Consider the following 72,089-nt stretch of genomic DNA (forward strand, 5'->3'; position numbering starts at 1 on the left):
ACAGTTTAAACTGTCCTCAGATTCTGTGATTATTAATTTATCTTCACAGATTTTTTCATAAAAACTTAATGCTGCAATTCTCTGGTGCAGTTCACTCTTAACTTGCATGATGATCCCATTACCATTGGTTAGCTTCCAATGACAGTGCCTTGACAGTGGTAACAATTACTTCTTAGCAGCTTAACTTAATCGTAAGGCCTTAAGTTCTTTAAAAAAACTTAATGGCCATTATAAATCCTGATGTTTAAATATTCTGCTTTCCACATGCTGTTCAGTTTTGTGCCATATTGATTCCACTGCAATGTGGCATTACACATGTATCACTAGGACACTTCAGTGTGCAGCCCCCGTGTTAATACTTATTCTGTCATCTTGCAGATGATAACGCTATTTTCTGCTGCCTTTACAATCAGTTGCACAGCTGATGGGAAAAGGTAACAGCACAGGAAATGTGGGTCCACGTGGTGGGATTGTGGGCGATAGTTCATTCTGACTCTGTTCGCTAAGCAGCCATACTGGGGAGACACTTAAAAGGGGGATGCCTAGCAGATCTGACAGATATGGAAGGCACAGATAGATCTACATCAGGCTGCATGAGGTCTACTTTGAGGCTGACCCTGAAGAAAATGTGATGGGGAAGGGTATTAAATGGCAGAAGCAAACAAAGGACTGCATGGTTGCCTCCATTGCCAGTTTCCCCAGCCTGCTGTAATGGAAACTCAGCAACCAGCCAGAGGCACCGTGTGAGGAGTTTATATGGGAGAGACAGATGTTGTGTTCTAATTGAAGTTTAGCAGACCAGTATCCGTGGGGTGACCACTTCACAAAATACAAATAAATATGATAATGGAGAGGGGACTCATGATCACAATGTTGTTATTCTGCTTGTTGCTTTGTAAGCAGTCTCTTGAGCTACTTATCAAATAGCTATGTTGTTCTTCCACTTACTTATGGCAAGTCACCTTAACTTCTTCAATTTAAGAGTAATATTTCTTTTTGTCAATATAATTGGTGGTGCTTTTGTGGATTTTAAAACCACCAATTAATAGATACCCAGCAAGATGCAAAACAATATTATGTTTTCAAATTCAGGCTGAGTGGACATAAACAACAATTTAAAGAACATTTTAATAAGTAAAGGATTGTACATGCTCAGTCTGTAATGCACAGATTTTGAGTTTAAAATTTAATGAACACTTGATGTTCTTTTCATAATGGAGATCTAGGCTGCCCACACATCTAAAAAGCAGGGGTTTTTTTTGCTTAAAGATAAGATAACAGAAGTTACATCAACCAATTGTTGCTGTAATACATGAAATCTATATATAGAGTGGACAATTAGCTATTTTTCACACCTGTCCAGAAATTTAAAAAATATGCTCAGAGCTGCATAATCAACCACAGCTGGATTATGATATTCAAAGGCAAACCACATTCTGTTAACAAAAGCCACAAGGGCCTTGAAGGCATGTGGTCTCAGGATAATCTTTTAAGGGCACTCATAGGTTAATCAGTAACCATGTGAGCAGGAAACTCTGGAAACCAGCACATGCAGTACTTTGGAAGGCATTAAACGATGAAAAGGTGAAGAGATAGAGCAAAGTACAATTGGGCAATTCTTCTCAGGTAAACTTCTACTCAGAGGACAATGCTTTTACAAGATATATTTAACCCTTGGAGATATAACCAGCCCAGGCTGCAAAACATCTGTATTTACAGATGAACTAGTGTGATTTGTAGGTGTTTTCATCTGGGGCCTTAGTTTGTGCATCTTTATAGCTGAACCTGCCAAAAAGGCCAGATTCATAGCTCTGATGTGGAGTACAGTGAAAAACATGTGTGTTTGATGCAATAATATGATTTCTGAAAACAGTTAACTTTGCATAGATAAGACCAGTGCTTAAATTCTCCCCTAATATTAGTTTATTTTTACACTTTTTCTTTTCCTGGGAAAAGATGTAGAATCTGATAGTACATAGTAGTTCAAAGAAATAAAGCGTTATTAACCTTCGGAGTAAATTTTACTTTTAAGTTCCTTATGAACTCTGTCTGTTATCTTGTGCTGATTTAGTTTTCTGCATGTTTTTTGGAGTTTTTGTTTGTTTGTTTGGGTTTTTTAATAAAAAAATACTGGTTTTCTGACTGGAAGATAAATTGGAAATTAAAAATCTAGGGAAAATCTAGTTTTTGTTGTTACCATGCTTGGCTTTCACTAGAAAATTGATGAGATTCTTCCTAGAAAATTTGTTACAAGGAAATAGACCCAAGAAGTTTTTAACTTGTGACCTAGCAAAGAAATATCAATGGCAAACAACATATTCATTGCCAAGATGCAGTCAGTAAACACAGACTGGAGAAATATGAAGCACCTTAACTGCTTTATGTATTTCAGAGGCCACAAAATGATTTAAATATCTATTTGTGTACCATGACTTACAACCCTGTGGAGACATTTTCTAAAGAAAAAGCTACATTTAAAAATAAGCGAGCCTTATAGAACTGTCCTGATGTTTACTTCCTCCCTGTTATAAAAGGTGTGTCAAAGGTGTCTAAAGGAAAGCTTTTCCATTTGAATAGTGACCAAATTGATACACTGATGGCAATTATGCTTGGTTTCTTGAGAGAACAATAAAGGTATGTGGGAAAAAATCAGGACAGATCCTTTAAGGCATGACATGTTCATTATGAGTTGTGCAGTGTGCATTTATGTATCTGGTCTCTGCTGAATGAGAGACCTGACTGAGTACATTGTACTACCAGCCGCCTGTCTGCCACAGATCTGACTTTTGGACATCATGTCCCAGAGCACCTATTTCCTTTGTAATTGCTGACAAGGGTCAGGCCATCCACATTGCAATAACAATTTTAATTTTGTCTAGAAAAAATGAACTAAAACTTTATCCTCACTTTCATGGCGACATGGATAAGATAGATAGGAGCCCAAGAAGGATTTTCTATCAGAGAAAGGGAAAGGATGTGAGAAGGAGCCTGGGGTATGTTGTCTCTGAAAGTTGCTCAGAAGTGAATGTTCTCAGCCTCCATCTAACAGCTGTGGTTAAAAGGTTATTTGAAGTATAATCTTGGCTGCAAACCTCACTGAAAAAAAAATAAAGAGGCTTAAGTTATTGCCCTGTTTGGTGGGGACAATAAGTATTCTTGAGTCTTGCATTTTCAGACCTCTTTTTGCTGAGAAGCTCTTTCACTCAGAAATATCTCACTACATTAAGTAAGAGCTTTGTCTTGCCCCTTATCTGAGATAACTACTTGACACAGTATCAGTGAAACATCTGAATGTTTTCAGCAAGAGAGTTCTGGTGATCTGCTTAAACCAAAGGCACATGCGACAAATAGGTGGTGTTGTGAGGGACAGGTACAGATCACACGGTCTTCTGTGGCTAAAGAATGGAATCTCTATGTTAGAAGTGAGTTTTTGCTAATGTGAGGTAACTGAACATAGAAATATTTAGGCATCAATGGTTGTTGCTTTGTATTATTAATAGTTTCCTAGTGGTAACTATTAAGGATTACTTGGCACAAACTACCAAAAATTCCCATGACTTTGTTATTTTAACTTGACACATACTAATCCAATGAAGGTCTGACACTTATTTTGTTTCAGGAGAAATATATCTAGCAGGTGGTTATTTTTTAGTATTCAGTAAAAGGCTATATTTGCACTGAAATAAGAATGCCACGTTTCAAGGAGGTTTCAAGCATCCTCTAGTAAATACAGTTAAAGGAGTGGGAGATCTTCGAGGTATTTCAGAAAATTATCTTGAGTTCTGCTACTTTTCAGCTTAAAATTGTAGAATTATAGAATGTCCTGAGTTGGAAGGAATCCATCAGGATCATCAAGTTCCGCTCCTGGCCCTGCACAGGACACCCCAAGAATCACACTATGTCCCTGAGAGCATTGTCCAAATGCTTCAGGAAATCTGTCAGGCTTGGTGCTGTAACCTCTTCTTTGAGGAGCCTGTTCCATTACCCTTTTCTTGACATCCTACCTAAACCTGGTGATTTCCCAGGCCTGTAATTTATCCAGGTCTCTCTGCAGGGCCTCTCTTCCCTCATGGGAATTGACAGCTACTCCCAATTTAGTGTCAGCAAACTGACTTACTATTCCTTCCAGTCCCACATCCAGGTGATTTATGGAGATGCTAAAGAGAAGTGGGCCAAGGACAGAACCCTGTGAAGCCCTGTGGAACCCCACCAGTGACAGGTCACACCAGTCTGATGTCACCCCATTCACTGCAGCCCTTTGTGCCTGACCCCTGAGCCAGCTGCTCACCCACCACATGATGTGTTTATCCAGCTGTGGGCTGGACATTTTCTGCAGGAGGGTCCTGAGAGAGACAGTTTCAAAAGCTTTGCTGTAATCCAAAAAGATCACATCAGCTGGATGGGTTTCCCTGTCCTAGAAGAAAATTACATTTGACAAGAAAGACTTTCCTCTCATGAAGCTGTGCTGGGTGCAATGATCACATTGTTGTCCAGGCAATTTTCAGTAGTTCCCAGAATAATAAATAATAAAAATCCATGGGACTTACAGGCCTGTAGGACCTCCTTCTTGCCCTTCTGAAAAACTGGGACAAAATTACCCAGCAGATCCTGCGCAAGTTCAGGGTCAACAGGAAATTGATCTTTCTTGCAGTCATGGTCCTCCAGCTCAGGGCACTGAGACTCCCTGGTCTCTCATCTGTGTTGAAAATAGAGACAAAGACTGCATTAAACACCTCTGCCTTGTCCATGTCCCTGTTTGTGCGATGACCATTCTCATCCTGTAACTGGTTGGTGTAATTGCTACACTGCCTTTTGCCATTAATACTTTTGGAAAAAGCTCTTTTATTGTCTCCCAAAGTTATGGCCAGCTTCAACTCCAGTGGAGCTTTGGCTGCACAAATTTTTTCTCTATAGACACAGTTGTGGGGAAGTGTAGTCCTTCCCACTGTAAGAAGAGCAGGTTCAGGACCGCTTGAACCTGAAGAGCCACCTGTTGATGAAACCTGATTAGATACATCCCAAGGTCCTGAGGGAACTGACTGCTATTGTTTCCAAGCCACTCTCCATCATATTTGAAAAGTCATGATGGTAAGCGAAGTCCTTGGTTACTGGAAAAGGGAAATATCACTCCAATTTTTAAAAAGAGGAGAAGGGAAGATCTGTGGAACTACAGACCAGCGAGCCTCTTCTCTGTGCCTGGGAAGATCACAGAGCATCCTAGAAGATACGCTATGGCACATAAAGGACAAGGTAGTGTTCTGAGGCAGCCTGCATGGCTTCACTAAGGGCAAATTGTGCCTGACCAATCTGGTGACCTTCTACAAAGGAGTGATGGCAACAGTCAACATGGAAAGGCCAACAGATGTCATCTACCTAGAATGCTGTAAGGCTTTTGATACAGTCCCACATCACATTCTCATCTCCAAATTGGAGAGACACAGACTTAATAGATGGATTTGATCATGTATTTGATTCAGTGGATAAGGAATTGGCAGGATGGATGCCACCATAGCGTTGTGCTCTCTGTCCAGGTGGAAGCCGTGACAAGTGATGTCCATCAGGGCTGGGACTGGTGCTCTGCAGTCTCCTCACCAGTGGCACAGACAGTGGGATGGAGGGCATCCCCTGCAGGTTTGGAGATGACACAAAGCTGAGCAGTGCAGCTGACACAACACAAGGATGGGATGTGTTCCAGAGGGGCCTGGATAAACTTGAGAATTGTGCCCAAGAGAACTTAATTAAGTTCAAGAAATCCATATGCCAGGTGCTGCACCAGAGTTGGCACAATCCCAGATATAAATACAGATGGGGAGAAGAAGTCAGAGAAGCAGCCCTGTGGAGGACTTCTGGGTTGTCATGGGTGAAAAGCTGGACATGAGCCATCAGTGTGCACTCCCAGCCCAGAATGTTAATGATATCCTGGGCTACATAAAAAGAGAAGTGATCATTAGGTTGAGGGAGGTTATTCTCTCCTTCTACTCTACCTCACAGATACAGACCTCACCTGGAGTTCTGCATCTGGCTCTGGGGTCCTCAGCACAAGAGAGATGTAGACCTGTTAGAGCAGGTCCAGAGGAAATCATTGAAGATGATCAGAGGGCTGGAACGCCTCTCCTGAAGACAGGCTGAGAGAGCTGGGGTTGTTCAGCCTGGATAAGAAAATGTTTGAGGGCGTCTTTTCTTCATTGTGGCCTTTTAGTACTTTAAAGGCTTAAAAAAGGAAGAAGATAATGCTTTTATGAGATTTGCAGCCCTAAAACCCTGCTTCAGGAGTGGTAATAGGCATTTGCCTTCTTGTCCCTTTTTGTAAGGAGAGTTGGGATTCCTCCTGCCAGTATACACCACCTTGTGTTTACTGACACTGTCTTTCATTCACCCTGTGTTTTGTTGCCCACTCAATGGATTTAGTCAGGTGTTTCTGCCATTCTCTCCTTGGCCCTTGTAATTATCAATTTTTAAAGTTTATTTAGTAAGCTGTTACCTTACATGTATTTTCAGGTCATTTTATTCACATATTCCATGCTATTTGCTTTTTTGCATGAATTTACTATAGTATTATATAATTTTTCCCTAAAAGCAGTTTTCTTTACTATAGAAAGATCCCATGAAAAAACACATTTTGTTGTACACCCTTAGTGATTTGCTCTTCTTACTAAAGATGGAAAACACAGAGCTGAAGGGTTTTTAGAACTCGGAGAAGGACATAGTTCCTGAAATAAGAATTTATATTTCATACGTGTTTAAAAAATCCCAACTAAAACACATCCCCATATATGTTGGTCCCCAAGATGAAAATATTATCTGGAAGAGGGCTTTTTGAAATAAAATGCCTTATGAAGCAACTTAATAACAAGTCCTGTTCAGTGACAGGTTCTGATGTAAGTATTTGATTGAAAAAAACATCTCTATGGTATTCCAGAAGTGGGGGATATGCCCAATATCAAAGAATTAAGAAACAAGGCCACATCATTGAAGGTGGTGGTGGAGTAATGACAGGAGTAAAATGAACACATTTTTAAACATAGCTCTTTGGAGAGAAGTGCAGAAGTAGGAACAGAAGGCTTTTAGATCTGATTAAAAGATTCAAAACTTAGATGGTCTAAGGAAAAAACCCGTCTCTTGAAGGCAGCTGGTAGGATTTGAGTTAGAAAAAACAGGATGAGATATGATTTGCTATTTAAGAGCATAAGTGATTAAAAAATTAACGTACCTTAATAAACAATCTTGTTTTGACCAGGTAAACATGAGAAATCTTTCAAAACAGTTTTGTAAGGGTGGAATGTGTAGGAATTGCAATTTTTATTTATTATGGTTTTCCTTTAGAGACTGCTTTATCTTAAGAAAAAACATTCCCCTGAAGTTATTGAGTTGGATTAATATAAGCTGCTTTCCCATCCCTGCACTGATAAGGAACCACTCACTAATTAACAAAGGTAACCAGCTTCTCTAGGAGCATTTAAGAAGCTCATATTTTCACTTTACACTGATTTCTTGAGAAAGGTAAGAAATGTTTTCCTATAAAGCCTATGCAGACAATGAAATAGAAATTCCACCTTGTGAGAAAGCCCATGAAATATCAAGTACCTTCTCAAGAATAAGCAGAAGGTGCAGGAATAGGCCTCTATGTTGCGCTCATCTTTCTCACTGAGTATCATTCCCTCCTCAGAGGTTTATAATAGGCAAGATTTATTTTCTGGAGGAAACACAGGAATATCTTGACAGATCTATACTTCCGTGCGTAACATTTTCTAAGGGAAATAGAATTTACAAAGGTTCAGGAAAGATACAGATCCCTAATTGTGCATGGCTTAGTGTGGTCTAGTTGTGGTCTCTCCACTGAAATGATAGCAGAAGTATTAGTGGAGAATATAGAACCTAGTTAATGTGGTCATTTTCATGCAAATTTTCCAGGTGAACAATACACTTTCAAGCTCATCCAATTGGCCCTCAGGGGAATTCTCCTTTCTCCTCTTTCAAAGATGTGTCCCAGAAACAGAACTGGAAATGAAAATGTCACAGGGTTGAAATTGAAGCACCAACCACAGTACTTGGGAGGGATGTTCAAGTCATATGTTCAGGTGCTTGGAGGGCCACCTCCCCTCCTTTTCTCACATCCTCAGCAGCCAGAACCACAGACAGAAGGCTTTATTTCCATGTCCTTCACCTAGCCTTTTCAAAATCCCATCTCTTCTAAAAGGTGTTCAGAGTCTCTGTAATGTTGCCATTGGCCAGAGAATCAGGGTGAAGATTCAGGGGTCTCATTAAAAAGTATAATCAGATTACAAGGAGCCTAAGAAGAATTAAAAAAATACCAACAAACTAATAAGAAATTAATTGGTTTTAAATAACACATGAAATATTATCCTTTCCTTCCCCCCCCCCCCCCCCCGATTATTGTAAAGCTGTTGAGTAACATTTTATTAAGAACTAAACTTCAGCAAACTCCATTCATCATTTAGACTACAATTTGTGGAATAAAAGTCCTTTTGCTGCAATTGAGGTGCTGCTTTCTGCGTGAGCCAAAGCTGGGTTAATGCCTCTGTGTCAACAGGCATTGGCCATCCATGTTGGTCTGGAGCTGGTGTTGGGTCTGTGTCACTTCTACCAACTTCTTTTTGTGCTTTCCTTGGGAATAAGGAGGTTAGAGCCAACTACCTGGATCACAATATTACTCCTTCCTCAAATGGGAATATGAAGTTAATTAGTTGTAATGATAGAACTTTTAAACATCTATGGAATTTAAATTCTTGCAAGGTTGTTGGTTTTAGGTTTTGGTTGTTTTGTTTGGTTGTTTGTATTTTGGGGGGTTGTTTTTGGTTTTAGGGTTTATTTGTTTTTGTTTTGGGATTTGTTTTGGGTTTTGGTTTTTTGTTTTTGTTACTTTTCCCTTCTGCACACTAAAGCAATAATTATGCAGAAGCAATTATTTTTTTCCCCAGTTGAAGTGGAATTTATTTTACATCATACAAACTTTTTCATGATGACTATGAAATGACTATGAGATAGGACTTTATGCAGTGTATGTATAGTCTGTGATGGATGCCCTAACAAAATGTCAAATGTCTGAATTTCCAAAATATTTGTATTGACTACTTATAAATAAAAATACTTTTACAATTCTATATCCTGAGGTTACAACTCTGAAAATGTCTTCTGGAAAATGGAAAATTCTAGATCTTAAGTGAGCTTGAGATAGGGAGGGGCACTCTGAATGGAGTGAGAAAGTCTTGGATACACCCATGTATTTTTTGTACATGGCTTTAATGCTTTTGAAAGCAAGAAAACAATAGCATTGGGTTTGATTTGACATGGTGAAAGCAATCACTCTGAAATCCTCCCCACGCAACTTGCCTAATGCACCTCTGTGCTGGCTTGTGATATCCCTCATGGTTCTTGTTCTGGACCTTTCTTGAGCAGAGGCTGCCAAATGTGTAGCCTTGTGCCAAATTACATGGTGGTTTTCAGATATGTGCAAATTGTGCCAAAAGAAATTTATTTGAAGAATGAATCAGATGTTGAGATGTTGTTAGAAATGAAATAGGATCATTTATATGCTGAGTTTATTTCTAAAGTCGCTTTGATACTCAAGTCTAAACAATCCAACTCCTGTTAAAGTGCTGGGGTTTGGGTTCTTTTCCAGCTATAGAATATGAAAACCACCCTGAACAGGCTCAGCTGAGAAGCTGGTTAGTTAGTATGCATAGTAGCAACCTCAGGAAATATTTGGAAAGAGCCAAATGTGGAACAACTGATGCAGTGGAACAACATTTCCAACCTTTTAATGGCTCACTTCTTGGAGCTTGTTCTGTTCAGCTCACAAAATGACAGAGCAGCCGGTGTTCCCGTGTAAACCACGTGTTGCTGGATCCCACAGTAGGACATATGTGTGGATGTAAGAAAGAAAACTTCCAGTTTTAGGTTCAGCCACTGCCACATAGCATCAAATAACAAAAATATTTTTAACATGGTAACTGCATACACTAACTAGTTTCTTGTTTCTGTTCCTCTGGAACTAACATTGATGAAATAGGAAAGAAAAGGCCTGGTCACCATGTTATAAGTGTTTATGAACCCTTAGGATAGAATCTTTGAAAGCGCCTAGCTGTGGCCTTTCTTTGCCCCTCTGACATCAACAGAAGCAAAATAAGCCAATGCTGGCTACACTATCCTTAACATGCTTTGCAGCAGAATTTATACCTCATATTATGTCTTACACCTTGTTATTTCTCTTTTTTTCTCTGTATTTGGTATTTAAATTCAATTGCTTTCCAGACTGGTTAGCCAGGAATATTCAATGGCTAAAAGCATTGTATTACTTCATCACTTTAAAGATTTGGTGATTTTAGGAAACCTAGGAAAAATGTATTCAATTTCAGCAGCTTTCCAAACAGCACGGCATAATACTGACTAACACAACGAAAATTTTGTTTACAACCCAAGTTTTGTTAACAACAAAAGTTTTGTTAACATAAGCATTAAAAAAGGGATGATTGATCAGAGCTATCTAGTATACAAAATGGCCTAGAAATCTTAAAAATCCAGTGAGATATTTTTATGACGTTGCTAGCATATCTTGCTTGAAACCCAGCTGTCAGGATGACAGGAGAAATCATATTTTTTTTCTTTTACTTTTGTCTGATTGCTTCTCTTCTCACCAAAACTAATATTTAAAGGGGTAAAATGAAAGAGGTGCTTAAATGTTTTGGAAATGTAAGGTTTAAATGCACCTTTTTCTGTAAGCTTTTTTAATGGGGTGATAAATCAAGAAAGAATATAATGGCAAAAGTCCCTCCTTTGATCTAAAACTGAAGGCTCAGATGCTGTTCTTGATTATACTACAGCAAGAACTTGGCTAGTGTTAACCAGTGAATTTTCACTTGTATCATACACAAGCATTAAACAATTTAGATTCTTGCACAGACACTTTTTTGTATTTTGTGCTGAACACTAACATTATAAAACACGGGGAATAAAACTAAAAAAAACCCCAAACTCTATTTGAGAACTAGCCTAACTACTCACTCCAACCTGAGGAAAATACCAAAATCTTGAAATTTTTATAGAATTCTGGAAAAAGTTACAGAAAAATCTAGTGTTACCAAGAAATTTTTATATGCAGGAATACAGTTTTTCAGTGATGAATTAGAGAAACATGCATCACCATCTCTGGCCATCATTTTCCCAGTTTTTGACCAAAAACCTCCTTTAAGAATGGCTAGAGACAGCACAGAGTACCTGAAATCTAGAGATATTCTGATCTGAACCTGTAATCTGGGTTGGACCATAATCACAGCTTTGAAAATAAAAGAAATGTGAAGAAGTGCAGATCCTGATCCAAGTATCTTGTCTTAGGCTCCTTATTGTTCTTTTGCCTGTGGATTTCACTGCTGGATGCTACTAGCTGGGTTTTTTCCAAGCAGATAGTTAAACAGGGACTTCTATTCCTCTTTATTTGGATATTTAATGGAAGTTCTTGATACACAACTTTATTAGAAATTATTTTAGGCAAGATTTTCAACATTTTTCTAGTGAAACAGTATACTTTTCATTTGTAGTGTTTTCTTTTCTGTATGAATTTCTAATTTTTAAGGCAGATGCAGTAAATTTTTAAACATGGAATTCTATTGCTATCATTTAATTTAATTAACATTAAGGGATAAGAACTTTTTCTGGCATAACCCTGCAAAGTTCAGATGTCATGATAACTACTGTGTTTCTGTCTTTTTAATACAAAGGAAACGCCGCTGATGATTATTTCAATTTTTTCAAGAGATGTTTTTATTTTTCTTTTCTGATCTATAGACACCATAACAATGACTTCAACACTGGTAAAAGAGTAGCATGGAGTACTGATATATTTGTCTTCTAACATGGAAGACTACATAGCAGACAACAGTGACCTAGTTACAAGGTATATTTTAGGAAATAAAAATGAAAATGGAGGAAAGCAATATCACAGGCCACTCACTATAAGTGGCTCTTTCTGTAAATAAGAAAGAGTCACTTATAGTGACACTATGACGCTAAAATTTTTCATCTATGATAACAGGAGATGAATTATATAAAGTTGATGGAATAACAAAGCAAAATTATTTTTGAAAAGCTTTTCAGAATATGCTTTTCCTCTTTTTCTCCTTTCTTACTTTGCTGACAAGCTAGTGGATTCAAATGTAAACTAACCAGCAGGTGGTAGCAGTGTTTAAGATTTCTAGAACTGGTCTATAAATCGTGCAAGTTACTAATACATAGAAAAAATATTTTAGAGTAAAGACCACACAATCAATGCCTCTGCAAGTTCATGGCAAGGTTCTTCCATCTTTATTGATGAGGTATGGACATTTAGTTGACATCTTTAAAACATTTCAAAGACTATTTCATGTGCAGAGTAATAGATGAGACTAACAGGTTGTAGGGGGAGTTCTGTGGTTTTTGTTTTCTTGTGTGGTTTTGTTGTTTTGGCTTTTTCTGGTTTAGTTTGGGTTTTTTTGGCAGGAGATAGAGGATTGGACTAGTACTTCAGCTTCACTCGTTTCACTGCCATTTCCTCTGCATATGTAAAACATAGAAAGGTTTTCACAGTATTCACATCAGAGGTTGTATTTTTAGTTTTATATTCTCTCCAATTCCAGTACATTTCAGCTTTATCCTTTTATTTTGTTTGGCTTCTATTATTACAGTCATTAAAGTGAGTGGAAGAAATGCACCCCCTGCAATCATGTCTTTGTAATTTCTTTTGTTTTTTAACATAAATAATTTCAAGCAGTATGAGAACTCTGGTTGTTGTAACATACACCAAATATTTTTATTACAGGAGGACTTTTCTATAATAGGATCATTTTGGGTCTTGACACATGAAGTCTCTAGCAATGCCTGAAAATTTTCTTAAAAATCCCTGGGGCAGGTGCTTGTCAATGAAAATTTTGTGATATCAACAATGTTGCAAGGTACCTCTTCTTGAGTAAGCAACCCTTATTAAATAAGAACTTTTGATCCATACTAGAAAATCAATAAGAACAGCATGGTTGTGTTGAAATTACTGATGCATATAGTCAACTGATCAGTAGAGGGAAAAGAAGCATATCCCCCAGACCTCAGCTTTAAGTGGTTACAATTAATGCATTCAGGTGATATTTTAGGGCCTTTCAGCCACTGGCCACATCATGTAAGTATTAACAAGAAGTAAAATATACCAGGCATGAATGATATATCAGGTCTTGTCTTTTGTATTTAAGGCATATTCATTGCTCTTCTCCATAATAGGCAACCCAAAATATCACAAAATGAGAAGGGAAAGCATGATTGATAGGACATAATTATGACAGAAATGGAAAGCAACTTATACTGTAAAATAGTTCCAGTAACCTATTTTGTATTCTGTACACCCTCTGATTTTAGAGGAGAGGAAAAAAAGAAGAGAGTTAAGCAGTAAGAAAGAAGAAAACATGTATCTGAGTCACAAGTTTGAAACACAGAATGATTTAATCATAATATACCATCTAAACACAGCCATGGTAGACTACTGCAATAGGTCAGCAGACAAAAGGGCCTTGAAACAATCAGAGAATCACAGAAAATCCTACCTTGGAAGAACCCTCAAGGATCATAGAAATCACCTCTCAGCCTCGCACAGGACCATCCCCAAGAATCATAGCATGTGCCTTGAGCTGTGTTAGACTGTGCTGTGATCACTTCCCCGGGAGATCTTGTTCCAGTCCCCGGTGGTTTTTCTGGGTACCAAACTATTTTCTAATATCCAACCTAAACCTCCTCCGACACAAGCTCAGGCTATGCCCTCAGGTCCTGTCACTGGTCACCACAGAGAAGAGATCAGTGCCTGCCCCTCTTCTTCCCTTCACAAGGAGGTTGTAACTGCAATGAGGTCTCGTCTCAGTCTCCTCTTGTCCAGCCTGCATAGATCAGTGATCTCAGCCACTCTTCATATGGCATCCCCTCAAGGTCCTCCACCTTTTTCATGGCCCTCCTTTGGATGCTACCCTATAACTTAATGTTTTTTTTCAATATTGTGCCACCAAAACCACCCCCAGCACTGGAGGTGAGGCTGCCCCAGTGCAGAGCAGAGCAGAGCAGAGCAGAGCAGAGCAGAGCAGAGCAGAGCAGAGCAGGACAATTCCCTCCCTTGCCTGGCTGGTGGTGCTGGGCCTGATGCACCCCAGGACAGAGTTGGCCCTTCAGGATTTGGCTGAGGTAATTTGATCTGTAGTGATGTACCTAGTGACCTCTTTTATCAGTTACTGAGTTATATCTGTGTAGTATATTCAGTTGTTTATACAAATAGGCTCTGCTTCAACAACATTGATACAGCTGCTCTGCACAGACATTGCATACAGAATACCTCGTGATAAACCATCTGCAGTTATTCTGGCATTAAAATAAATTCATTGCTTGATTTTAGAGAGATAGTTAAAGTATTCCAGAACAGTATGCGCATATAATGTATGTTTAGTATCGTACCTGTCAGAAAGCTTTGTTGGTACAGCAGAATATTACAGTTCCCATCCAGGGACTTGTAGCTTCTCGCAGTGCCTTGACATGCTACACCTCTTAAGAAAAGAAACAGAGATCTTGTGTCCTTGGTACTTCAGAGGTAGTTGCAATGTATAAACTTGATACAGCTGCTAAGAGCTGCTCATCTTGGCAGGGTTAAGCACATTTTTGGGAATCCAACTTCTTCTCTACCATTTACTGTTGGTAATTTCGGTAAAATGTTTTATTTCTTCAGATTGTGTTCTTTTCTATTTCTCTTTGATAAATGCCTTGTAATCATTTATTTTTGATTCAAGAAACTGCCTGGATGTATGTTGCCAATAATGTTTTCTTCTTCTTGTGTGCATTTAGTTTTGAGTGCTGCTACTGAAACTTCTTTTACTGTCTTGTATCCATTAATACTAGAAAAGATAGAAAAACGCAGTTGTTTGAAAAGAGAAAAACAAAAACTTATAATTAGGGTAGAATTTAGTTTAATATTTGCTTTCACATAAAAGTTCATGGGCTGTCCTTTAACTTGCAAATATAGGCAGTTGCTGAACTAAGTAATTCATAAATTACCCTGTGTTACCTGTGCTAACTTGTTAAGAATTCTGTGGCACGTAGACAAGAAAACCTTTGCTGATTTTTCCTCAGTAGGTGGGTGCAATTCAGTTGCCTAAAAGTTACAGGATTGCATCAGCACACCATGTCTAATGCATTTCAGTGGCTTTTCCACACAAGTGCAAAAAGAAACACAAATTTTTTTATAGACTGTATTGTTAAGTTTCTGAATATAGTCCTCAAGTGGACTTTTTCATGTTTATTACTTGAAATAAACATGAAACTAAATAAACATTTAGTTATTTAATGCTTTTTGGTTTTCAGGATGTAAATTTCTGGAATGAGAAGTAGGCTTTGACATGTGGTTTTTCATTTCCGTGTATTTCAGCTAGAATTCTTTAATAATTTATAGGTGTCTTTCATATTAATACTTGCATCATTAAACTCTTTAACTTGCTGACATTACCTGATATTAACTACATAAGAAGTAATGTATTACACAATTAATAAATAATTTTCACATTCAATTTGCTGAAAGAATCATGTAAATGACTGGAAGCCTTCAGTACTAGAACATGATGGTTTATTATCTGTTTCAGTTGTGCCTCATATGGACTCATAAATTTGGTACACAGCCAGCTGGTAAGCAATTCCGAGCACTTTTGTTTTCATCTCGTGTAACAGTGTTGTACTTTAGGTAGTGTTGAGAAAACTTCTTCCCAGAGGACAGACATTTACAACAGCTGTCTTAAGTGTTTGGCTAATTCACTATATTCCTATACTTCTGTGAAAATACTTAATCCCTTCCTACATTTTTTTACCTATCAGCAGCCCCCACTGCAAGCATTCCTCCCAGCAGCGTGTTCTACAGTGACTAAGCAAAGTTAGCCAGGCCATACTGACATTCCCTCTCGAGCACAGTAAGACCATCTTGTTTGAGGTTTTCTTTTACATTCCTGCCATAGCTTCTTCTTCCTGAAAGGCTTAGTGAATTTCTCTGCAGTAAATAAACCAGGTATTGCCAAACCATTTAGTCCATATGATAGCTGTCTTACTAAGGTAAAAGTTCAGACTCACTTGTCATTTTGAATATTGAAAAATAATCTTCCTTTCTTTCTTTTTTTTACTGATTTTCATGTATATAACAGATGATTATCCTCCTGGGTGAATGGGATATCAAGATGCTAAGATTCAAGGAAGATAACATGACCTGCTTATTGTATTGCTCCATAGGAAAGGAATCCAAGGACACAATGTAACATGAAAAATTGCAGTGTTTGTCCAACTGACCTGACTTCTCACCAGGCACTGATTATCCTAAGAAAAACAAGTTGTGAATAATCAAGTGCCTGGTTTCTGTGATGTAGCACATGGACTTGTTTTAAGGAATGGATGTCATGTTTACAGACAGCCTAAGTAAGATTATCAGATGCTGCAGGTGTCATTTGGTTTATTGATTTGTAGATGAATAAGCCATAAAAATGATTTCATAGATTTCATAACTGAGGACAGTACAAATCACTGAGTAAAACTGAAACCGTTGAAACACTTTTAAAATGAATCTCACAAGTTGCTTATTTACTTTCCAGAGTTCGAAACTGAGAACTCTGGAAAAGGATCAATCTCCTCTCCAATAACCACCCACACTGTACCTCAGGCTCTGTACTATCATGACCTGTTACTTCACTTCCTTTTGCTGGTATCGCCATCTAAATAAGATATACATGTCTAAATTGGCAAAAACTTTTGCAGTAATTTAACTCTGTCATTCTGGATAACCTCTCCACTGTCTTGGTTAGATTACTTGCAGTGACTGTAACATGAAGTAAAAATCAGCAGAAATCTGTTAGTAAGCTTGGCCTGTTTTTCCATACATCTGCTGCTGCTTACTGTTGACATTTGGAAATGCACACACTTTTCTCTGTTGAAGAATGTAACTGGTAATTCCAAAGCAATGGATAATATTGATAAACCAAATTCTACAAACAAGAATTGAGGAATACATACTATATTTTGGTGTAGCAATACTTTGGTTGACCCCCTTATTTTTTTATTTGGTTTTGATATTTGTGGTTTTTTTCTGTCAGAGTTTAAGTCTAGGGAATATCTTTGTACTTGTTGCAAAACAATGGTATGGAAGGATTACTGGGCTTATAAGACTTTCATTAGAATGAAAATTAGGAAAAATTTGTTTAAAATATCTGTGCATGTAGATGACAAACTATTTCAGTATACTATTTTAAAAAATATTTTTATTTAGTTAGTTTATGGCTATGAAAATGCTGCAGGCATGTTCCCACGTGTTTCTTTCTGTTCTTTTCTTTTGGGTGGAGGGCTAGGGGATTCAATTTTGTTCTACATTACTGTTTCCAGTATGTTTTTGTTTCCAACAGTAAATCAATTCCTGCAGCATATGCTCTTCCCCAGTGTGGTTAAGCTTCAAGTCAGACTAGAACAGGGAACCACTCTTAATCTTACTTGATAGTAATGATCTGTTCAGCAGAAAGGTCAAATGCCTACCAGATCTATCATAGCTTTTCCACTTCCAATGAGACATTGCTAATAACTGTATTAAAGGACCTTGCAGATAGTCAAAACTTCCTAAAGCCTTGATTTGACTCCTGTTCACAAGATCCCATTGAATGGAATAATTTCTGTTCCTCCCTGGAGGGGGGGATCTTGTCCATGATGTTATTTTTCACCTGCCTTAGCTGATGTTTAAGTACACATACACAAATAAACACAGCATATAAATATCTATTTACACACATATGGATATCTATATACACACAAATAAATATATCTCTATCTAAACACATATGAAACTCTTCTACCTGTAAGAAGTTGTGAGTTTACAAGGGTAATAGACTCATATAACTAAGTAGTACCTTTCAGACTTTAACTTGAAATTTATAAATTTATTTTCAGATACTGTCGTCTAGTGTGCTTATTCTCTCTTTCATTTTGGTTTATATCTAATAAACATATATGGGGTTTTCCCCAATTTTTCCCCCTCAAAATCTGAGTAATGATGGAATAAAGTTTTAAAAACCATATGTGAAACTGTGCTCAAGCAGCTATGTTGACAGTGTGCTAGTAATGACGACTGGCATTTTGGCATTACCCAGCACTGTTTTCCTCTGGCTCATGCTTCTGTAGGTGCGTGTAATGTTACATGGAACTTTATCAAAAGACTTTTTTTTACAAACCCAATACATGTGATTAGTGCTTTCCTTTGCTCTGGAGGCCATTAATGTGTTTGAGAAAGAAAAGAGATTGCCTTGGCATGATTTAGTTTTTGATGGAATTTGCAATTTGGCTTCTTCTCCTTTTGCTTTATTTGAAGAGTTGACAGCCATTTACTTGCTTCATGTTTACTCACTCTTCCCTTTGGCCTCATGGACATTAAACTCAGGGCTGTGTACATATCTCTGGAGGGCAACTGATGCAAGCCTCCTAATTCACCCAATGAAGCAAGGCACCCTCAGCAACTCATCAAGGCCTCTCCCTAACTCAGAGAGGCCACAATCAGTTGCTGTGGAATCCTGACAGTTTTTTAGTATCTCTAAGGAAGGAGACTCCACAATATCCTTAGGAAACCCATCCCCTTTTCAATTATTAAGCCCCTTGTGGGAAATATTTACTTGGCAAAAATAAGGTGAACGAGAATGATCTCTTTCTTTACCAGGCAAACAAAGTCTGTATGAGATACCAACATCTACCTGCTCCTTTTCATTCCTGTTTTTATTTTGCATATTTAATTTGCAATTGGAATTTTGACAGATGTGAAAATCTGAGTTAAAATAATGAATTTGAGTTAACTTTAGGTCATAATTATAGCTGAAACAAAACATGTTAGAATCAAATTTGGAGTCCTCAAACTGATGCTACTGCTGCTGCCAGCAACTCCACTGTTTTATCTACCTGCTGCCAAGCACTCCAATTGTGGTTACAGTGTACAGTGGAGTACATAGAGGGCAACACCTTTTCCTCCTGTTTACATAGAAAATAAGGTTTGTCATAAGTCCTCAGGAATGGTGTTCTGATCATTAAGCCATAGGATGTTTCTAAATAGGATTTTTTGTTGCTAATTCTATCTTCATTAGATAATTTTGGATATCCAATCATGAATAAATGCCCTGAACAAAAACTACTCTAAAACTGTTTATATTGAATATTTAACAAAATATTTGGTATTATCAAACTAACTGCAAGAATGTTATAATCCCCAATAATGCACAAATGAAATTCCTTGAGAGGAAAGGCATCCCAGGTTGTTCTTTCTCCTCTGTCTCTGCTGGAGAGGTGAGATTAGTAGTTAAGGCTCCCTGACTTCAGTGAAAATTTTCAGCTGAATATCAGATGTTTTGTGCTGAGAGAAGGAAGAACTGAACTTAGCAGAGATCACAAGATGCTAGTAGAAAATAAAAACAATTTGCCTTCTGAAGTTTATTGCTGTGGCATTAAACCTTATCCTTCAAAAATTGCATGGAATAAAGTAATTTTAGAATTAAATTTAAAAAGAAATTGCTATAAAAACTGATTTCCTTGAAAAAATACATGAATTGTCCTAGCATTTTTGCTCACTGAAGTCTACTTAGGCAGTTTAAGTGTATGAAATATGCAATGTACGTTCAAGCAGAATATAATTTAGGATTCTGTCATCTGTACCTAAATGTCTAGACCAGGTGTCCTGATCAGTTCAGCAGCAGGCCAACTATTACAGTCTACCAACTACTCTATAACCACTTCTAGCTTGGATAGATTTCAAAAATACTAATGGTATTTGCTTTTCTAGTCTGGAAAGTGACCCCTTAGTTCCTCACCTTCTGTATGTAGACAACAAACAAGATCTTTTCACCTATAAACTTGAAGACCATTGGTTACTTCAGTAAGCTGATTCATTTAATTATAAAAGCATAACTGTTGGACTTGTTATAAGAATATCTTTTTTTGCTGTTGAAAGTATCTTTTCCTGGGTAGAGTACATGGCTAACAATTGAGATTGATAACATTTGTCCCTGGCTCTTGAAATTATTTATTGCAGTATAAATAATCACTTTCAGGTAAATCACTTTCTTGCCACAACTTTTAACTACTTTTCAGAGTATAATACTGATACCTGTAAAACTATTTGATATCATTGAATAAACAGTATTCAAAGTAACTTTCTAGATATGAGAAAGTTCAGATGCAAATCCAAACACAACTGTATTCACACCACTTGCCCTTTATCAATCATATTGTATACTTACATTTTCTTAAATGTGAGGCAATAATAAAAGAAGCTATTAATTACTTTACTTGGAGTAGATAGCCATGATGATACCTTCCCTTTGCCTTCAGCATGGAATTTTATTTGTGTCAGTGGAAATCCCACATGTAGTTCCAAGATTAGGGAATGAAAGTTGTCTTTGAAAAAAAATATTGCCTGTAAGATGTTCATATTGTTTCAGGTGCTGTGTACCTCTCCCTGATTTTTGCTAGCTCTGGACTGGTTGCCTTTTATTGAACTTACAGGAGTTCAATACATGCTGGTTGCAAAAATTAGGAAATGCTGAGCATTGTTTATGTATCAGTTATGTCACGAAATGTTAGGTGAATGTAACTGCTTTAATTCGATGATTTGAAATACAGGAATGCAGCATAATGTCTTGCTTTTTCTATGGCATTAGCGTTCACATATGTAGTGTTACAGACAGACACATTCTATTCAGTTTGTATTAAAGACAACATGCATAAATATTAAGAAAAAGATGTAATAGATAAAATGGAAATAGTGTCATTATGTAACTTGAGAGTATAAAAGACCGACATAATGTCAACATCCATTTTAAAAATCTGTTTGTAGATAAATATACTTAAATATGCTAAAACTCTGAAAAGAATTTGCCCTATAATGTTCTTTTCTTGCTTGCAAAAATAAGGTTTTCTGATGGTAACAGAATTACCAGTCCTTGACTTTGAATTACCTAGAAGGGAGTTCAGTGGTATCAGTCTTAAAAGTGCTAACATAAAAACATTTAGTTTCCAAAGCAGCCCTGGAGGTCAGACACTGCTTGCTCTGCACTGCCTGAGGTGTTTATTTTACTGAAATATAACAGTCTGAGAGAAAGGCAATTGCAACACGGCCCTTGGACCCCCTCGAAGTGACCACTGCACTGAAGTAACAGGCCCATTTGATTTCAGGTGTTGCAGAGTTGAAGGCTTAAACATACAGTCCCTTGAAAGATGAGTGTCACTGACATATTTTCTGAAAAATACCTTTGCCAGGATCTTTTCTCCTGAGAAGCTGGAAAGCTTCAGCTTCTCCATGTTTTGCTACTTTGGAATGTGATTTGGAGAATTGTTTACCCAGCATGTGAATTGTTTTTGCTTGATGACCAATTACAGGTCCAGCTGTGTCGGGACTCTGGTCAGTCACAAGATTTTATTATTCATTCTTTTCTAGCCTGCTGATGTCTCCTTTCTTCTATTCTTTATTATAGTTTTAGTATATAATTTTATTTTAATATAATATGTATCATAAAATAATAAATCAGCCTTCTGAAACACGGAGTCAAGATTCTCATCTCTTCCCTCATTCTAGGGACCCTCAAACACCTCCACAGATGAGTCTGGGACAACACTCTTGATTAAAGTAATACAGTATATACAAGGAGTAATTTGGTTTATTGTACCTGACCCAGAACAGAAATGGGATCTTCATATCAATATAGAGGTGATGATCTTAAACTCCCTGCAGAGTCCCAGCACCCTTTAGTCTTCTGCTTTTCAGATGAGATCAATAACTAAAAAGTGCTTGTGGCTCTGCGTCTTCCCCACAGATGTGTGCAGAAAGCACAGCTGGTCAAATTTGACATGTTGAAAAAACCCAGAAACTAGCATTCAGATTGTTTTTTCTTTTTCTTTTTTTTTCTATTGCTATAAATTTTACTTTTAGGCAGAAAGAAGGTCTGGCAGAACTGGAGAACAGAAGTAGATGATTAATCAGAGTGGTCCCACCAGAAAATCTTGGCAAAACACAATTAGGTTCCAGGGAATGGTCAACTTCTTATGTGATTAATTTTAAAACTTCAAAATTGGCCTATGTAGGAGATGTTATCACAATTTCTGCATCTGGTAAGAGATGAAGTTTTTATGTAGGGAAAGCAAAATAAATATTAGGAAAACTAGAAGGAATGTTTATTAAAGAAATAATTTCTGATATTTTCTTTATAGGTGATAGTAAACATAACTGTAAAGCTGTCATAAAGATTTCTATGAAAAAAACCTGTGCTGAGAAAAAAATTTAGCCTCCAAACTATGTAAAATGGTTCTTTTTCTGCCTTACCTTTAAATTTCACAGAGATTTAAAAGATTCAGCTTTCAGTAACAAAATCATTATCAGGTAATTAGCCTAGAATATTAACTGAAATGCAGAAAAAATTAATTTTCCTTAAAATAATGATTTACTGATATTTGAGAGGTGAAAATATTATAATGTCAGGTTTTGTATTAACAAATTATTTGTTAATTAAGATGTCAGAAATGCTTGCTTTTTATGGCACTACCCTATTACTTTCATGTGACAGCTAAAGGTACTTTAATGATAAATAAAATGCAGTATTTAATTTTCTAATTAATCATAAATGGATTACCCAATCTGTTTTTCTGTAATTCAATAAGGATATGTACAAGCTATTCTGTTCTAATGATATGGCATACCACACCAAAGCAAAAATCATTTGAGCTATTGTGTCATTTCAGAATGACCATGCTAATGCTCTACTTGTTAAAGTGTAAAAGTAGCTGTGAATTTAGGAGTAAAGTAAATCTCAGTGCAATAGGGATGCACTTCAATGATTTCAAAGGAATTATTCCTGCATATCTTTGGCCAGTTTATGGTACCCTTTGCTCATTATGAAACACATGTTAAATCCCCATAGCACCTTTGCTGCTTTTTTCCTTATTTTTGCTGAAAACTCTTTGGCCTGGTATACTGAATTATGACACTGAAGTATTTAGGTATTTAACATGCTTTATTGAATTGCTTTGAGAGATTTGAAAGCTCAGTCCATTGGAGAGATATGAAAAATATTACTGTGCTGCATTCTTCATTGGTACATTGTCTGTGTGATGTTCCTACCTCCTATCAGAATGTCTGAATTCGTGTCCTGAAACTGAGTCTTGCATTGCCTTTACAATGGATACAAAAATAACTGCCTAGTAATTATAGGAGAATTCAGACAAATGGATAGTGGTATCTCTGAAACTGTAGTCTGTCTCACAGTGGTATTTCCATTTTATTTTGTGTATTTGATTATTTATTCTTTATTTATAGATATTTAAAAATAATTAATAAATAGTCTTCTAGGCTAGAAGAATTCTAGAGTTAGATTACTTCTAGAGTCTCTAGCTTCTAAAGTTCCTTGAATGTAAAAATTATATAGGAATGATCTATATTCACTACTTTGTGCCATAAAAATCTCAAAGTAAATTAAAATACTACCTAAAAGCCTTTTGTTTTGGAAGATAATCAAAGTCTTTCAGAAATATTTGTTTCACAGAATCACAGAATCACAGAAATTCTAGGTTGGAAGAGACCTTTAAGATCATCGAGTCCAACCCATGTTCTAACACCTCAACTAGATCATGGCAGCAAGTGCCACATCCAGTCTTTTTTTAAACTCTTCGAGGGATGGTGACTCCACCACCTCCCTTGGTAGATGATTCCAGTGTTTAACCACTCTTTCTGTAAAATACTTCCTCCTTAATTCTAGCCTGCATCTCCCTTGGCGCAGCTTGAGACTTTGTCCTCTTGTTCTGTCTGTTGTTGCCCGGAGAAAGAGACCGACCCCCAGCTCACCACAGCCACCCTTCAGGAAGTTCAAGAGGGTGATAAGGTCACCCCTGAGTCTCCTTTTCTCCAGGCTGAACAACCCTACCTCCCTCAGTCGTTCCTCATATGGCTTGTATTCCAAGCCCCTCACCAGCCTCGTTGCTCTCCTTTGGACACTCTCAAGCATCTCAACGTCCCTCCCAAAGTGAGGGGCCCAGAACTGGACGCAATACTCCAGGTGAGGCCTCACCAGGGCTGAGTACAGGGGCAGAATGACCTCCCTGCTCCTGCTGGCCACACCGTTCCTGACACAGGCCAGGATGCCATTGGCCTTCTTGGCCCCCAGGGCACACTGCTGGCTCATGTTCAGCCGACTGTCAACCAGCACCCCCAGGTCCCTTTCTGCCTGGGCCCTGTCCAGCCACACTGTTCCTAGCTTATATCATTGCAGGGGGTTATTGTGGCCAAAGTGCAGGACTCAGCACTTGGACTTACTGAACTTCATCCCATTAGATTCTGCCCATCCATCCAACCGTTCCAAGTCCCTCTGCAAAGCCCTCTGTCCCTCTAACAGATCAACACACGCTCCCAGCTTAGTGTCATCTGCAAATTTGCTAATAAAGGACTCTAAACCCTCATCCATGTCATCAATAAAAATATTAAACAGAACTGGCCTCAGCACAGACCCCTGAGGGACACCACTGGTGACTGGTCGCCAGCTGAATGCAGCACCATTCACCAGCACTCTCTGGGCCCGGCCATCCAGCCAGTTCTGAACCCAGCAAAGAGTGCTCCTGTCCCAGCCAAGGCCTGCGAGTTTGTCTAGGAGTATGCTGTGGGAGACAGTGTCAAAGGCCTTGCTGAAATCCAAGTAAACAACATCTACAGCCTTCCCTGCATCCACTAGGTGGGTTACCTGGTCATAAAAGGTGACCAGGTTGGTCAAACATGACCTACCCCTCCTAAATCCATGGTGGCTGGGTCTGATACCCTGGCCATCTTGTAAATTTTGTGTGATGGCACTTAATATAAACTGTTCCATTATTTTGCCAGGTACTGAGGTCAGGCTGACTGGTCTATAATTACCAGGATCTTCCTTTGCACCGTTTTTGTGAATGGGTATCACACTGGCCAGCTTCCAGTCATCCGGAACCTCACCAGTGAGCCATGACTGTTGGTAAATGATAGAGAGTGGCTTTGCAAGCTCGTTTGCCAGCTCTGTCATTACCCTGGGGTGGATCCCGTCTGGTCCCATAGATTTATGAACATCCAAGCATTTCAGTAGTTCTATGACTGCCTCCTCTTGGATAATGGGGGAACCCATTCTGCTCCCTAAAACCATCAACCAGCCCAGGTGGGCAGGTGTCTTGAGCGCAAGTCATCTTCCCACTAAAAACTGAGGCAAAATAGGCATTAAGCACTTCTGCCTTTTCCTCATCTTCAGATACTAAGTTCCTTTCTTTGTCCAATAAAGAACAAAGGCTGGTCTTACCTTTACTTCTACCATTAATGTATTTGTAAAAACATTTTGTATTATCCTTTACAGAAGTTGCCATTCTAAGTTCAAACTGAGCTTTGGCCTCCCTAATTTTTTTTCTGCATGCTCTAGCAGCCTTCTTGAATACTTCCTTAGAGTACCTGACCCTTCTTCCAACGCTGATACATCCTCTTTTTATTCTTAAGTTCCTCCAAAATCTCCTTTCCCAGCCAGGCTGGACGTTTACCTCATTGACTGATCTTTTGGCACACAGGGACAGTCTGCTCCTGTGCCCTCAAGATCTCTGTTTTGAGGCATGCCCACCTTTCCTGAACTCCTTTGTTTTTTAGGACTGCTTCCCAAGGGATGCTCTGAATAAGTCTCCTAAGTAGGCCAAAGTCTGCCTTCTGGAAGTCCAATGTAAGAGTCTTACTGGTGCTCTTCCTGACTTCACCAAATATTGAGAACTCTATTATTTCGTGATCACTCTGTCCCAAGTGACCTCCAACCACCACATCTCCCACCAGCCCATCTCTGTTTGCAAACAGCAGGTCTAACATAGTCCCTCCCCTGGTGGGCCCACTGACCAGCTGCGACAAAAAGTTGTCCTCCATACATTCTAAGAATTTACTGGACTGCCTCTTTATTGCTGTATGAAGTTCCCAGCAGATGTCTGGTGGGTTGAAGTCACCCACAAGAACAAGGGCTGATGATCTTGAAACATTACCTAACTGCTTATAGAATAAGTCATCTACCTCTTCTTCCTGGTCGGGTGGACGATAACAGACTCCCAGTATGGTGTCAGCCTTGTTGGCCTTCCCCTTTATTCTTACCCATAGGCATTCAACTCCATCTTCCTTCGTTTCAATTTCGATGGCATCAAAATTTTGCTTAATATAAAGGGTCATCCCTCCACCTCTTCTTCCTTTCCTGTCTCTCCTGAGGAGCTTGTGTCCATCCAGTGCAGTTCTCCAGTTATGTGAGTCGTCCCACCATGTTTCTGTGATGGCAACTACATCACAGCTCTGCAGTTGCACCATGGCCCCCAGCTGTTCCTGTTTGTTGCCCATGCTGCATGCACTGGTATACATGCACCTCATCTGGGCTGCTGACTTCACCCCTAACTCAGCCTTGCAACCCTTGGGCCTGTTTCCAGATAGCTCAGCTGCTTCCCGTCCCCCCTTCAAACCTAGTTTAAAGCTCTCTCAATGAGGTCTGCCAATTCATGATCTAAAAACCTAAGGAATACAAGTATTAGTTTTAAAAAAGGCTTTGACCCAAGAGTTACACTTGCAAGACATCTTTCTGAGTATGTGGACTTCTTATGGTGTCACTGCGAGACTCATGTTAGAGAGAGGCTGCTTCAGGCTGGGTTCTGTTTGTGAACTTTCTGTGTTGGACCTGTGCAGAACTCCACTGATACCACGAGGGCTCAGGGAGGCACAAAGCCAACCATGCAGCAAAGATTTATTTGCAAGGATCAGAGTCTTAGATGGAGAATGTGCGAATTTTGCTGTATGGCCCGTTAATTTTTCACAGCTTTGGGGGAAACATAATGAATAGCAAGATTATTAGTTTCACAGCTCATAGATCACGGCTCCCAGAAAAGGAGAGAGCGAGCGGGCCGGGGTACTGAAATAACCTACCAAGGGCTCCCACCACCAGAAAAACAGACTTCCTCTTTCGTGGTGGGGAGGCATCTGGCTGCACTTGCCAGCAGACATCAATTATTTCAGAAGTTTTCTCTGCTACAGTACAAGGGTGTAGGATTTCACAGAATAATTTGTAGGAATTCCAATGGTTTCTTTTGCCAGTATTTATCAGTGTTGGGATGTACCTTTAGACTGTTGAACATATATCCACAAATTTAAGTGGATCTGAGATTTTAACAAGATATGACCTTGAGAGCAGGTGATCTTTTCCTTTGATGATGTAATTTTTGAATTGGCATGTGCAGCATTGATTATGTACTTTTCAATTATTAAACTCATTTAAAATTCTTCATGATATAGTTGTTTCTCATGACAATGTCAAAATAAGGGCAAAGGTAACCAGGTCTATGAAAATAAAATACTATTTTTTTCTATGTCCAGGAAAATTTTTATTTCCTACCAATGGGCTCCCTCAGGGAAGAACAGAGGAAAAGAGGAAAGAACAGCTAATCTCATTTTTCCTAGCAGCAGCACACCTGGAAAGCTCTGACCTACACTGCAAACCCTGCTAGGCTAAGACTTCCAGGACCATGGCAGAGAGAGCTATGGATAAAATAATTGTTCAGAAAGGAGATTAAATAAATGAGATTATCTTTAATAGGATCACTCAGTAGGGGAGAAAACTGTGAATGAATATTTCTATGACAAAGCAAACAAACTCCAAATTAACAATAGGTTGATGTGACACAGGGCTAAGGTGAGTGAAAATTAAGTTCATAATTGGGCTATTTGCCTTTCTGGAGCTTAATTTAATAGAGGGAATTTAATAAACTTTGTCTTTGATTTTTTGAAGATTGGCCATAATATGAAGAAGTGGATTTCCTTAGGCTTAGAGAATTTTACTTAGTGTGATTATTATTCAAGACTTAGAAAAATGTGCATTCTTGATGGCTTGCCCTAGAACTGGGGTAAAATGTGAATTTTTTTCATAGTACCATGGTTTTATGCTAAGTAAAGTTGAAAAATAAATTTTTTACAATGCTAATTCCAGAAATAGCGTCAGGATCTTTCAGTTCATTACAGAAGCATACATTTCCTAATTGATTTCCTATTTAAATATAAGAGTGTAAATCTTTTTGTTCAGCTTGTTTAACTGCCTTTTTTCCTTTAAAGAGATTTAATGGAGGCTTATTGCTCAATACTGAAGTTACCTGGCAGATAATGCCTCCCAGATACAGCCCAAGATAAGGCTTGATTGAAAGGAGGGGTGCATTGAAATGCAGAAGAGGAAATCTTCAGTGGATCTAAGGATCAGAAATAAGTATAGTAAGTATAGTAGCTTGTATTACTTATAGGGAAAGGTGTAGCTAAGAAAATGTTGAACAGATTAATTCAACAAACAAAAAATTCTGATGGAAAGCATATTTTAAATCAGTGTTATTGACAAAGAAGAATGTTAAGCCTAAACTATATCCTAATTTTAAGCCTAAACTTTTCAAAAAGGACTGATCTAGGTGTAAAATGTTGACCAGTTACACATTCAGCTATGTTATATTTGATCCCATTACTTTTGACAAGCAGTAGAAACTCTTGAGTGTGAATTAGGTTCATCAACAGAATGTGTTCAGAAACTGCTGTCCCTAAACCAGTAATTTTAACACTTCCAACATCTGTATTACATTATATTTAATTCATACAGAATAATTCCAGTCATTTACAGTAAGAATTGAAAGCAATTTAAAACATATGTCTCATGAACTGTCTGCCATAATCTATGTAGGTTCCTTGCTACAGTACAGATGCTTATGTTCAGGATGCTAAAGAATGGTCTTAAGCATATTTTTGTATTTAATGAAAGTCAAAGAAAGTTTCTGTCAGTTCTTTACTTCTGTGTATCACATAGAACTGCCTTGTCTTGGGATAAGCTACCACAATGACACATCTCTAGCTGAGTTGGACATATAAACTCAGCTCACCCTATGAGAACTGGAGACAACATTTATCTATTGATTAATCATCCTTTCATGTGTGTGTCATGCATCCCAATAGCCATAACAAATTATCTGTAGTTCTATGTATATAATATATATATGTGTGTATTCCTGTGATACCTGTCTATGGAAATTCAGCAGAATGTGTCACAAAATATAATGGCTTTCTCTGATTGCGTCTTCAAATATTCATCTTGTGTCCTTGCTAGTTAATATGACATGCTGTCTTTGGCTGTTATAATTTTTAATCTATAAAGCTCATTAAAAATTCTTCTTTAATTGTGAGAAGTAGGATTTTCCCCATGTTTGTAGTACAAGCTAGTATCACTATGAGTGTGATTCTTTCTTTTTCTAGGAAAAAGAAGTCTGATGAATGACATTGGACAAGCTAATTGAAAAAGTTGAAGGAAGAGACATGAAGTATGGGATACAATGATAGTTATACACTTTCTGGGACCTAAATTGTTCTAATACTCTTCTTAAGTGGGCAATGGAAACCTGATCTCAGCACTCTAGTTTCTAGGAGAACAAACCACAATTATGTTCTTTGTCCTGGAAGTGTGGGAAAAAGTGCCAAATTATTAAAAGGAGCAATTTAGGTTCTTAGGACTTCAAGGAGTATGTGTGTGCAGATATGCATATGTGTACAGGTATGAGTGTATGACACACATTTTTACACATATATATGTAGATAAATACAGTGCTAGTTATGGACTGAAGCAGAGGGCCACCTGCCTCTGAGGTGTTTTGACTTTTAGTTGAATCACATAGGGATTCTCCGGCTGCATCTGGGTAACCACCATGGGAATTAATTTTGTTTCCATGATGAGGTAATAAGGTTCATCTGCAACAGTTTTAGAGGTACAAGAGAATGAATGATGCGATAAACCTCATCCTGTTTTAAGAAGCAGCTCTGCTTCTTTTCCTAAGCTACAACAGGACGTCCACTCTGATACCTCTAGACTTTTCTTTAATGTTTATTCTTGCCTACTTTTCATGAAACAGTTTTAAATGTGAGGTAAAACATTAGTGGCATAGAAATCATAATTTTTGTACCTTCTATATACTTTCAGCATAGCTTAATGTTCCAGTGTATTAGAACATCTTCAGTAAAGCAAAAATAAACTTTGGGAAATAGCATTTTCTTAAGAAATGTTGCCAGGAGTGCATACATGAAGCAATACTTGTCCTTCTGATTGAACCTCATGGGTAAAATTCTGGCACCACTTCAATCAGCTGAGGTTGCCTGCTCTATCCACTGAGACAGGATACCCTCTTCTGTTTTTCACCATCTAGTAAAGTGAAACTAAAGGAAATGTTATCTCCATGAGTTTTGCAATGTCAGTATCAGAAAAGACAGATTTTTTCCTGTCACTTTTAGTTGCAAATGAGATGCTTACATGCTGCTGACAATTAATAAGTTAATGGGCAACTAAGTTTCTAATTAGTCAAGTTCCTAAAACAAACATGCAACCAAACTTTTCATTGAAGTAGAAAGAGGATAGGAGTAACAGACATTTCATGTGAAAAAGCTACATACAAATTAATGGTTATCCTCCTGACCTTCCAGAAACATCTTTCCAACATCTATGAGAAACCTACCAGGAAACAGGAATCTAAGTCAGTAGTCCCTAAGGTAGTTAAGCATTGGTTGCTAAAGTAAAGAACTCTTTGTTGCCTGAACATTTCCTTTGATTTAACTTGGAAAGGTTGCTGGAAAATTGTTTGAGTTGGCTTTTGCCTGTCCACTGATTTTTGTGTAATCCACATCTAAGTAAATATGTAATCACAACAGCATAGAATTATGTTAAAATCTGACTTTTAAATACTTAAGTATTTTGAGACTTCGATAGCCTTGCCTTTTTACAGTTGAGAGTTATTTGAGGGGGCAAAGAAGAGAAGACAACCCATTCCAGTTCTCAGAAATCTTCAAAATGAAATCTAATCCTCATAAAACAAGTACAAATTGAAGAACACTGCACTGAATGACATGTGAAAGAAACAACTACAAGGAATACAGTAAAAGAAAATGTCAAAGGAAATACACATTGGAATTCCTCTAATTTGAGGAGTACATCTGTACCAGTGAATACAGAAAATTTTATTGTCCATGAAATTCTGACACTTCACACTTATTTTACTAAGAATCAAATCAGCATATTGTGAAGCAACCTACAAAATCACATTCCATTAAGTCAAAACACATTTCAACTTTGGTGATGATTCATTACCTTTCACACAGAATAAAACTTTGCACCAACCTCAACGGTTTTCTTTCACTGCCAGCCAGATTATATATTAAGTTCTAGAGAAATAATTTTTATAAGCTTGCCTTTGGCAACACTTATAGTGTGAGTGATATGCAGTAAGACACCAGATTGAATTCCTGTTGCACATTATAAAAGACACATAGAAGGAAGTCTCCTCTCCTCTCCTCTCCTCTCCTCTCCTCTCCTCTCCTCTCCTCTCCTCTCCTCTCCTCTCCTCTCCTCTCCTCTCCTCTCCTCTCCTCTCCTCTCCTCTCCTCTCCTCTCCTCTCCTCTCCTCTCCTCTCCTCTCCTCTCCTCTCCTCTCCTCTCCTCTCCTCTCCTCTCCTCTCCTCTCCTCTCCTCTCCTCTCCTCTCCTCTCCTCTCCTCTCCTCTCCTCTCCTCTCCTCTCCTCTCCTCTCCTCTCCTCTCCTCTCCTCTCCTCTCCTCTCCTCTCCTCTCCTCTCCTCTCCTCTCCTCTCCTCTCCTCTCCTCTCCTCTCCTCTCCTCTCCTCTCCTCTCCTCTCCTCTCCTCTCCTCTCCTCTCCTCTCCTCTCCTCTCCTCTCCTCTCCTCTCCTCTCCTCTCCTCTTCTTTTCTCTCTCTTGCTTTACATCAAATCTTGCAATGAATTTCTGAGGAACAAGAGAACTGATAATGAATGTACAGAGATTTGAATAATCAGCCAGTTCCAAGAAAAATATTGGAACAAGTAATCATTGTACTGCAGTGTTATCTGAATTCCCCTTTCAAATTTCTAAGAACAGATTTTGCTCCAATGTACTATGGAGACTATGTAAGTCTATATGAATTTGTTCTTTGAACATATATTTTCAGAAATAGAATGTTATATCAGAGATACATACACATACTTATTCAACAGCTCAGGGATTACATAAAGGTCAGACCATTTTATATTTCTGTGTAATATATTTTCGCTGAAAATTATTTCCCATCTTCAGTTTTCTTCTTTATTTTCCAGTGACAAAGACGTTATGGCTTGAAGAGATGACCAATGTGAACAGTTTATGGAAGAATAACACACAAGTATAAAAAGTCAGAACAACAAGGAATGTGAGCAGAATTGAATTCTGAGACTTCACATAACAATATTTCTATCTTTATTTTGAAATACAAATGAAAATTCTTATCTATACATTTTACTTCACAAAGGCAAAAGTATTTCTGAATCTACTCCATTTACTGCTGTGAGAGCTTTCTTTTACTATTGGTTGCCATGAGCTTGATCTGAGATCAAGATGAACAGTACTTCAAAGCATTTGTTATTTGGAAAACAAGATAGCTGATTTTTTTGTGTTAATTAATCTCTTTAAATGGCTAATAGGGTCTTTCTTTAGCCAATATATAGAGGCTTGAGTGTGTTTGATTTTTGCAATTTTCTGCTTGCAATATTCAGATAAGGTTTTCTACACTCTCTTTGTCATGAAATGTGTGAGTGACACTGATACAGCAGACCACACATACGTGTAGTTAACTGAGAAGGTGGCAGGCCGTTGAAACAGAAGATTTCTTATAAAGAAACTATGTAAAAGTCTTAATCCTTCTTCCTGCAGAGGTCGGTTGGAGTTTTGCATTTGATTTTGTGGAAACCAAATTGGTCCCTAGTTGAATAGAAAACAATCACTCACTGTATAGTGAGAATTTAGATCCAGCAAAAAAGTATACATTATTAAAAGGGACTGACATAGGGGTCACTGAGCAATTTTAGTAGCCTACAGATCATTACATTTATTACTCAATTTTTTTTCCTTTTATGCAAGAAAAACTCACAGTGACTTCAGTAAGTGTTTTTCTTACTTAGGGAGTACAGAACTGAGTACTTAGTTGAGAACGAAAGCAACATTAATGACTTCCATATGTTATTGCATAAACCTCATTCATATGTTTTTGATTTAAAATATTATAAAACAGAAAACAAAAATATTCTGTGTAACTTTTGTTGAGAAGCAGAAATGCTCTAAAGACCATGGATGAGAACAATTGAATTTTAGTTAGATGTGCAGTAATTCTTTGAACCCTGGAAATAATTTCTACAAAACAGTTTCTTGTTCTTTTTGTTCAGTCTATCTGTCTTACATACTGTTTCCATTCTCTTGTCTTCGCCTTAATTATTTCCAAAAACCCTGTGGGGATATTATGTCAGCACTTCTTGACCTCATGTGGTGAAGTTGTCAATGTTGAATTAAGCATTTTTTTAATATAACCATATCAATCCCATACACAGATCTTCCCTACAACATCCTTGATCATGTAGTGAGGTGAAAATACATAGGAAAATGCTGTAACTGAACTGCACTGAGAATGTGGGAGCCTACAAACTAATTCATTATATAAATATAATGAATAAATAAATTATGACTCAACATATGAATACTGTTCAGCTCCTATTTTTACGTAGAAATCCTTAAGCAGAGAAATAATCCCCTCATCAAGGATAAGGAATTGCAAACACAGCAAGACTAAAATTTAATAGAGAAATAAAACCTGTTGCCACTGAATCTGTAAATAATATTAGCAGCATCCTTATGTACTGAAAATAGTAAACTTTTTTCCTATTTTTTTTTAAATTAAACCCATACAGGTTATAATCTAAACTACTCCTGTATGGACAGTTGTCTAAAGTGGACTTCTACTTTGATCTTGGTATCTGAAATTTGAAGTTATGTGCACTTTCTAGCTCAAATTTCTGTCCATGGCAATAAATTGGGTTGCTCTGTCAGATAGGTGTAGCTAGACAACATGAAAACAGCTGCAATGTTTTGTATTTACCGTGTTCAAAATTTAGCTTGTAATTTACCTGGATGTGAACCATGTAAAATAGTCTAAGCCTTAGATCACAATACAAGCAGTTCATCTTTTTTTTCACATTTATTTAATGAACTGTGGTGTGTTATTCTGTTACTGTTACTTCTGATGAAGTGAGGAAGAAAGCATGAATATGGTAGTCTTCTAATGAGCTGTGTTCGTACCAGACTAGCAGTTTTCAAGCAAACATGCTGTGGCTGGAGATGTAGGTCAGTAGGTCAGGAATTACTCTTTCAGAAAAAAAAGGCTGACACTGACTGACAAGGCTGTAACATTTAGTAGCATTGAAGCACACATATATAAAACCTGCAAATAATGCAAACTGAAATGAAAGAAAAGGATCAAGGAACAGGAAACATCTCCAGTCCTCTTCCTTTTTATTGTTACCTTTTTAATAGGATTGAGTCAGTAGGATTAGAGGAATAAGCAATCACCATTTAAAATTTTTATATTTTTATTATACACAGATATAAAACATATTAAAAAACAAACAAATAAATATATAATATGTAATATATAAATAAATGTTTGCATAATTGTAAAAAACACCAAACCTCAAAATACCACAGCACACTACTGGGACAGCTGGCAGCCCAGGGCTTGGACAGGAGCACTCCTTGCTGGGTTATTAACTGGCTGGATGGTCAGGCCCAGAGAGTGCTGGGGAATGGTGCTGCATCCAGCTGGGGCCAGTCACCAGGGGTGTCCCTCAGGGGTCTGTGCTGGGGCCAGTTCTGTTCAATATTTTTACTTGACATGGATGAGGGTGTTGAGTCTTTCATTAGCAAATTTGCAGATGACACTGAGTTGGGAGCGTGTGTTGATCTGTTGGAAGGTAGGAGGGCTCTGCAGAGAGACCTGGAACAGTTGGATGGATGGGCAGAGTCTAACAGGATGAAGTTTAATAAGTCCAAGTGCCAAGTCCTGCACTTTGGCCACAATAACCCCCTGCAGCATTATAGGCTGGGGATGGTGTGGCTGGACAGGGCCCAGGCAGAAAGGGACCTGGGGGTGCTGGTCCACAGCCGGCTGGACGTGAGCCAGCAGTGTGCCCTGGGGGCCAAGAAGGCCAATGGCTCCTGGCCTGTGACAGGAATGGTGTGGCCAGCAGGAGCAGGGAGGTCATTCTGCTAAAAATGTGCCTAGAGATATTTTTAATGTCACAAACTGTTAAGCAGTCCTCAAGATGAGGAAAAGAAATACCTACACTACATAATATTTGAAGGAAGATTTCAAATGAGTGTGCAAAATGAGAAGAAGAGTAAAAATCCATTCAGTGTTGTATAAACTCATAATTTTGGGGTGAAAAAGAGTGTCTTTGCTTTCCACAATTTATACCTAAACAACTACAGTAATACTAAATGCTTTTTCTTTATATATGCTCATGAAACAGTTCATGGCAATAACATGTCTCTTGTTAAAGCAAGGTTAATTTTATTGGACCTGCTCAGAATGTTGTCCCATACAAATTCTTTGTTGCATGTTGTGGTTTTTTTCTCTTCTAGAAATATTTACAGATGACTTACTTTTCCACAAAAATATCTTTACAGCACTCACTGCTTATCTGATCTAATATTTTGTGAGTTTTGCTCATGACTTTCAGATCACATCCTATGTTCCTGATCAAAAAGAAGATGTATCTTGAATATGGAATACAAATTAACAAGCCTGGATGAAAGAATATTCTTTATCTTTTTGTGAGATTGACTATCCAGACATACACTGTCAAGAACCTGTAATGCAAATATGGACCTGTCCTGGGTACAGAGATAGGGGAGTGGAGCTTTTAGTGCTGCCTATTCAGTACCACACATGTCACTGCTGGGGAAGAAAGATTTCCATGGGAAAAAAAAAAAAAAAAAAAACAAGCCTGGAAGTGGAAAGTTTGCCATTTTTGCCTGGCTCTCTGCAGGAAAAGGCACTGGGTCACCCTGTGCAGGCCTAGCCCCCCTCCATGACTGGCAGTTCCTTTTCCTGGTCCTCTGAACCACGGCCTTTGTGAACTCTTGTTGAAAGACAGCAACAGTGAGTCTTGGTGGCCAAGAAGGCCAAGAGCATCCTGGCCTGTGACAGGAATAGTGTGGCCAGCAGGAGCAGGGAGGTCATTCTGCCCCTGTACTGGCACTGGTGAGGCCACACCTCGAGTGCTGTGTCCAGGTCTGGGCCCTCAGTTTGGGAAGGACCTTGAGACACTTGAGTGTGTCCAGAGGAGGCAACGAGGCTGGTGAGGGGCTGGGAACACAAGGCCTGTGAGGAATGGCTGAGGGAGCTGGGGCTGTTTAGCCTGGAGAAAAGGAGACTCAGTGTGACCTTATCACTCTCTACAACTCCCTGAAAGGTGGCTGTAGTCAGGTGGGGGTTGGTCTCTTTCTCCAGGCAGCAACTGACAGAACAAGAGAACACAGTCTCAAACTGCACCAAGGAAAATATAGGTTGGGTATTAGGAAGTTTATTACAGAAAGGGTGATAAATTTTTGGAATGGTCTGCCTAGGGAGGTAGTGGTCACCGTCCATCCCTGGATGTGTTTAAAAAAAGACTGGATGTGGCACTTGGTGCCATGGTTTAGTTGAGTTGTCAGGGCATGGGTTAGACTCGATGATCTTTAAGGTCTCTTCCAACCTCGTTCACAGATTCTGTGAATTCTGCTAATATGTAACCCTGTTAAGAAGAATTTCTCATTGAAATATTATTGTCTCAATGTTGACAGTAAGTGAACAAGGCATTCAAAATTAGAGGCAGGTCAGTCATCTTGGACATCTCTTTTCATTGCCCTGCACTCTTGGCTTATCTAAATTTCCTCAAAAAACTGACAAGCAGCTTTTGCCCCATACAGAAGTGAGTCCTTGCAGACTCTAGACGTACGTTATACTGGCTGACTTTCTACAGGTTTTTGCTTTCTAGGTAGGTATCTGAAGTCAATGTAAACCTCTGAGTTTTTTATAAAAATTCATTTCTGTTTGCTCCACCTAAAAGTAGTATTAGTTTCTGGCTATATAACTAGTTGAAACAATGTGTATGGTCATCCTCAACCTGCCTAAAATGATGCAATTAGAAAATTAAAGGGAAAAATTGTATACAATTTATTTCCTGGGGTACACTGCAGGGCTATTTTAAACATATATTGTGTTATTCTATTATTAGTGCAAATTACTGTGAGGCTTTTCTAAGATAAAATGATAAAAAAGATCAACTATAAAGTAGATAACTTTGATTAATACTCCTTGAAAAATTACTCTCCAGCCACTATCTCCCAAACCCTCAGCATTTGTGGTTTTTTTTGGTGGCAGAACATTAATCACATTGTGTCAAAGACTAAAGAAATATCACTTTGACAAGAAGGATTTAGTTAAAGAGTGCACATTTTTAACAGAGGTGGTAGTAATAGCATAGGGAGTGTAACATATACATTTGTCTGGCTTCCAGCTGTTTGGTTTCACAGTTATGATGTGCATTGTGACATAAATAAATCTTTCAATAATACAGCATAACTTTTTGTAGTCCATGAGTTACTCTTTTTTAACATAAAAGAAAAGTTTTCTTTCACTATTAATTTTGAAGTACTACGGAACCTCTCTCAGGTAAATCCTAAAAAATAGAATGACCAGTGAATTTTGAGAGTGAACCTAGAAGTTAGTTCAAGAAAATTCACTATTTTTTCCTAGATAAAAGCATACTATTTAAAAATTTTCTAGCTTTCCAGAAGTAAACACAATTTCAAGTCAGTAGTACAGTTAATACTATTTCAAAGTCCTTTATTCTGATACTGATTAAAATCTAGCCATATGTAAGAGAAAATATTGGGAAAATCAGCTTTTGAGAAAATTGTCTCAGGTCTCATAAGAAAGATGTCTGTATTTTTCCAGTTTCTATCCTTTGGATTTTTAGATTTTTTTTCCCTCAATACTTCTGAGGGGTCATATTTTTAATAAGGAAGTATTTCTACTTGAGCGACTTCTTGTACTTGTTTGTAAACTCTTTACAAGAAAACCTAAATCCATGTTTATATGTAGGAAAAACTACACAGGTGCAGAAAAAGAACAGAAACTGAAGAGGGAGGTAAATACAACATACCATTTGATTTCTAATACTTTGGTGGAAGGAAACCCTATTCTGGCATTATCACATCCCACTGTTTATAATACTTCTGTCACTGAGGCACTAGAAAGTTGAATTTTGAATGAAGTATAAGGACATTCCAAACCTATTAATTCCTGTAAGACCCAGCATTTAATGAGCAACACTGAGATTTGAATGTGAAATGTGCAAATTGTACAATGTGTTGAAAGAATTGACTGTACAACACCTGATATGCTTATGCATATGGGAATCCTATTTGTTGTCCTGTTTCACTGCATTTAAAGGCTGCTATTTTCACCATTAAAAAAAAAAAAGAATACAATACACAAACAAGAACTCCTCTTGCTAACATACTGATAATTTTGCCAAGAAACTTAAGAATTTTAAGATAACAAAAAATAAGAGATGTTATTTTAGAGTTTAAGTATCCCTTCAGTCTGATTTGTGGGCTCCAGCTTGAGATATGGATGCAGAAAGATATAAAAAAAACTAAGCAATGAAAACAATCGCCATCCTTCCCCTAGGTGTTTCATTTCAGCAAATGGCCTGCATGTTGGAACAAGATGCAAACACAGTAATTACGCCTGTATGAAATACAGGGCTCTGTGTGTGTGTGTGTAACTTTATTCAGTAAAATTAGCTTATTATTGCATCATGATTTTTGCCATCTTTGCATCCAGATTTCACATAAACAAAAAAGGACTGTCATTTCAGAAAAAAGTTCTTTTTGGGAGAATGGCCACTGCAGAGTTTGGATTTAAGCAGTGAGCCATAGAATAGACAATAACTGTTTGGATTTCTCTGTGTTATTCTGTCCAATTGACTGGTATTTCTGCATTCATCTTGCAGCAATACACTTAACCTCCCCTCCTATCTGAGGTGAAGTTGGTCACCACTACTATCTGCCTTTTATCACCAGCATTGCATTTTTTGGTTCTGTCTTTCTGCTAACAGTTTTCTTGGTGAGCCTTCTGCAATAGTCTTGTTACACTGCCAAAGGTTATTTTCTCAGTCAATGTAGTTTAGTCCCGGTCTTAGCTGTTTACATTGGAAGAAAAAGAAAAAAAAAAGTACATTGATAATCCTGATTCTCAATCTGGAAAAGCACAAATGGAGTCCCAAGCTTGTAGGTAGTTACTTTGAAGATAAATAAAATAAGATGACAGTAGAACTCTATAAAAGCTCAGTTTTATTCGCATGGGTCTAATAATGGGATTGGGATCCAAAAATTATGTGACTTTTGTCCTTACAGATGGCCTGAAAAACAACTCTTCTGGTCCAGATACTCCTTTTTAATTTTGATTGCTTGTGAAAGTCACATCTCTGTCACAAGACATGTGGGTGGTCTGAAGGCTAAATTACATTTAACAAGTGGGGTCACTAGTATAAAGTGCTAAAATGCCGTGCCAAAGACCACAGAAGAAGTTTGGGGCAGAAAAAGAGCAGAATGTGCATTTCCTACAACCTTGCCCAGTCCTTGAACCACCAGTTCAGCCTTCTGTTTCACTGTTACTGTCATCACCATGACTCACAAGTTGTCCAATCTGCAGTCAAGCTTGAAGGTTTCAGTAATTAGAGTTGGCTAAATTTTCTTTGTAGAAGAAAAACTTGAATTATTGAAATAAACTTGCAAAAAAGTGACTTTGGTCAACTTTTGGTTGAACACCAATTGTATTCATTAATTATTGCTAATTATGCAACTGAACCTTCTTAAAAGGATTTTTCTGAGAGAGAAAGCCAAGTGTTGGGTATTTGTAATGCATAACTTTTCTATAACATACTACCATGTATGCATAACATCCTGCAGTGTGTGCTCTGTTATGGAAAACTGGTCTCACAAAAAGATAAAAGTTACCCATCCAGAATAGCACATAAAATCAGTGGGGGGAAAAAATGGCATGTACTGGGGAAGGGCATCCTTTCACTTCAAAATTTTTAAATGTGAGTGGATAATTTCAACCATTTTTCATGGGTAAAAACTGATAAGCTCTTTTAGATATGAAGAAAAATAAAAATATTATGGTGCTCTGTAAGGAATTCTGAGAAAAGAAACCAAAATGACAATGTTTAATAAATAAATCCATAATACTGATTTGCACCTCTCAAGGATTTAACTTGTCTTTTTGCTAGATCAAAACAAATTAAACCATTAAGTTCAGTTTATGCTGAAGAAATCTCTTCTAAGGGTCATGACTTAGGAGCTTGGGTTGTGAACAGAAGCATTTTTGTAATGTATTTTAAACATCCAACATGATTTTCTTATAAGAATAATTTTCTTAAAATAATATATTTTTGTATCTTAGAATTGCTGTATTTTAAGGGTATTTTGCTTATAACTACAGTTTACCTCACTCGTTGGCACTTTTCTTCCCACTGGAAAACTTTGATATACATATTTATTGCAGTTCACAGCTTTTTGTGTTTCAGCTGTCACTAAGGTCTCCTTACACAAGTGCAGAAGTATGCAACAATGAGAAATAATGGCAAGAAAACACTTAGACAAATGTTTCTAATACTGCAAGAGAGTTTGATCTGGCATGAGAGATCTGGCATAAAGGTTCTAGTTATGGGGTTAAAATGGGCTCCTTATTTTGTTTTGTAAATTCTTTTCCCTTCTTCTCAGTGATAACATGAAAAAAAAATCTACTACCAACCTAAAGTTTCATGCCACTGTGTCACTGAATTTATGTACACCTGTGTTCCAGGAACTGCTGCAACTATGAAGGAAGCTGCTCTTACTTTGTGAGACTAAACTTCATTATTATTTTAAAGAATGATGCAACTAAGGTAACTAGTTATTAAAAAATAATTTCACGGTTTTTTCAGTTTACTGAAAATGCATCATGGACTTCTGGCCAAGGTAGATCTGTTGGATATTTTTTAAAGTGTCTATAAGTTACAGTAATTTTTCACATCCCTATTGAGAGCTCAGGTCTAGGGGAAAAAATGTGCCGCTTTACTGTATGGGAAGACAGATAAGACTGCCCTTGCAGTTGTTCTTTGGGGGAAAAATCAAGGTCACTCACTTTAATCAGCTGTTACAAATAGAGTTTGGGCATGAATTTTAGCTGCACATTGCCTGCTTGCTGCTAGTGCAGAGGCCACCTGGCACCAAGTGAAATGACTTTCTATATGCTCTTATCTCCTTTTCCACTTTATAGGACAAAGCCAAACAAAGTATCTTAAAGCTGCTTAATCTCATCTGCCTGACGAGAAAGAACCAGAAGTATTAAAAGTTAGAAATACTTGAAAAAGTGGGTTAGGAGCAGCTATCCTATGCTTTTCTTTTACTGTCCTTTATTTCATCCCAGACACCAACAGTACTTCTGTGAAAGGGCTTAGACATATGTTAGTCAGAATAATAGCAAGTCAGAATAATATGAACAAGAAATTTATTAACAAATCTGAATTGAAAATTTGGAGACATACCCCTGTTGTTCTATCTCCTGGGAAAAATAGACCCACTTCAGCAGTGCATAAATCTCCTTAGATCTGGCACACAGTTCTGCACAGGGCTCTGCCCTCATTCACTCCTTCCCCTCATTCACTGCAAAGATCACAGCTATTGCCTCAAATTCTTTCCTTTTTGAGAAGATAATGAACTTCCCCATGGCAAAATATACAGATGTGAAGGATCAGACAAAATGGTAGATAGATGAGTGAAGAGATAAGGTCTAAGATGAAACAGCCTTTATATATATTTTTTTTTATATTAATGTATCATTAACCAAAAAGCAAACTACAGTGACATTTTTGTGATTTTACCATGATATTACACTCACTTCCTCTTTTGTGCAAAAAATTATTCTAAAAAGAAAATATTTTCTAAAAATTTACACAAGCATCTAGATAGCTAAACACTCAGAGAAGTACAGTGTTGACTCCAGCAGGATTTGTGTGCATAAACACCGTTGTGGAGCTGAGATGCAGTATTTAGCACTGGAATGGTTAAGGATATACTAGGAATGTCTTGCAGTTGAAGCTGCCTAAATATGTTTGAATTATTAGTGGGTTAGCACAGAAAGCAGGAGGGGTTACTAACGCATTTCTTACCCGGTTCAAGTTGTTTATCAAGTTCAGCCAAAGTTAAATGTTATGCTCAATACACTTCAAGTTTTATAGGTGGTATGGGGATAGATACATGTAGAGCTCTGCTACTTTCTGCTTGTATTCAGCAATTGCTAGCCTTCTTTTTGCTCATTATCTAAAGCTGGTCTCCATGGGTTGCAACTATTTGGGACACATACATTTAGCAACATCCCTATGTTAATATGGTTCTCCTGAGATCACAGCTGGGACACAGCATTTTTGTAGCTGCTTATGATTAGATTAAGACTGTTCTCTTTCCAGCCTTTACTTCTTATGTCACTGTAGAATCATGAAGCCTGCTTTTGTAACTTGTGCCCACTTACATTCTGGAAACATCTCAAGGAGATTATGATTTCTTGTTTTCTTCTTTTTTTGTATGTGTTGTTTGCTTTAATTTGGATTTTTAATATTTATTTTTAATTACTCCTGCTGTCATTTAAACAATTTTACTGTAAAGATTTTTAAATCACTCTTATTCCTGGAAGAATTACAAAACAATGTTCACATCCCCTTTCTCTTTTCTTCCTATTGTGAAAAAGAAAAGTATGTTCATCACTGCATTCATACTAGAGGGTGCCATTTTCTTAAAGCTGCGATCCAAGCTCCTTGCATAACAACTATTTAATCCACTTCAGATGAAATCTGCTCTGCAACTTCAAACTTACTAAGTACTGCCCTGAATCCACTTATTTTAACTGATAAAAAGGGTAAGGCATACCAGATGAACATCCTTACCACTGGTTGAAAAAGAGTGTGCTGTCTTAGGTGAAGGCTCAGAGAGGAGTGGAAGACTCTAATTTCCTGCACTGATATTGCTAGATTTCATAAAGGATGCCCTATGCCTGAAAGTGGGCTTCCAGGGCAATACAGATACAGACTGGGAATCCAGAAAACCTCAGATTCTCTTGACAGGAGAGAACCTCTTCTAAGTTTTGGTTCTTGATTTGTTGCGTCTAGATTTTACCCTCCTGTCCAATGTGCATAGTTGTACATGCATGCACAGTCTTTTTAACTGATCATATTCCTCTGCTTCTGTAAGTGATACACTATTTTCTCTCTGTTTAACTCTTCCTGGCTCCTTTATGCAGTATTCCTCATGGCTGAACCCAAAAGGCAAAGCCCTTGTCTTTTGATTGGTGTAGTACAACCAATTTTCTGTCTCCTGGTTAGACAGGGTACATCTAAATTTCCTTAAAGGTGTACACATGTTGTGTATTGAGTGAAGAAATATACTGAATGCTTTAACATGGGGGTCATCTATGCAATCTGGTAGAGGACAAAGCATGTGTAAGGCTATGAGAAAGTTCTCTTGTACTAAGTGAAGTAAAGAAAACAATCATAAATTAATATTGCTTAAACAAATTTAGTGCTTGCAAGAATAATTAGGTGAAGCTAACTTTCATTCTAGTTACTGTTGTCATTGCTAAGATTTTTCAAAAAGTATTTGATTAGTTGTTTTGATTTTCTGGAAGAACGTGGAGAAAAGCAGTGATATTGTGATGCCTTGTAAAAGACTCTCAGAATACCATATGTGAAAAACCAGCTGTGGCTTAACAACTACACATTCATTTATTAACTACCTTGCACAAAGATTGTGGTCATATCTTCTGTCCCCCAAATATTGAGCTCTGTGGGAAGGAGACTCAGAAATGGGGTCAATGAAGCACATGAGCTTGATAGCAAAGCCAGCTGTTTGGGGTGCAGTGCCCCTTGCCGGGAGAGCAGCCTGACATCCTGCACTGGTACAGAACGTACCAGATCAATGGCCCCCAGCTGCTGCATGAGGTTCATAAACAACTGAAGAAAGGCTGAGCTGCTCTCTGGCTCTTCTCATCTTCCCTTTTTATCACCCAGCTGTGAGTATTCATGCAGACAGTTTTATTGATGTAGAGTTAGTACTGTTTTTGCAGGACAAGCTCTTAGCGTGTCACAGCCTCCTAATGGGTGATGCTTTGCATTTAGGGATTTTGGTCAAATTGCTTTCTGTGTTCCTCCCTTCTTTCCTTTCTGCTAGTCCATCTTTATGTTTACAACATCCACATTTGAAGAAAAAATTAGTTGTGACATAATAGCTGAAAACTTGCTTACTTTTACTGTCTGGTACAGTCAGTGCAAGAAAGTACATTAAATGTATATAAGGATCTAATTTTTAATGTCATGCATTTATTTTACAACTTTTGCACGCTATTGATATTTCCTCTCTAATGGATGCACACATGTGGTGCATACAGAGTGTATGGCATATGGCATTGTGCTGAGGGCTTTTTGACTAGCTGGAAGCTGATTCTTTAAGTAATAAGAAAAAAGACACTCTTTATCCTATCCATTCTTCTACATACTGGCAATGTAATTATAAGTATTAAATCACTAAAATTGTGTAACAATTTCTTTGAAGAAGAGATTCACTCCAAAAATTATTTTAAAAAAATAAAATTTAAATTTCATCCAATGTAAGACAGGGCTAGTCTCATATCTGAGCTTTATGGGAGTTGAGTTTGTTCATGATTTTTATTGGTTTTCCACTGGTCTTTTTTGATATAATTTTTATTTTTATTTCATACTGCTGAGCACTTTCTCAGCTGGTTTATTTCTGAGTAGGGCTCTAAGGAGGGGTTTGACATAGCAGAAAGAGGTGACAGCTGCTCCTGATAATTCACATGGTGGCAACAGCCTTCAGGATAGGATCTAAAATTTAGTGAGCACTCTGTATCTGTAAGAGATTATAAAACAAATCTTGATGACCCGACAGATCTACCAGCTCACATGATCCTTACATCGCAGCATTTGTTCATGTTTCCTGAATTCCTAATTACTGAATACCTGTAAATGAATGAAAATTTCAACTTAGAATATAAATTTCTAACCTCCATTTTACCACTAGCCATATATGTTTTCTACCCGGCTTTCTAGAATTCACTCCAAAGTTTGAAATTCTGTACGGTATAATAAGAAAATAGTAATTTGGGAGCCATTTTGCAAAACTCTGCATTAGCTGATAGCAAAATATTATATATTTTAGTTGGTATATTTAGACCTTTTTCATGAACATTTATAATCTTAGATTTTAAATATACTATAACATTGAAAAAAATATGTGCACATTGCCCATGTGTATTTACTTTAGTTGATGGTTATTCCATGAAAGGATGAAGGACTCAAATCAGAGAGGAGTGTAAATGACTCCATCAGTACTATCAGTTCAGCATTTTAACACTGGTAGAAGACTAAGTGAACAACAAGTCATCATAATGACATTTTACATAATGAACCAAGAAAACCGATAATTTTAGCAACTGCAATTTTATTCAATTTAATTTATAATGTTTAATAAATCCTTTTAATATTTTCATAAGCCTTTATTTGATGTGGACTGGGAAAATAATTGGAGTTCCTTCAGATTCAGAGTTGGCATAATAACTGTACTCCATACAGTGCTTCACTCCATAGCTTCTTTCACTAAAATCACAGGCTTTAGAGGAAGATTTTCTGTCAATCTCCTAATTCCTTCACTATTGCAGCTGCAGGTGCGGAACTTCAGATCTTCAAAGGGTATATTGACAGTAAATCTGCAGAAAAACATAGAGTACACTCTAGAACATCAAGGCCACCTTTGATAATTTAGAAATGCCTTGGTATGAGTCTGTACTTCAAATTTCACAGGAATTATTTCTAATATACATAGTTGTTTTTATTTTCTTTCTTATTATTCTCTCTTTTAATTTATGGACAGTTTATGTATTTCTATCAGATAAGAGAATCTCTTTGATCTCCAGGATTTACCGACTATGCACCTGGTGTTTGCCAATCAAGTTTTGGAAGTGGTAATAAACTGGAAAATGTAAGGCTTAATTTTGTTTCTGTATCTTTTCTTTGGGGAGAGGGAAGGAAGGGATGAAGGTGTTTTGACACCTTTGGAACAATTGGTTGAATTTAAATGTTGAATGCTAAATTACTTTAGAAATTGTCTTGTCACATTCCAGAATGATTCTTGAATGTTCAGTAGAATGAAAATTTTTACTCTTATGGGTTGTTAGTTCAAAGTTGGTTGCATTTTTTGGCTAATTTTATTTTTCCTTTTTTTCTTTCCAGCAGAATGCCTGTTGATAAATTTCTTTCTCTTCTTATATCTAAGAAGAAAAATATTTTGGAAGAGAACAATGAACTTCTTCACCTAAGTTGCTAACAAGTTTGCTATTTCCTTTCAGCTCTTCAGCTAACTGTAATTTAGTAATAACCTTAAAATCTCTGTGAAGTGAGTGGTTTGTTCCTAGAAAAGGATAGAAATCAGCTGCCACTTCTAACATGACCCTTTAGGCTTCAGAACAGGGCTCTGCTATTCCCCAAAATACTAGTTAATCGTGAGGCTAGGGAAAATGAAACAGTAAAAAGTTATGTGAGAGAGAAAAAACACACCCAATTCCTTTTCTTTTTATTCTTTGCTTTCTTTGTGTGTCATCCTTTTACTGTCTCTCTCTGACCCCTTTTCAAAAGTGAGAAATGTATTACTGCGATCAGAAAACTTTAGGTAAATAGTAAAATAAATTAGTTCTAGGGCTGAATAAAGTTTAGTAAAGAGGCTCTGATATTTGGTGTTATGAATTCCTCTCATTAGCATCATGTAAAGCTGTGGAATCTTCTAGAAACCTGCATTCTAATCCATAAGATAAATATTTTTTTGTTCTGTAAGCAATACTGTGAATGAGAACATATGGCTGAAACAAATGGTAAATATACTTTTTTCAATAGGTCATACCAGCATGAAATACATGTTCTGTCATTTATAACAATAAAGAGATCTGTTTTATTAAATAGTTGTTTATTCATACATGCTATGCAGCTGCTAATGTCAGTTTATCATTGTGATCTTGTTTTGGTCATTATGTGGCAGCTGGAGGTTTGCTCTCCATGGGCTTTGCAGAGGTCAAATGAAGACTTTCTTGTAATTTGAAAGGCTGTATTTCTTAAAACAAGCTTGACATCTTTCAGGACGTGGTCTACTTTGCTAATACCAGACTAGTCTACATAGAAAAATATTTCAGATACATTTTCTGATGAGGTATTTTGTGTATATATATATATATATATATATATATATATATATATATATATATATATATATATGAATCTTTATACATAGTGCTAAAGATGGAGATTCTTAGATTCTTATCCATTTTCTGATCTGATTTTCTGTTATTCTGGACCCTTAAAATCTGTCTCTCTTGTCAAACACAATTTAGAGTTTGGGGTTTATTTTAATGACTTATTGGAGTGGTAAAGTGAAGCAGTAGGATCAATTAATTACATGACTAAGAAACTTCATTTGTATTTTTTATACTTGTTTTTTTTCCTTATAGACTTGAATTGTAACTGACTGAAACTCACAAAAGAGTAAAATATTTCTATTTCTTTCAGAAAAGATCCAGCCTGAAGGAATAACTATTTGTGATGTCAGTTCCTTTCAAAATTGGAGATGTAATATAGTGGTGAAGCATGTATCTAGCGAAAATAAGATGTAAAAATGAATCAATTTTATTATCTAGATTTCTCTGATTAGAGTCTGTGAATGCTCCTGTGCATATGCAAAGTAAACACTAATATTTTTAGAGGTTACTTGTAAATGAGAGAGACTTTGGGCTTTGTTTAGGAAGCAAATGAAACTTCCATAATTTTTTTTTACTTCTCTCATTTAGGAAGATCAGGACTTGACATTTTTCCTTTTTATTTTGCCTTAAGGGCAGGTAGAATGAGAGTGAAGTGTATAATAATTTCGTTTGGTCCAGATGGAAGAAAATATGTAGGCTAAAGGACCTCATTTGAATGTAACCCATAATGTCTCTAATTTCTCTAATAATTTTCTCAGTGGAGAAGAGAGTGAATTTCTCATTCAGTTATTAAGAAAGGGTTTTTTTACTCCAGAGGGATTTAGAAGCTGATGGGATCACCTTGCATGAAATTAAAATTTTGAAATACCTCACATGGTGTATGTTCAAGTCTGATATAACTGTTTTGAGATGAATTCTGTTATAGACTTGTTAGAATTTTCACAGAATTACAGCAACGCAGGGGAAAGAAGATGCTTTTCTCCTGTGTAAACATCGATCACCTTCTCTCTCTTCTTGAACTTCATTCAGCCCATTGGGGCCAAACTCTAACACACTACAACGATTTTCAGCATTTTCCATCTCTTCTATTTAGAGCTGTTTGATTCTGTTGAGTTCAGTTGTAAGTCCTGGCAAGAGTTTTAAAGATGACCTTTATATTTAAACTGTTATGAGGAATATGTCCTCAAGGAATTAAGCACATACATTTCAGTGTAACACTTGACTGAGACACTCCTCATCATCTCCTAAAATCTCTATCTTTGCCCGCAATTTAACTTCTAGAGAGTGAATTAACTTGGTGACCTAATGACTTAGTTCTTTAATAAACATTTGGATACAATGACATAAACCATCAAGACAGGCTTATAGCCAATAAAAAGGTTTCTTGAGATAAAGTTTATATATCAAAAGCAGCTGGTTTTCCAAGACATGCCTCTTTCTAATTATCCCTGTTACTGGAAATCTCGACAATAAAATAATAGATGTACTATCCTCTATAGTAGAATGAAAATGGACCTAAAATTTTAATGTTCTTTAACTTCCAAGAGTAGAGAGTAAAAAATTTATTTGTTAAACTGATTTAATATTTAAAAAACATCATTAAACAATTAAAGTTTATTTGTCTTTAAGTCTTAACATTGTGAGAAAACTAGCTTATATTTTCCTGATTGTTATTCTTACTTTTAAAGAAATGATCTATTTTTCTACTTGAGACACAAAGTTTGCATGAGGACAAGCATAATTTTTGTTCCAGGTCCAGATTTATTCCAAGTATGTGACTATAATGAAGTAAAACACATAACAATACATAACTTGGATTAACATTTATGGATCCTTCTTAACAATAAACATATCTTATATTTCCATTATCCACGTTTTTCAGATTTTTATATGCATCATTCATTATTCCTTCAATAAAGCAATGGAGGGAACAAACAGTTTCTTTGTTGAATACCATTTCATCTGGAATTCTGAGCATACATTTTTTTAATCTTGTGTTAAATTGTTTTGTAACAGATGGCTCTAAAACCAATTGAAGAACATGTATTTGGAGTAAAATTATTCTTCAAAGAATATACAAATGTTATATTTTTTGACAAATTAATTTACTCTTCTAAAGTATGTACATACTAACATTCATGACAATGATTAATCAAGTTTACATAAGAGTTTTAGTGTAGAAGATCAGTCATGTTTATCAATTTTGTGCTAATAGCATTCCTTAGTACTCCAGCTCTTTTATGTCCCTGTCTTAAGTCTTTACTCTGGTAAACTTCGCACTCATGCACTTTTGTACTCATGAGTGAAAGATTAGCAATGAACTAGACTAAAATGCAATCAAGTTCTGTCCCCCTTTTTCTGATTTTTTTTCTAATTAGCTATTCAGTTTTAGTTTTTCTTGAGACTCTGACAAACTGGAAAGGTTCTGGGATTACTTTTCTTTATGAAAGAGAAGAAACTTGGCAACTTACCCTTCTGTTTATGGAACACTGTTTTGAAATGAGAAATCTCACACTATGTTTCCATATTATATATTGGCTTTAATGTCAAGAAGTCTCCCATTATATTGTCATATGTCTATGTGCTCTTGGAAGCCCAAGTTCTTCATGTACTTGACTGTGTGTGTAACAATGTTCTTAGTGACATAATAGTGAATGTGCACATTTAAGAATTTTGTGATACTGAAATGTAATGCTGAAAAAAACAATCCTGTCTTATTATTCTATTTACTTGTGGATAATTTCACAGGAACTGGATGGACAAAAAAAGCCAGTAAGCTATTTTCACTGTTTCTTTCATGATGCATCTAATCAATCTCAAATTATTTACCCATGAAAACTGTAATTTTTAAATCAGTCTTTTAACAAGTCTGAAAAAAACTTCATTAGTTGTATACTGCCCTTCTTGAATTTAATAGGTTGGTGTTAAGAAAAAAGAGATCTCATTATCAAAGGCATTGTATGCTTAACAATTTGAGATTTCAAAGGAAATCTGTGTCTTCCATCTCTGACTCAGTAAAGTACATTATATAGTACTGCTGATTTATAACTAACAGTTCTTAGATCTTTTAACTAGATTTATTGTAACTTGGGTAATTTCCAGTATCATTGAAATTCTGCAAAGAGTATCAGTAAGTACTCAGTATTGCTCTTAGAAAATGTCCTCAATAAATTACTGTTAATAATATTTTTCTGCTACCAAGAACTATTACTATAAAATAATTTCTATGGATTAAAAATCTTAAATATAAGTGCAGCTGCTTGTTACCTGGTTCCTACTGCTAGTATCTCACAACTTACTTGAGAAAAATTCCCCTTTTGTTGTGAAAGGAACTGTAAATTGCAGTATCATTAATACATATAAAAACCAGGTGAAATTTACTATCTTCAGAAATAGTTCTTTGTCAAGGAAAAATTACTTTGTAAATAACTAGGCAAACCCTGAATTGGTAGTCATAACAAACAAATGGAAATAAAAATGTTTCTAATAGCTATGTCTTCTCTGCACAATTAAAGCAAGAAGAAAAAACATTGTAAACAACTTTTTAATCTGCCAAAATGAGGTCAGAGCAATTATCTTCTTTTATTACAGAAGACACCACAAACAACCAAAGCAGCAGTACAAATTTTCTCTTTGTATTTGCTTTGCATGTTAGGGATGCCATCAAAACCAAACCACAAAAAAATCAAGCAATAACCAGCAGAACAAAAAACACCAAACAGCCTTTTAGATTTTGATATTTAAATGAAGAAGGAAATAATTTTAAACGGTTTGGCTTAAGCATATATTTAAAAACATTCATTACTGATTCTATATTTGACTAAAATAGATACTGTGCATATACATCTTGTACACCTACATATATTTTAGATATTGTACATATTAGAACAAAAGTACTTAGTTAGCTTCAAAATTATATTTAATAGAAGGTTTAATGCCTGAAGATAAAACCAGTAAAAATACTTTGAAGGAACAGAAATATAAAATTTTTTTGCACCTTTCCAGGTAGGTAAGGCAGCAGTTAACCCTGTCAGTATTAGGTAGGTTGGGGAGTTCAAGAAAGTATGTCCTGCCTTCAGGTAACTTCAGTGTTCCTGTTGCACTGAGCTCCTCAGCAGGAGCTCAATACAGAAACAACCCCAGGCGCTTGGGCCAGAGGTACATGGGCCCAGTTCAATTTATTAATGCACTCTCTGCTGCAGCTGCACCGCTGAACAAACAGATGGGGATGAGAAAGAGATGCCAGCCACAGCAAGAAGAAGAGAAGAAAACAAACAAGAAGTGGTAGATACCCATGACCAGCTGTAAAACACTGTTTATTTTCTCAAGTTAAAAACCATTGCAAAACAGAGCTGCTTTTACTTATACTCATTTTACCTACAAAAGAGGTCTGAATGAGAAGTACCGGGAAAGTATTCAGTGTGGGAGTTATTGATTTGCTAAATAGGGTGCTACTTCAAAGGACTGGTCTTACAAACATATTCTCTGAAAGTGTAGTTACTGAGTAACCAAGAAATTTACGTATTTCTTTTTAGTTTCAGTTATTCAAACTGAAATAACAGATAAACAGGGAGTAAGAACACTGGGCTTTGGGCATTGGTGCAGGACAGTAGCCAGGCAGAAAGGGACTTGGGGGTGCTGACTGACAGCAGGTGAACATAAGCCAGGAATGTGCCCAGCTGGCCAAGAAGGCCAGTGGCATCCTGGCCTGTAGCAGCAATAGCGTGGCCAGCAGGAGCAGGGCAGGGATTGTCCCCATGTACTCAGCACTGGTGAGACTGCACCTCAAGTTGTGTCCAGTTCTGGGCCCCCCAGTTCAGGGAGGATGTTGAGATGCTGGAGCATGGCCAGAGAAGGACAAGGCTGGTGAAGGGCTTAGAACACAAGTCCTATGAGGAGTGTCTGAGGGAGCTGGGGGTGTTTAACCTGGAGAAGAGGAGGCTCAGGGGTGACCTTTATCACTCTCCCAAACTGCCTGAGAAGAGGGCGTAGCTGGGTGAGGTTGATCTCTTCTTCCAGATAGTCAGTGACAGGACAAGAGGCCACAGCCTTCCCACTAGCCTTGTGTGCCAGGGGAAGTTTAGGCTGGACTTTAGGAATTTCTTCACAGGAAGAGTGACTGGAGATTGGAATGGGCTGCTCAGGGAGGTGATGGAATCACTGTCCCTGGAGATGTTTAAGAAAAGAGTGGATGCAGCACTCAGGGCCACGATCTCATTGACACAGTGGTGCTAGCTCATAGTACGGACTGGATGATCTCAAAGGTCTTTTACAACCCAGTTGTTTTTGTGATGCTGTGGATCATACCCTTTTAAAAGCACTTTTCGAACACTTTTAAACTTAAGAATTTACACACGAATTGTGGTCTATTTATGTTGTCAAATGCAAAAAATAAAATCCAGCAGTGCTTTATGTAAGATAAAAATCACAGTAAAACGTTTTTAGATAACTTTTGTCTGAAAAATAGCTATTATTTTTTCTTATTTGTTTTTATTCACACTTTTCAAGACTTGCGGGTATAAATGAAGTTGATTTGGACATGGTAGGGAAGCACTGCTGGCCAATGTTTTCTGAATTGCATAGAATTGTATATTTCTGCACCGGTGTATTTTCAAATAACTGATTTCAGCTGTATGAAAATAGGCACACTTGTGGTAAAAAAAGAAAAAAAACCTGGGTTTTTTCTTTGTGTATAGAATTGATCTAAAAGAATTATTGAAATGGTGCATTATGAATATAGTGTCCTAGTAATCCAGAGAAAATGTTTCTGTTAAAATCACATGGGAATAGGACTATGGATATCTAACACAAAGCAGTAGATAAAAATACACAGGAGAAAGTTTAAATGTAGCTCAAGTGTACCCAAAAAAGGCACAGTGGAGTCTCAGAGAAATGAGTGATTCTATATCCTAACAGACCAGCTAACTAAACAATTTAATACTTTCACCTCTTTTCTTACATATCCTTATGGATGCACATGAGAAATCATATCACAGAACTTATATCTAAGTAAATGTATTTTGAAGTAAAATGAAATAATTTGTGAAAGTGAGTCTTCTCATCAAATGCTAGAACTGTAACATATTAAAGGAAAGAAAAATTTCATTAATTTCCTTACAAGCAACATGGGATGGGTCAAAATTTCCATTTCTACCACCTCTCCTAGTCATGTAAGGTAATACAGTTTTCCCTGCAACTTTGAGTGAACTCCTGTCTCTTTTCCAAAGCAGAGCTGTGCAACTGCCAAAGGCATAGCTACCAGCTCCAAAATAAGAGGTCCAGATTTTATCCTCTAATATGTATTTACCGATTCAGTGCCTGCAGCAGACTGTTGTGATCTGTCCATGGGGTATGTGGAAAAGGGTAAAACACTTTTGGGGCCCAGATGAATTACTGGGTTATTCTGCAAACTCTTATCCGCTCCTGTAAATCCTACAATACTTGAAATTGTCTATCTCTGAAGAAATACTGCTTTTTGCTACATCACTATTAAGTACCCAGATGTAGGCACCAAGGCCCAGTCTGGATAGCTAAATAAGAGAGACCAGGGCCCACATCCTGGCTCCAAAGCCAAGTAGCAAGCTCTGGGTTGACTACACACATCTCAGCTTTTCCTGTCTGCAGGTAAATCCCCTGAAACGGGACAGTCACACTAGAGTCTTCCCACTTAGAATAGTTTCTGAAGTTTGCTATGCTCCAAATTATATTTTGGAAAGCACAAGCTGGTCTCAGACAAAACAGAGCCAGGGAATATCCTAATGAAAAGGCAGTTCAGGCAGGCAAGCAATGGGGAAAACTCACACTCTCTCTGTGTTAGTACTCACACCCTTCTTTTTGCCCTTGGGACCCTCAAAAGATCATGAGGTCCTGGTACAGGACTCACTCAAGGCTGGCCCTTGTGGAAAGGGCAGGATCTGAGTTTGTAATGTGTTAAGATTTGTTTGGACCTTAATCTGAATGACGACCTTGTTAGAAAGAAAAGCAATTTGTGCCTAATGAAATGCAGATATATAATGAAAGAGTGTAAAATATTTTCCAGTGGTAAAGCAGATTTGAATAAACTTTTAAACCTTATATGTCAATTCTAGGAGGAGTTATCTAGTCACCAGTTTGTGTTAGGAATATTTTCCTGGGTAAATCTGATAAAATAGGCCTCAGTTCTATTTCTTTAGCAGGTCTGTAACTTAAAATCTGTAGAAAATTTCATTAACATTAATGGGACTATTTGCATTCTCAAAGTTATGAAGATACTACCCAGTATCTTCAGTATATATGTCTCTCTGTTCTCAGCAGCTTTTATCAGTTGTACTTTGGTAGCAGGTGCTGTACTATTTTAAACAGAGCTGGAAAATTAAACCTACTCAGGATGCTCCCTTTCCCCTCTCCCCCTTTCAATAAAGGACTAAGAGAGATTATAAATTGGAATCACAGTGTAATGAAAATCACAATAATCACAGAAATTGTAATAACAAAGAGTGTACAAAAGAGAGTTTTATCCACCAAAGGGTATTCACCACTGAAAAAACGAGAGTTTTTGTGGCATAACACTCACATCCACCCCCCATCACACCCCTTCAATGCAAGAAAGCAATGAGAGCTACATCAAATAAACCCCCTGGAACTAGATCATCCCTCTTGCCCACGTGCTGTCCTCAGATGAATCCACTCCATTGGTTCAACTCTGCACAGCTGCCTCCAGCACTGGCACCACTCCACTTGGCTCTGCTGGGGCTTGGGCTCCACACAGCTTGCTCCTGTGCCACCGCCACTCTCTCTTCTTTTTCTCAAGTGGCATCTCACAGAATCCACAGAATCACTAGGTTGGAAGCGACCTTAAAGATCATCGAGTCTAACCCATGCCCTAACATGCCCTAACAACAGAACCATGGCACAGAGTGCCACATCCAGTGGTTTTTTAAACACAACCAGGGATGGTGACTCCACCACCTCCCTGGGCAGACTATTTATCATCCTTTCTGTACAAAACTTCTTCCTAATAGCCAACCTATATTTCCCTTGGTGCAGCTTGAGACTGTTCTCTTGTTCTGTCAGCTGCTGTCTGGAGAAAGAGACCAACCCCCACCTGACCACAGCCACTTTTCAGGGAGTTGTAGAGAGTGATAAGGTCACCCTGAGTCTCCTTTTCTCCAGGCTAAACAGCCCCAGCTCCCTCAGCCATTCCTCACAGGCCTTGTGTTCCCAGCCCCTCACCAGCCTCGTTGCCTCCTCTGGACACACTCAAGTGTCTCAAGGTCCCTCCCAAACTGAGGGCCCAGACCTGGACACAGCACTCGAGGTGTGGCCTCACCAGTGCCAGTACAGGGGCAGAATGACCTCCCTGCTCCTGCTGGCCACACTATTCCTGTCACAGGCCAGGATGCTCTTGGCCTTCTTGGCCACCAAGACTCACTGTTGCTGTCTTTCAACAAGAGTTCACAAAGGCCGTGGTTCAGAGGACCAGGAAAAGGAACTGCCAGTCATGGAGGGGGGCTAGGCCTGCACAGGGTGACCCAGTGCCTTTTCCTGCAGAGAGCCAGGCAAAAATGGCAAACTTTCCACTTCCAGGCTTGTTTTTTTTTTTTTTTTTTTTTCCCATGGAAATCTTTCTTCCCCAGCAGTGACATGTGTGGTACTGAATAGGCAGCACTAAAAGCTCCACTCCCCTATCTCTGTACCCAGGACAGGTCCATATTTGCATTACAGGTTCTTGACAGTGTATGTCTGGATAGTCAATCTCATAAAAAGATAAAGAATATTCTTTCATCCAGGCTTGTTAATTTGTATTCCATATTCAAGATACATGAGCCTTCTTTTTGATCAGGAACATAGGATGTGATCTGAAAGTCATGAGCAAAACTCACAAAATATTAGATCAGATAAGCAGTGAGTGCTGTAAAGATATTTTTGTGGAAAAGTAAGGCATCTGTAAATATTTCTAGAAGAGAAAAAAACCACAACATGCAACAAAGAATTTGTATGGGACAACATTCTGAGCAGGTCCAATAAAATTAACCTTGCTTTAACAAGAGACATGTTATTGCCATGAACTGTTTCATGAGCATATATAAAGAAAAAGCATTTAGTATTACTGTAGTTGTTTAGGTATAAATTGTGGAAAGCAAAGACACTCTTTTTCACCCCAAAATTATGAGTTTATACAACACTGAATGGATTTTTACTCTTCTTCTCATTTTGCACACTCATTTGAAATCTTCCTTCAAATATTATGTAGTGTAGGTATTTCTTTTCCTCATCTTGAGGACTGCTTAACAGTTTGTGACATTAAAAATATCTCTAGGCACATTTTTAGCCTGGTTTCCTGAGGAAACAAGGCTTAGGCAGTCATGCTGTCTGTGTGTCTGTCTTTCTCTCACTGGTGCCCTGGAGTGCCTTGGACAGTTTAAAAAAATTTACAGACATGGAGTTTTCAAAATATTAAGCTCTTTCAACCAGCCTGTACAAAATATTGCCCTGAGGCCTCATTCAGGCTCCAGAGCTGTTTGTTTGATCCATCAGAGTTGAGTTGTTCTGTTTAGGCTTACCCAGCAGCCAAGAAATAGCAACTAGCCAGGCAGTAAGCTCACAGAGAGCTGCTGGTCATTTGGCACAGCTGCATTTTCAAAAGCCACAGTGCATGATACTTGTTGATGAATTTTGGTCAAGAAAACATTGATAGGGACCTGACAGGTTGTGGGCAGACTCATGCAGGAATATGGACATAGCTGCAAAGAAGTGTAAAGCACTGGGGTTTTAACCACTCTATAAAATAAATACTAAGAAGGAAGCCCAAAACCCCAAAGAAACACAATAAAAAGACCTCTAGAATTTTATTTGTCACAAAACTACAGAAATGATGAAACAATACACAGGGTTCAAGACTTGCCACCATCCAAATATGTGCTTAACATATCTGTTAAGAAGCACTCAGTGTCTGAAAGCTACAGAAACAGAGATGCCCATCCAGAATGCATGTGAACATGTGCATGTAGATATATCTATGCATACTTGCATACAAATGTACTAATCCTTACACCTTCATGAGCTGATGGACATAGTCCATATAAAAACCTTTAAATTCTGTGCCCTTGGTATTTCTAGCACATTTTGGCCTCAGAACATTTAGTTGCTACACTACTAGATGGTAGAGCACAGTATTTGGCCAGTAAGATTAGGGTCAACTCTACAAATTTCAATCAAGTTCACTGGTTCAGCTTTTCTAAATAAAAATTCTGAATAAACTATGTCACTAGCAGGGCTCATATTACATAATTACAATATGAGCTGCAATTAAGCTTCACAAGGGCAATGGTATCACAGAAACTTTCTAGTAGTTCTAGAAAGCAGCTTTGTTTCAGAAAAAAGTCAGAAACTATTTCACAAATTTATTTTATTGCCAAAAATCTATTTCAAAATGTGTTAAACATTTGCCTTTGCTCTTTACCATGAATTGCTGTCTGTCTTTGGTTAAGAACGAAGAGATTGGAGCCAAATTATTAAGGCAACAATTTAATATTTTTGTATCTTTTAATGAAAAATGTGCATTAAAAATTAATAAAATTGAAGGAAAATTGAAGGAAAAAACTCAAACCAAACATTTGAAGGGCATAACAGAGTGGACAGCAAATGTCCTGTAAGTAATGCCAGCAGGCAGGAAATAACATAGATTAAATTCAAAGCAGCCATTCGTGTCTTCAGTCTCTCCAAGAATGCTAAAATAAATCCAGCTGGCACCTCAGGTAGCTTCTCCAGCCACATCTGCCTGACGCATTTGGCTGTGTCTGATATTTCTTTTTTTTTTTTTTTTTTTCTTTTCTTAAGGAATAGTCTAACTGCTAGGAAAAGTATAATTCATTTATTTCAGGATTTCAGGGAACAGATAATTCACCACGTGGCAACTTCTCTCCCCATCAGGTTTTTCCTACTGTTGCAATTCTGAGCAGGAAGAAATGAACAGCTATGACTGCCATGCTTCATATTTCTTAGCGAGGCATGGTTGTATTTCCATCACATGTTTGTGGTTTTCCTTTTTCAGAAAGATGCCCAGTCATGAGCTTGAAGAAATGCTAACTTCTTGCTGCTGCACCTAGAAAGCCCTGATCAAAAGGCAGCAACATATCAGCAAACAAACAGATATTTAGTTTGATTACATAAAGCACTGATTAGCATTGTGCTAGTCCAAAATGTTTTTACAAGATTCATTTTACACTAAAAATTATTTGGCCAGATCTCACCTTTATTTAACTCTGTTGAATTTTGGCTTAAAATCAGGAAGGATTTGGATAACAGGCTAGGAAAGGATCACAGTCTCAAAATGTGAATCAAAATTTTCTAAACCCTCTAAATTGGAAGTGGAGTTTTGTTACAAACTATCTTTCTTTGCAACAACAGGACAACATGGAATTGTGGAATTTAAATGCTTTGTATTTTGGTTATATGACTTTAAGCTCATGAAAGTACAAACTATTTCTCTACATGAAATAAATGTCTTTTGTATATCTGCATGTATATGATGCATTCATCCTGGAAAATCGTATTCCAAGCTCAGATTTGAGTTAGAAGTGTTATGTGAAAACTCAAAATGACAATACTCTAATGCACAAAAAAAGAAGGAAAAAAACCCCATTAGAAATAAAAAAGTGCATTACTCAGTGTCTTTATGCCTGCACAGCATCAAGCAAACAACTAGCTCGCAGTAAACCATAAGAAATAACAAATAAGCACAAGAGAGTACAGCTGAAATAATCCCAAAGAATTAAGGCCAAGTAATTACAACTTCTTAGATATGTTGACTATAAAGAAGTGTTTTCCTTGAGGGAACTTGAGGTTAACCATATGGCATACTGACCTAATCTTCAAAGGTACAGAATGGGAGGCTTTAGATGAAGCATGGCATTGCTATCTAATTCCATGACACAGAAGAACAATTTGTGTAGCTCTGTAGATAATTTGGTAGTTTTTATTAATAAAGTAGTTGTGTAAGTTAATATCATGGCCAACATTCTAGCATAATGTTTTAGGATATAAAGGGAGGAGTGATAGAGCCAGGAAATCAAGTTGCCTGTGTGGAACAGTGATTCAATGCTGTATGAATCACTTGTGTCTTGAGGCAGAAATGGTCCTATTTGTGTTTTGCATTGTGTCAATATTTCCATGGCAAATAATTGTTTTCAGGGCTTCTATCCACGGAAAATGGATTTTTAATTGAAACTGGTACACAAAACACCAGGGCAACAACACCAATGTTAATTACTGGAAGTTATAAGTGTTTCCCCATACAAAAGCCATTTGGGTAATTTCTAAATATTTTTCCAGACAAAATTGATTTTGAAATGAATATTTGAACTATACTTATTTTTTGTGAACTAGATAGGAAAAGATCTGTGAATTTGATTGTCTTTCATTTTTAACCCTTTATATTATTGTTCATTCTGTCCACTGCCTATTCTTCAAATCCTTACTACTTTGTACCACAGGCATTTTTTTTTTCCAGATTTCTTTAGTTGCAGGTGTAAACCCAGATGAAATCTGAGAGCCTGACTCTATAGTCAAGTAATTGTAGACTTTTAACTCCAAGTGTGTTCCTTGTAATAGGACTTTTATTTATGGTTTGTTTCCTAAGTATTTCATAACAGGTAAGATGGAACTTTGGGCTATAAGTAAAAAGGTTTTTAGTATGAAAGTATAAAAGGTTTTAATCAAAACCTCATGATCAGAGCAAAATTTTGCCAAGTAATGACAATACATGAATAACTAGATTCCCCAAGTGTCAATCGTTTCTGTCTGGCATTTGACAAGGATATTTAAAACTTCAGGTGTGATAAACTCTGACCTCTTCAGCAAAATTATAGAAATGGAGGTGAAGGAGATTTATTTTTTGTTCAGTTTGGGAGATGGATAAACGGCACACTTCTATCTAAGTCTTTTACCTGTGTATTAAATGTCAGTAATATATCTGTATTATTTGAAGATTTCCCATGAAAACGAATTTTTTCTCAACTAATTTTCTCCAGATTTTAGTGCTTTGGGCTTTGTATAAATATATTTCACTACCTGACACCTATCTTGCAATGAGTAAGGCTGCCTGACACAGTTTGATGAAGGGGGAGGAATTTAATAAGTGGTCACAAAGATTAATAGTAGTAGGGCATCATTATACATTCTGTGAAGCTTATTTATCCTATAACAGTCTATCTTTGAAATATCTGAAATGTTCTGGTCTAACCCAGTGTGGGGTTGCTTGGTTTTCTTTGGCAAACCAGCTAGGTCACGTTTAAAAGTTTTTGCTAAGGGGAACTTTCACCTCAGAAGATATTAGAGAGGGTAGACACTTCTCGCTTCCTCAGATCTAAGGAATTTTCTTTTCATTCATGATTATATCTATTGTTAAGCTAAATAAAATTACCACCTTGGAATTATGACAATGTCCAATGAAATTTATAACACAACTTAAATTATCATTAAAGAGGGTTTAGGATAGCAAACGTAAATGTTAATAAGCATTCAATAAAATCTCAAGTCAGAATCAGAATGCTGTTTAATAAATACAAAGAACACAAGATGATAATTGTGGTCATGATGATGATGATTATTAAAAAACCTTCTTAGAAATTTCTTCCACTGAGGTCAATACTACAACACTCACTGCCTTAATATTAAGAGCTTTAACATCTCCCCCATTCCCTCCCTCTTTTTAAGTTTTGTTAAATTAAAAGGACAACTCAGAAGGACTACATAACTGTAATGACTGGACCTTTGACACCACCTGTTACTCATGCAGTTATTGTCTGTCACTTGTCTCATAAGAATTTCTTCTCTTGCAAAGAGGTTAAGATAATACTATGGGTAATAAAGAGTTTTAAAAATCTGAAGTCCAGCTTTTCTTTTTAATAGGGTAAAGGGACTGTAATTTGAAGTTGCAGATTTTTCCAAACTACCTTTTCTCAACCAAATTACTGTATTTAATGTCAAGAAAAAAACATTTATCACTACTACAAGGTATTCAGGTGTAAAATTTAGGGAGAAGATTAAGAGTTCCTTTAAAGTTTTTTTCCTGTATAAAGTAAACATGGTGAATTTCTACTGTGACTTTTTATGGAAGAAATCTTGTTTTTCTCACTTTATGCTTTCCTTTCCCTACTCTGTCCTAAATTTAAAAGTATGAGTTCAGGTTTTAACATGAAAGTACTTAGGGAAGAAGATGGAAGAAGTCATCACCCTTCTACTTGGAGCGGAAGGCTGCTGACAACAGTGCACCAGCCTACACAAAATAGGAGTGAGAAACAGATGGGGAAAAAGATCATAATCTTGTTTTCTTCTCCATATGACTCAGAAGAGCTGTTCCTTGTGTGGGTGATATGTACTTCATTTGAATGGATGTGACATTTCCATTTTGCCCTTGCAGCCTCGCAGTCCAGAGCTATGCATATGTTACAACTCTTCTGACTCCAAGCAAGAAAGAGGTGGTTGAGATAAAGAGGAATAGTTAAAGGTCTTGGGTTTCCTGCCATATACCCACATATTCACTCTGGAGACTATAAGAAAATACTTCACATCTCCTATTGTTCCAAAAGTGGAAAATTTTCTCTGAAGTGTATTCATTATCTCTGGCATGGATCATCATCATGCTCTGCAAGAGCTTAGCAAAAGTCTCACAAGAGGACACTCTCACTGGGAGCTCCCTCCAACACTTAATTGCCTCATTCGATTATTTCAATCTTGCAGCTGCCAAATGGAACTTTAGCTAATGCCTACAGAGAGTTTAGCAATAATACTTTGCCTACAGCACTCTGTGGCAAGGCAGGGCTGCATGAGCTGTCAGTATGCTTGCAATGTAGTAGGATTTCTTTGAAGTAACTATTTATTTTGGAAGATTACTGTCATTAACAGAAAATGCCCCAAAGGTATGCGTGTTTTCTTGCCATCCATAGGTGTTGTATTCTGAAATTTGTCTGGAATGTGTGTGTGTCTCTTTAGTCAAAGTTAGAAGAGTTTTATACTATATTCATAAAAACATGACTTTTTAAAAGTGAAGATTACAAGGCTCTTATAGATGCCAAAGAGCAGCAGCTGTCTGCTCAGCTGGATATCAGGTATTCAATAACAGGAGTCCCTGTGACGTGGCTTACTGTGCATAAAAGTATATAGGTGAAAGATAATTCACAATATCAGCCTAACAGGCTCTTGAATCAGCTGAGATACATGTGAGACTAAACACCTTCCACTTGTATGCTGCAAGGGGGGTCTGTTATCTAAATGAGCACCTATTAAAGAATTTAGTAATATCTCCACCTTAGAGATATCCAAAGCCTATCTGAACACAGCCTCAAAAAATTTTTCCAGCTACCTCTGTTTTGAGCAGGGAAATTGGATCTCTGCAGGTCTCTTCCAGCCTCAACCACTCTGTGATCCTCCATAATAACATCTATATGATAATGCGCAAAATCCAGTTAAATTGGGGGACTTCCCTTTTTCAGCCATATTCCAGCTGTTAATTAATCTCATTTAGGATGCTTGCAAGGGTAAGAAAATCAAAATTGGCTAAACACCAGCTTTTTTCCACATTTTTTTAGTTCTGAGTCAAGAAGAAAACAAATTAGAAATTATTTTTCTCCCAAAGAAGTTAAATGCCTTTATTTTTTTACTGTTTTAATGTAATTTATTTCCTGTCAGTAAAATGATAATGCCAGTATTTATAATTCAAATAGCTTCTCTATATTGCCACGCTTCTACATACAGAGTTCAGTAGCAGAATTAGATTATTTGTTTTTCATAATAAGCAATACTTGCCCTTGAGCCACTGGGAATTGTACTTAAATTCTTGTCAATCTAGAAATAGGAGATGAAAAATGATAACTCCTTTTCATCCTTGAAGAGTCAGTACTAAAATATCAACACAAAAACCTCCTGAGACACGAAATTTTATAGCTGTGTTTTCTCTGGGTGAAAAACATAGTGGAAGTCTAGCTTTCTAATAATTATCTCATTTTGAGCTCAGTGCAGCTGGTTTCATGCTAATTAAAGTACTGGGGGTTACAAATTCAATATAGAGACCATAGAATAAATAAAATTTAACTCCACACTCAGTTGCACTAGGTGGTGCTTGTATTGTTGTTCTGATCCAAAGGGCATGCAATCTCCTCTTCTAAAGATGATTGTTTCAAGCTGTGAGTTTGGAGGTTTTCAAATTTGTATTTCGCTTACAAAGAGCATCACATTGTGGAAAGATACCGGTATAAATATTTTAGGCAATGGAGCTGGATAAACCATCATTAAAAAGAAACTAAATGTCCAGTTCCATATGTTTTCTGTTTGTTTTTTTTTTTTTAATTTTTTTATTTATTTTTTGAAAAATTTTTAATTTATTTTTTTATTATTTCTGGGGGGGTAGGGGTTTTTTTGTTTTTAAAATTTTTGTGATTGGTGTTTTGGGGTTTTAAAATTATTTTATTTTATTTATCAGATTTTTGCATAAATCAGAAGGGTTAAATCAGAAACCACACAGACATTGACTATGGAGTCTCTCCCACCCTGCATCCATTAGATGACTTTGAACTCAATTCATGTCTGCAATCCTCCTTCCATTACAAAGTAATGTCAAGTTGTCTGCAAAGACTGTTCTGTTTCATGTCTTATTTGTTATCTAGTTAAATCCTACTGTTTGACATTTAGAATTATCTCTAATAGCTTTGCCACTTTCCTAGGATCTTTGTCCCCATTCAGCATAGCTGTTGTATAATCTTTACTAAAATAGTATGCCTAAACCAAATAACATATATGTTACATAGACTTTAAAATTGTAAAAGGCTATATAAACATCAAGTCTGTGGACATTCAATCTTGTTATTTCAAGTGTAAAAAAAAGAAAACAGATATCATACATGAAACTTAAACTACCTTAATCATAAACAAAAAAGATTAAAAGAAGGGAAAAACTAGAGGTTACTGTCAGTCTTATTACAATCAGATTCAAGATTTCTTCTCACAGTTCTCATATTTTCAAAATGGAACTTAAAAACAGCTGGAACAACCTGCAGACTTTAATTTTCCAGGCTGAACAAACCAAATTCTCTCAGCCTTTCCTCCTAGGAGTGGTTCTCCAACCCTCTGTGGGTTGTGAGAAACATTTCTCTGTGACAGCTCTGTGTCCCTCCTCTGAACTCACTCGAAGAGGTCCATGTCCTTCCTGTGCTGAGGACCCTAGAGCTGGATGCAGCACTGCAAGTGAGGTCTCACCAGAGCAGAGCAGAGAGGCACAGCCTGTAGCCCTTCCCCTGTCCACTCCATCATTCAAGGCCACTGGGTTGGTCAGGCAGGACTCGCCCTTGGCAAAGCCATGCTGGCTGTCCGTCACGTTCCTTAGCACTGCTAAAAAGTAAAGTAAAAATAACTTCCACTAATATTTAATTATTAATAAGAATTAAGGGGATAATTCCCAATGCTCTACAGCCTTGACTGTACATTAGTAGCATTAATCTGATATTCAGACTAAATTTCTGTCATTGAGATCAGTAATTTAAATTACATGCTGCTTTACTCTGCAAACTAGATCAAGATGTTCCTTACACTCAAACATCACTATTTAGATGGAGAGTTAATTTTTTTTTGGTCAGAATTTATTTTGTTTGCAATTTTATGGAAGCACTTGGCACACAAATCCATTGCTACTTTCTTCAGGGAACAAAGTTGAACAAGGTGTAGCCTTCTCCTTCCCTAGCCTCCAAATGGTGCTTCTGATTCTCTGTCCCAGTATACCAAGTCTTTGTACCTCTCCAATTCTCTGTGGGACAGCATTGCAAATAAATTAAATGAACTTCTGTTTGAAGTGTGACAGGTAAACTTGAAGAAGTTGTCAATTAGCTAGCATAACTATGGTGGCAGTGAGAAATTCAGCATCAGGGACATTCTAGCTTCTTGCTATTTGCACTAGGAGAAGCTCTCTACCTTGTACCTACTGACATTGCAATGTACATACATGGTGGTAAAGCGTTCACTGTAACACAATGATTCGGTCAAAATGCAATGGTGAATTACGTTTTCCTGTGTTTACACAGGAAACAACAGTGGCCAGAAAAGATGACATAAGGATACATCATAATACATGAAACTGGTTGTTCTGGTATGGATAAGGAAAGCCATGTCCATAAAACCTCGTTGCACTCTTCTGCAGGTGCACCATCTACAATTAACAGGATGGCATGGCCTTCTGAATGACAGAAATTGCCCTCTAAATCATAGTGAGATGCTAGAAGCAGTACAATATGCCAGTGACAGTGACAGCTTTCAAATAATCCTGGCATTTCTTTTCCTAGCTGAATTATTCTGTTGACTAGTTTATGTACTGAGGTAGATCTTAAACACTGATGTCCATGGAAAAAAGTTTCTTTAACCTCACATTTCCCTCAAATTCTGTTATTTGTGGCACAGTCCTCTGCTACCTATCTTGATATAGCAATTTGTAATTTTATTTAAGCTTTACTGACAGCAAAATGACTGATGTTAAAAAAAAAAGTCTTTCCCCAGATCAGCCAGTGAAAACCATGACAAATTGACAAATCAGGAGGATGACCATACTGATGGTGACAGACTCCGCATCACAGACAAGTACCGTGGAAGGCCTCACCACCACCATGCTAGAAGAGAATGAACACAAGCAACCAGGGCCAATGCTGAAAATTTTATGGCAAATGCTATGTAAACACCTAGTTATACCCTCCACCTAATTAATTCAAAATACATCTACTCCAGATTCAGTTTACATTACCTAATGATCAAACAGTACTCATTACCTAATGATCAAACTGACATCAGAGATCACCAGATCTTTTTAGGGGTGGGAGAGAGAAGGCTGTAATGCATTTTCCATATCTTACTTTCAATGTTTAAATCAATTTTTAGCAGACATTTGAAAATTTCTGAAGAAGATAAGTGAAGAAATTTACCTTAAATGGCCTGCTAAACTGTGGCAACTTAAGAATTCTTAAGAAGTCTATGTATGACTGCAAACACTCTGAACCTATATTTGGTGGTTCTGTGGAACCACCAAAATTGGATGTGTTTCTTTTTTTTGAATCAAATACTATATATGGAGTTAGAAAGAGTAAAGGAATAAATGTAAATAGATATAAGTCTTCAAACTGCCTGAGAACTGACCAAATACCTAAAGGAGGAAACAGAACTATAAACTGAGAAAGAAAAGATGAATTAACACATTCACTCCATTAGAGCTAAGAATTCTTCAGTTGTGTTGGGGTTCAAACCAGGACATGTGGTTTTAATTAGAGAAGTGTCTATAGGTAGCAAAGATGCAACTGTAGCAACTGCTGCTCAGAATTTTTTAAAGTTTGTTTTGTATCCCTGCTCAACTGCTGTATTCCTGGTGCAATTCAGTAGAAAATAGAGAAGTTGTTCCTAGGGGCATCTTGTACTGCCTTTGGACAAGATGACATGAAGTTGTACAAATTTACTGTAAAGATATAGAAATGTAGAAATGTACTATGTTTACTATTCAGAACATCACATTGACTCTGAAAAACGCCGAGCGCAAACAAACCAACATTATATTCTGTATAGACTACAAGAAACTTATGGAAATGCACTGTTTCCTAAATCGACAGCTGCAAAACACAGTCTGTAAAATAAAAAAACCAATGTGGCACAATTTACTCAAATACCTTCCCTCTCTGCACCCTAAAAACGAGTTTGAGGGACAAACTTTGTGTGTGTGCATTACATTATGTTTGGCTCAGGAGTGGGAAACACATTCTAAATTGCAGGACAGAGAACAGACTTGGGCTCCTAATTAGCCTTCAAGTCCTCAGGAGAGCTGGCATTTGGGTTCCTAGAGGGATCTTTCAAGCCATAAAAGGTCTCCACCCTCTCTAATACTAGTTAAGCACAATCCTGCAAACATTCCGCTTTGTTGAGTAGGGGGAAATGTGAGGTATGAAGTAAGAGCAAGAAATTATGTTAGCTACAAATGGAGACTTTATTGCAGAGCTCTGGCCCTGCATGTTAGATTTGGTCATTTAGAAAGCTTATGTCAAATCATCAAAATATTTTCCTTTCTCTTTTCAGACCATATGCATGTAATGTATATGTATAGAAACTTGCTTTTTGGGAAAACAATGAATAAATTATATGTATGTAGAAAATGTCCACAGAATGATGATAGGTTAAAAAAATTAAAGCATGTGTATTTGTCCATTTCTTGCATATATTTTACCCATCTCTAACTTTTAATCTATTAAATATCTGTCTTTCCCACCAAAATTCCCTAGAAGTCTCACAGAATTCAGTCTTTCTCTACTTTTAAGTCCTTCTTCTACTCTTCCCCTTTCTACACCACCCACTTTTCATGGGATACAATTAAAATAATAAAATAAAATAATAATAAAATAACTAAATAATAAATCAGTCTGCTTTCAAAATAATTTCTTGCTTTCCTGTTAAAGACAGTTTTGCTCACTGCAGAGAAAAGAGAGGCCATTAACAAGCTTTCCCTGAAACGTAAAAGTATTATGTCTAATACTTTCATGGCTATTACTCCTGTACAATACAAGGCCACTCTGCTATCTATGACTTCAGAACAAGAGTGACTCAGAGCATAGATCCAAGGTTTATTTCTGCTTGGTAAAAAGCCCTAAAATATTTGTTTGTTTTCATAATCATAAACTGCTCAGAACAATAATTTGCAAAACTGCCAATATGTCAACCCTGCCCAGTCTTCTGGCCCATTAGTTTTACATAACTTTAGTCAGATTTACCAGTTTCTGTTGAAAACTCCACTTTCTTCATCTGCCCCCGTGAAATGCCTAGAAAATCAAATATTTAACAATGCTGTATCATATGTAACATTTTGCAGATGGCGAAGGGAACAGGTGGTTGTTTTTATTTCCTTTTAGGTGCATTAATTGATTTCCAAAGAAGCATAACAAAGTCATGTTTTCACTCAGATTCATGACCCGAATAAGCAGTACTTTTGTAAGAGTTTTTTTCACAACATCTACTGTCTGTAAATATTAATGACAAACAACGAAATCATTAAGTTATAAGCCTTCTTTTTTGCAATTAGTTTTTAAAACTTCAGTGATGAATTTGGTCTGGACAACCCAGTCTGTTTCTTTTCCCCCAGGCTATATGAGACTGTGAGATACACAAGTTACTGTGATGATTCTTGAAACACTTCTAATTCAGATAGAGAGGGTTCCTGAATTGACATGGCATAGCCATAATCTATATTATTGATAGAAAGGATGGGTTCATCTTTTTAGAAGAAAAGAAGACAAAAAAAGGCTTTCATGTGAAAAGGGGGGGGGGGGGAACCCCACAAAAACAAATAAACCAACCAACCAACCAACCAATTAAAAATTTTGTCTGCCTGTGCGTTCCCAGGATTCAGAAAATAAGAAGGACAATTAATTCTGAGATACTCTGTAGACCTGGGATTTTCCCCTTGAGACTGTTGGAAGCCATTTGCCTGAGCAATCACTGAGTGAAACAAAATTATATTTTTGAGATGATAGAGGATAAAACATATTCTGCAAAAAGAGAAAAGTAAGATTTTAATGTATTCATGATCTGAGACTAAAAATAAAGTAAAAATTAATGATGAAATGAAAACAGTGAAGGAGCTGTGTGAGAAATTCTGGCTCTGTGTAGAGAAAATAGTGTAGAATCCAGAGTACACATATATTTGTAGGCGACATGTTAAAGAAGAAGTAATTCATTGAAGACAGATTTGCTCTAAATCAAAAAATCTACCAATAACTGTTAAACTAAACAAAAGACTACTCATTGAAAACCATTGAGAAAACCTTGCCTTTTTTAATTTATTAGATTAAAGGGATTAATGAACGATCTATTCAGTGACTGAGCAGAGAAGTCTCATCTTTTTTTGCCTGCACTTCCACAGTAATATTGATCCTAATTAGGTAAGGTTCATACAGCTGAAACTAAACTAAGTTTTCAGAGCTTCAGTATCTGCAATAGCTGACCTTTAGAAATCTTCCTGAATGTTAACATAATTCTGAAGATATTTCTAAAATATTTTTCACACATCTAAAGTGAGTTTAAAAACTCCAGATTTTGACCTTTTTGAACATACCAGAAAGACCAATGAGGAGAATTTATGTAAGCAGGAAAAACAAATGAGTGCAAACTTTCTTTGAGTAAATACAGACTGGAAAATATACTACCAAGAATTCAAGGAATAGGATTTTGGAGGAATTTTCCTACAGGTTAAAAAAGGAGCAAGTTATTTTAAATGGTAAGTTTACATACTTATGGAGGACAAGAAAGAAGAAGATTATTTGCAATAAAAAGGGTCTAGACTTAATATTCCAAGAGGATCTTTCTAGTTTTATGTTCTTATGTCACATTAGATAAAACTGCAAGCTATTGGAGTGCATGCATATTATTAAGCAGTTGCAGAAGCTCCACACAAGAACAAGTGTTAAATCCTTAACCCAAGGGAGTCTGAGTTTGATTTTGAGAGGAATAGTACTCTATTACATTACACATTACATAGTTGGATCTAATGTCTAAAATACTCAGAAGCATCAAAGTTAAATGCCAATTTTCAAGGAATTGCTACTTAGTGGCTTACATTCCACTCTCTTAGATAAGTAAGACACTACTAGAAATGGAATTTGTTTTCTTAAATCATCTAGCTGCTTTAGAAATCTGTACTCATTAGCTGCTCTAAGTGCATGATTAGAGAAACAAATAAAAAAAATTAATAAAGGATAACAGGAAATTATAAAGACATTCTGGGGTTAATGATTCAGCATATGACTTGATACAATGTTTCAGCTTATTTTAATATGTCTAATTAAATTGGAAAATTCTGAAATACCAGCAATCTATTTTGCCATGGTATAAAACTGCTGCATTTGAATGAAGAGCACTACAAACCTCTGAAATTCTGGGCAATTGTGCCATTTCTGTATTTCTTCAATTAATCAAATCAACATATCAAAATTTGTTGCTACTTTAACATCGCTGGTTACTATCATTATTTTTTAGGCTAGTTTTGAAGTGAAATTTTAACCTTTTGGGTTTTTTTCCAGACAATATTCCATAAGTTGCAGCTCAGCAGATTTGCCATATTTCTATGCTTAAATAGCACATCTTGATTATTAATTGAATTAATGGTTAGGCAAGGTGTGTTTTCTACGAGGAGACTGTGGGAAAACACAGATAATTAAGCAGGTTGCAAACTTGCATAAACCCTTTATTTGGTATAGCCTTAACAAGGCAACAGAGAAATAGTGTATCAATATTTGGCTCTTTTTAACTCTGGAAAGATCTATTTCTTCTTGTGAGTTTCACTGTGCTCCTTCCCACCCCACACATCTGAAGGAAAGCAGTAGAAACCCCAAGGAACACTTTAGCTTGGTTTCACAGCACAGGTCTATCTTCTGTGGACAACAGCTGGCAATTAATCACAAAAACCCTGGTCCTATCCAGACACATTTATATTCCAGGTGTTCTGCAAATTTAGGCTGTGAATGAGATTGTGTCTGCCTTTTTATGTTGCTTGCTCTCTTGGCTTTACAGCACAGTACCCCCAAGTGGCCTGTTTAAGTCAGAATTCAAACATAATAGTTCACTGATGGGTTTTTAATGAACAAAGCTGAAACTAGACTAAGATTACAAAAATAAAGAGGGTAGCAAGGAGCATTTCAAAGAATCATATGTAAACAAAACTCAGCTCAGCGACATGTCAGAGGAAATGAGTGTTTTACTTAAAATCACTCAGAAGACAATCACCCGAATTTTGACTTTGCAATGCCTTCAGTCGCCTGTGGTCCTGGCTCAAGGTTTTGCTCAGAGTGTCTGTAAAATGGTAACACTAATCTTTGGAAGTAATTTTTCCCCCCTTCATGGAGATTTTGTGTGATCATGGGCCAAGAGGGACTGGGTAGAGCCCAAACTTGTTTTCATGTTTATCCCATGGCATTAAAAACAGCTGGGCATATGCTAGACTAATGACAGTGACATGGAAAGGATGGCAGAAAGGAGAGGAAAGGGAAGAGAGAACTTCACCTGTACTTTTTAAAAATTGCCCGTTCCCCTGGTTTTGTTCATGAACTAAAATGTAGTATGTTTTTTACTGGAAACTTCTGCTTTAACTAGCCAGTCAGCTTGCTGAAGCAAAAACTCCCTGGACAGTTGTCATCATGTTTTGATTGAAACCATGCTGTTTTAAACAGATGTGGAATCATGTTCTGCAAGGACCCCACAGCTGAACAGCCTCACTGAATTCACTCACAGGTGAAATTGTACTGATTGGTATCGATCAGGGGGTGTACAGTCCTTTCTTCAACATGCAGCCAGGATCAGAGGAACTGGCTCCATGATTGGCATGGGACTGCTCAGGATGCTGAAAACACCTCTTGCTATAATCTTCACTCACAGCCCCGTGAAAGTTTTTCTGAATTCACATGATGAATAAATATTTGTTTTAACGTCCACCTGGTTTATGTACAATGATAAGGATGTCTTAATCTGATTTGTTTCTGCCATTGGTATAATCCTTACAGAAAGGCTACTAAATACTGCATTCTGTCTTTCACTGTAGAATGGTAGGCTATCATGCCTTGAACTGAGGTTTCTGGGATATATCTCTCCCTGAAGAGTGTCAGTTAATTCATCTGATTGAAGGACAATCGTGTGACAGCAAACAAAGGGTTTCATGTAATATGATAACTTCTGGATTTTTTCTCTTGTTTACAAATATTAAACATATAGTACTCTTTG

This window comes from Ammospiza nelsoni, chromosome Z, assembly GCF_027579445.1.
Source record: "Ammospiza nelsoni isolate bAmmNel1 chromosome Z, bAmmNel1.pri, whole genome shotgun sequence".
NCBI lineage: Eukaryota > Metazoa > Chordata > Aves > Passeriformes > Passerellidae > Ammospiza > Ammospiza nelsoni.